This window comes from Phoca vitulina, unplaced genomic scaffold (genome assembly GCF_004348235.1).
Source record: "Phoca vitulina isolate PV1807 unplaced genomic scaffold, GSC_HSeal_1.0 scaffold10, whole genome shotgun sequence".
NCBI lineage: Eukaryota > Metazoa > Chordata > Mammalia > Carnivora > Phocidae > Phoca > Phoca vitulina.
Genome location: NW_022589713.1, coordinates 43,819,054 through 43,890,051, shown reverse-complemented (window position 1 = coordinate 43,890,051; position 70,998 = coordinate 43,819,054). Strand labels below are relative to the sequence as shown.

Sequence of the window (70,998 nt, the reverse complement as noted above, 5' to 3'; positions counted from 1 at the left end):
TATGGGTATCATGTTACCGGAATTGTTTAGTTTTGAGACTTTTGCCTTTATCAGTGAGTTGGCTATGTTATTTAGGACCCTTTAAAAATAACAGAAACCTATTTCAATGAATGTAAGTACACTTAATTTTAAGGATTCCTATGTGTAGCCTGGCACCAAGGGCAAGAATGCAGCAGGAGATCTGGAGCCTGGAAAACCCAAGCGGGAATAACAGGCAGTCTCTGCTCTTTCTCCACTTTTTTTCTTCTTAAAATTTGATTTATTTATTTGAGAGAGAGAATGATAGCAAGAACAGGGGGGAGAGGGAAAAGCCCCGACGTGGGGCTCGATCCCAGGACCTTGGGATCATGACCTGAGCTGAAGGCAGACAGTTAACTGACTGAGCCACCCAAGCGCTCCTCTTTCTTCACTTCTGATTCCTCTCCCCTCTTCGCAGTGCTGCTTGCTCTGTCCCTAGGCACACAGCAGAGTTTGCCATGGGTTTCATGTTTACAACTCCATCCAGGGAGCAGCCCAAACAATCTTCCAGACTGTGGCACATTCCTGGGAGAGAGAATCTGATCTGCCCAGTTTAGGTGAGGTGTTCACTTGTCTACTCTCCCCTGGCTGAGGGGTTAGATCACATAGTGTGAATGAGGCTGCTGGGGTCCCACTCTGGTAAGGGGGAGTTAACTGGGCTGATCAGACACCCAAAAGGTATCTTGCGGACTTCTGAGATCACAACCTTTCTCTTGTTTCTATTATTCCAGGTCTCCTGGCAACTAAGATAACTGAGGAGAAGCTTCAGGTATTTTTTTCCCAATGCCTGGAAGCTTTTAGGAATTTAGCTTTGACAGCCCTCTGTGGGAGGTGTTGATCATCCTCCATTAATGTTTCTTGGTTCACAGTAAGCTCTCAGTCTGTGCATTCAGATCTTTTGTTGATGACTTGTGACTGGCTAGTCTTCAGGTGGAAGAGCTGGTGGGGTTATGGAAAGTGAGGTTATGGTCCCCTCTGATTTCCATATGCTCTGTTTGGGGTAAACAGGCACTTCTGGCCATGGGTTGAATGAGGGTAAATCTCTGTGGCTCTTGGAACTTTTTCTTTGGGGTCTTTGTATATAGCCCACTCAGCAGCTGCAAGGCTGGTTCCCTGGTTAGAGCTCTCCATCTGGTTCATTTCTTGTTATAGTTCTTAATTTTCCTTGTTTTTCCACAGCCACTCCAACATGGAAGTTGGCTGGTGATAAAAACAATATGGCTGCATGATTTCTCCTTTAATCTAGCTAGGACTGCCATGCCTCCCGAAGTAATAGGCCTCCAGCAGGTACTCCTTCCATCTCCCTTAACCGATCCTACCCTAGTCCTCATCCCCTGAAGCTGAGATTTCTAAGTAGCACCGTCAGAGAGCTCATTGTGTACACTCTCTGTATCCTTTACTGTAACAGAGATCGGCATGCGGTGGGCAGACCTCCTCCTACAGTCGTCTAAACTGTAATGTGCTCAGCTGTCCTCAGTGTTTATAGTGTGAAATCTGGCTAATTCTCTAGTTTCCGGCCTCGTCCTCAGGTTAGCACTCAGTATGTCAAGTCTGGCCCTATTAAGACCTCAGAGCTTGGACCACAGACTCCACACTATCATTTTTACCAGTCCAGCCCCTGGACTGGGTTCCAGGAATAGTGCGGGCTTAAGAGATGCAAACAGCTGTCTCCCTGTATGACGTGCCCTGCAGGCCAAGAAGTCTGGCTTTTCCATCACAGTTGCACGTGGGACGCCCAAACATTTGCGTCGTTCCTGGCCCTGCTGCGGCCCCATCTGCAGCCAGCTGCTGAGGTCTGTGCAGGCAGGGTTGCAACCAGACCGTCGATACCGCCGCTAGACAGCCGCAACACTGACACCTGCTGCGAGAGGGCGCGGCTTTGCAAGCGGGGCGCGGGAGCGTCCTGGACCAGCGCACCACCGAGAGGGAAACCTCCAGGCTTCCTAGAAGGGAAGGCGGGCTCCCGCGGTGCTTCCGGCTCGTCGCTGGTTGGTGGAGCCCGGGCGCTCCCGTGGGAGGGGAACTCGGTTGCGGGTGCTCTGGGTGCCCTAGAGCTGCTGCTCTGAAGCGAGGCTGCTTGGCCCTTGCAAGGTCTGACCAGCCTTGACTTGGAAGTGCCTGGCCGAGGAGGGCCGTTACCTGCTCCGGTGCCCCGGCCGCGGAGCGGGTTCCTTGGTTCTCGTGCGCACCTGCCTCCGGCCCGCCTTCCTATTGCGGCTGGAGGTGTTGGCTGGCGTCGCCTGCTTCCCGGAGGTCCGAGCGGGTCTGCGCCCACTGCCACCCAGAGGCGTACTTGAGCATCTTTTTCCAGCTCTGATCCGCGGCCGAGCCGCCACCTGCATCTTGGCCCGTAGCCCTTCTCGGTCCAGGCGTCCTCTGCCCTCTTTCTCTCCGGAGGCGGCCTCTCTTAGTCATGGTGTCAAAGATGAACAAAGCCGGACAGGTTTTAATCAGTAATAATTATTGCAGGAGGGAAAAGAGTCCAGGGTGAACTGGACGCAGTTTTGACTGGTACAGAAGTGACTGGACCTTTTAAAGGGAGAATGGAGGAGGGAGCGGGGTGAGCGGAGGCTCCGTAGAGTTAGGGGAAGTCACGTGAAACCCATATGGGTTTGCTGACCAAGCTTAGGGAAGTTTGGCTCCTACCCTCCTCCAGAGACTGGGAGACAAGGACCCTGTCTTCAGGTGTTGGCTGGAACAAACAGTAAATTCTTTTGGCAGCCCTGAATTTTCAGACACTCTAAGTGGGGCTAGGGTCATCTTTGGGATGTGGCCCCTTGAGATGTGGCCTTGAGCTATTAATGTTTTGTTGGTCTTTACAGGCCAAGGTTAAGGCTTAGTAGAGAAAGGGCTCAGGAGAGCCTGGCTAGAGTTTGGCCAAGGACAGAATCTTTGTCAATGGTAGGGTCACTGAACACATTCAGTAAAGACTATTTTCTCCTCGAACCCAAGCAGTGTAGTGGTTTATTTTGAGAAGTCTTGTTCCTTGCCAGCAAGTGATTGGAAAATAAACCAAATAATTATAACTGTGGGTGAGGGTAGGGGCCAGGCTGCCCTGGTGTGGTAGGATAGTCATTATTCTGAGTCCAGGAGTCCAAGGATGGTGGGGAGAGATGGGGGAGTAATGCACTTATGGGCTGCAAGAGAGGGGCAATCTCACTCGGAGGTCTTCTGCCTTAGGCTCTTCCTTTTCCAAAATCAGGGAGCCAAGCGGGAAGCTGGGACTCAGCAGCTGTCCTCCAGAGAGTGTGGTCTTAGGTGATCCCGATAACCTTTCTTAGATGAGCTCTCAGAGAAGTCCATACAGGACTCAGGCCTGGCATGGCTCCCCCTTGCTACACAGTTACGGAAGGTGTATATGTGTGTCTATGCCCATGAGGGTGTATTTGTTTGGGGAAAGTGGTTTGAGGTGAGATGAGATTATCCAGGGAAATATCTTGGATGAAAGAGAGGATATGATATTCAGAAGATCCATTTCAATGTGTGAAGTGGAACCACCTGCCAGTAAAAATTTCTGGGAACTATAAATCCATATCACTTTCAACAAATGAAGCCTACCAACAGGCAAGAAAAGCCTTTTAGGGGAATATGTTCGCTCTGTAAATTGTGTATGCAGAATAGCATAAGATTAGGACTTCTCTGTTAATTCAACAGGTATATACCGAGCTCTGTGTGTGCCATGCCATGAAATAGGCTTTGGAAGTATCAGGGGAACACTACTAATAGTTACATAATGTATTGAGTTCTTATTTTGATAGATTCATTCATTTAATAAATATTTATGGAGTTCCTACTTTGTGCCAGTGGTCACCAAAATTGCCTTCGCAGAGCTCTTGATTCTAATGAGTGACACAGACAACACACCAGTGAGTGTATAATACACTATAAGGGAGTGATACATGTTAAAATGGAAAGGTGGGGAAGGGGATATAAAGTGACAATAGTGCATTGAATTCAGGGCAATGATATTTGAGCAGAATAATGCAAGGGAGCAAAACAGGCAGAGGGAACATTAAGGTCCTAAGGCGTGAACTGTCTTAAAATATTTGGGTTTTTAAGCAACAGAAGGCAAGTATTTCATAAGTGCAATGAGCTAGTCAGGGCAGTTAGAGATGACATGAGAGAAAGAGAAAAGACAGGGAGAGGGACAGAGGGAGAGAGGCGGGCCACTTCTTGTGTGGCTTTGGTATTGTGTACTTGGGCACGGCGTCCTCTACCTGGAGTTGTAAAGGAAGGTCTCACTGAATAGGTGATGTCTGCTCGGGGATCTACAGGAAAGGAAGAACCAGGGGAGAGACTGCCAGGCCGGTGGGAGAACAAACACAAAATCCAGGAGGTAGGAGAGAATTGGATTTGTTGAAGAGAAAGGGAAGCCGGGTGGCCAGACCACACAGAACCCAGGGAAGGTATGGCGCTGGTTGAAGTTGTAGAGAGATGCAGGGGCCTGATCTGTAGGACCTTTGCTCATGGGAAAGGCTTTGGATTTCATCATAAGAGCAACAATTGGCCATTGAAAGGTTTTTGAGTGCTTTGTGCAGATTTTATGATATTACTGCGTCTACTGCATAGAAAGTCTGTTGGGGTTTAAGAGGCTAGTTAGACTATTGTAGGAGCCCACCGAAGAAATGGTTGCTCTCTTGCTATAGGATGCATTGCTATCTGGGTCGAGCAAATTCCCTTTCTTTTTGTTTTCTCAAGATATTCTTAGCTAGTCTTTTCATCTATTCTTTCATATAAATTTCAGAATCCAGATTCTTGGGGATTTTAGAAGAAAAATGATTTTTTTGAGAAATGACAGTTTCATAAAATGAATGCTTCTCATTCAGGAACATGTTCTGTTGTCATTTGTTCAGCTCTTATGTTCTTCAGTGAAGGAGTATGTGTGTGTGTAAACTATAGATCATGTCCAACTTCTAATTGATTTTTGGGGCATAGTATTTCTTTTTCCTTTTTAAAAAGATTTTATTTATGTATTTGACAGAAAGAGAGAGCACAAGTAGGGGAAGCAGCAGAGGGAGAGGGAGCTGAGCAGGGAGCCTGATGTGGGACTCGATCCCAGGACCCTGGGATCATGACCTGAGCCGAAGGCAGACGCTTAACGACTGAGCCACCCAGGCACCCCAGTATTTATTTTTCTATCACGAGCTTCATCTGGCCATCTAATTTTTGACAGCTCATGCCTCCTCCCCTTCTGCACCTAGCTCAGGGCTCGAGTAGGAAACTTTTGTTTCAGGAGCCAGTGACCTTCGAGGACATGGTTGTGTACTTCACCCAGAAGCAACAGGCCAGTGTGATGCCTCTTCAGAAGACCCTACCCTGAATCTCCACAATTTTGGAGATATATGGGACTGTAGCTTCTCTAGGTAAGGCCTCTCTTTCCTCTAGGACTCAACCTCTGTACTTTGGAGCTTCCTAGTTCCTTTCTTCTTATAGGCTCAGGTGTCTCTCCTCAGCTCAGTTTTCGTAAGTCTGTGAGCTGAGTTCCCCAGTCATCAGCCTCAGAGGTTCCTGGTTGGGAAGAGCCCTAGGTTCTTTTTCGTATTAAAACAGACATTCCCCAATTCCCTAGAAGAGGCTCTGCTCTGGGCAAAAGGGAAATGAAAAGTTTTCTGATGTCCTTCTTAAGCCCTTGGTCCCTACCTCATCCTTGTTTTCTTGAGATCTTGGTCCTCTACTGCTACCCCTATTTTAGTGCATACTCATATAGGGCCTCATAAGGTAAGTTTCTTAAGTTTCTGGGCCCCTGGGTGGCTCAGTCAGTTGGGCGTCTGCCTTCAGCTCAGGTGATGATCCCAGGGTCCTGGGATGGAGCCCCACATTGGGCTCCCTGCTCAGCGTGGAGCCTGCTTCTCCCTCTCTCTCTCTGCCGGCAGCTCTGCCTACTTATGCACGCTCTCTCTGTCAAATAAGTAAGTAAGTAAGTAAAATAAATAAATAAATAAATAGTTTCTTTCTGAGTAGGACAGTTGGGCCCCTTCTTTAGAGGGCTCCTAAGACCCACCAACCTTGTCCTCCTGGTGTTCCAGGAGGAACTGAAAGCTGGAGCTGAAAGGAGCTCTTTCAGCTGGGAAAGAGCTGGGAACTCTGATTCCCAGTACTCTCCTGTTCTGATTGCTCCGCTGGAGCAAGGGGAGGTCCCATGGGCCCAGATCCCTGGGCACAGGTTTGCAGAAAGGTCCTGAGAGATGTCAGTACAGGTAAGTAAGAGAAACTGTGAGCTTCCTTTCCTACTTCTACTCTCCCTTTGTTTTAATAATTTATCACACAAAGGGGTTTTCTTTCTCAAATGGCTGCTGTAGGGGGTGAAAATGGTCACTCTTAAAGTATTGTAGGACATTTGGCGGAGGCTCAGTGGAGCACCATCCCTGAACCGGAAAGGATATTCCCCAGGGATCCTGCCTGCAAAGGTTCTGCACATTCTGCCACGTATTTGTGTTACCACCCTCCTCCAGCCACGCGCCTTTTGTTCATGTAATGGTGTAATTTACTTTTCTACTGTTTTCAATACAAAGAGGTATTTTAATTACAATAAGAGGAATTTAGGCTTCCATGAACTAGCCTGGGGAAACATACATAACATTATTATTCATTGTTTCAATGAGAAAATGTTTTTTTTTTTTTTAAGGTTTTATTTATTTAAGTGAGAGAGCGAACATGCATGAGTTGGGAGAAGGATAGAGGGAGAAGAGCAAGAATCCCAAGCAGACTCACACTGAGTGTGGAGCCCCATGTGGGGCTCTATCCCATAACCCTGAGATCATGACCTGAGCCGAAATCAAGAGTCAAACGCTTAAGTGACTGAGCCACTTAGGCGTCCTGAAAATGTAATGTTTCTAAACAGTGACCTAAAAATAAACTTTGTAAGGAATTCATGGTTGTAACTGGGGTGGAAACTAGATTTCCTCATTTGAAAGAAGTCCATTAAGCGAGATTTTTAAAAATCCAGAAGAGTATATTGTGGCCTTTCCTATTCTTCTCAGCCTATTCCAATTTCTCAAACTATACAGAGTTTTTATATAGCATTTCCCCTTCTAATTCAGCGCTACTGTTACATTGAAGCAATGCCTTCTCAGGAAGGGCTCTACCCAAGGAAGGACTTAAGACTATTTTGGTGAGAAAACTTCCCTGCATCTACTGTGAATTCTCTTTATGGGTTGTCTGTTTAGCCTGTTAGTGACCTTCACAGGGGGATTCAGGGAACTTTTCTTTATTTCTCTTATAATAGGTAGACAATAGGTAGGACTCAGGAGAAAAAAAATCAGAATTCAAGCTTAGTGTATCCAGATGCACTTTGAGTCAATCCCAGATCCTCTCTAAGAAAAACAAACTATAAGAAAAAAGACAATGATTTTGATTTCTGGAAATTATATTTATTAACTGTGTTTTCCAGTGGTAATTAGGAAGAAAACCTCTGAAAAACCATTGTATTATAGCAGTTTAGAGCAGGAGAGAAAAATATGGGATCTCTGTGGTCCTATCTGATGGACAGGAATTTGTTCTCATAGCCCATCATATGGGGACAGGAACACTGGGAAGGCTGAGACTGTATGCCTTAAATTGTTTGTAATAGTCCTTGGTGGGCAGATAGTTTATTTATAAAGAACTTGATTGTAATAGTAGATTTCAGAGACCTATTCTGCAGTGGGTTAGTGGTTTTTTGTTTTTTTTTCCAATAACAAGATAAAACAATAAAAGCCCATCTAAAATAATGCCTTATATACAATACAGGAAAGATAACATTTTGATGGAGAGAAAAACCTTTGTAAACTGTACAGATAAGAAAAAAAAATGTAAATGCTTTTCCAATGCTTAACAGAAAAGTTTTTCTCAGATACTCAACAACTAATGGAATTAGTTTTGGAAATAGGATTTAGGCTTGTAGTCAGGACAGGAACATTGGGCAAGTGGTAGCAAGATGAAAGAAGATAAGCCAACTGAGTGGGAGGGAGAGTTTCCTTAGAAGAAAGTTTGAGTCCATAAAAGCCAAACCCGGCAGATATAAAAGGGAGCAGGACATTCCTATATATAACTGGCCCTGAAGATATGACTAAACATCTTCATTATTGGAGGGTGTGCTCCAGCAAAAGAAGGAAGAATGAGGAGGACATCGTGTCCTGAAAAGCATGGGTCCATTGTGGGGAAATTGTGGACTCAGCATGACAGTTGTTCATGCTCAGCAGTCCATGCTCAGCAGCAGGGCTGGAAATTTGTGTCTTCATATTGTTAAGAGTAAACATATAGGTTCTAACAGGACACCTGGAGACCAGCACTAAGGAAGTCATGGCCAGCTATCAAAAGTCAGAATCCTGTCCTGGTAGTACTTCACAATAAGCCGGATCAAACCAGACAAGTCCAAGATGGTGGATGCAACAACAGGAAACGCCTGACCAAATTGGGAAGAAAAAGTAGGAAACCCTGCTTCACACCCCAGGTAATGAATATTCTGCCCTCTAGTTAACAACTGTCAATAAAAGAAAGAAACCCAACCCCCTGGGCATGCATCTCTCTCTCTCTCTCTTGAGCTCACCAGCTCTCATATCTCAAGAGTGTACTTTTCACTTTAATAAACTTTCCCACCTGTGTCACTTGTCCACTGTGCTGTGTGTCTGTCCTTGAATTCATTCTCATGACAAGTCCAAGAACTTTCAGCAACTCCTTTGGGTCTGGCTGGGTCAAGGCCCCAGGGCCTGAGGTCTCCCCAGTTCACCCAGCAACAATACCAAGGAGGGTTTGTAAAAAAAACCTAGGGTATCATAAAGTCAAGCAGTGGAAAATAGAAAGGCAACTAGGAATTTTTAAAAGGTTGTGCAATAAAAGAAATATAATCTTTGTATACCATTTGGCTCTATAGTGAGCACTATTTACATGGTAAGGGAAAAGGTCTTTCTGAGTTGCTGGAGTAACTGGAGATAGAGATATTGTTGGGTGACATCTGGGCACTGCAATCATTATTGCCACCTGATAGATTCTGGCTATATTGTAGGGATGACTAAACGGTCCAGAATTTATAAACATTCCTTTACACAACAATGCATACATTTGTGTGTGTGTGTGTGTGTGTAAATTCTTCTGATTAGCTTGAGTATAAAAGCATGGCTCACAAAAGATGAGTTGCTATGATATAGAAGGACCCACTCCAGTATTCTAATGTGGGGCTTGATCTCAGGATGCCGAGATCATGACCTGAGCTGAAATAAAGAGTCAGACATTTAACCAACTGAGCCACCCAGGCACCCCTGCTTCTGCTTTCTGTGGTTACCTCGTTTCCAATAAAATTTTGTTAAACTTTGCTAATTAAATCTTACTTAACCATATGTAAATGTTGCATGAAATTTTCTCAAGGCATTTGTTGTTTGCTAGTTTATAGCAGTGATAATTTGGCATCGTTTCCATTAGTTTCATTTTCATTTCTTTTTACTTTTTTTGGCATAAATGTTCAGATAAATGGACATTAGATATTACATGTGTGCTTTGTAAAGTCTTAAGTGTATTGTATATAACACCTTCCTAAGACAATGCTGAATGAAGATGGTCACACAGCCATATTGTAATTAATTAAAGAAATGACATTTTTGTGCTATGTCAGATGTTGAAATAATTGTTTATCTTTTTAAAAAATTTTTATTTATTTATTTTAGACACAGAGAGAGGGGGAGACAGAGAAAAAGAGACAGAACGCAAGTGGGGAGAGGGAGAGGGACAAGCAGACTCCACGCTGAGTGTGGAGCCTGATGTGGGGCTCAATCCCACGACCCTGCGATCATGACCTGAGCCAAAATCAAGAGTCGGACACCCAACTGCTGAGCCACCCAGGTGCTCCAATTGTGTTTATCTTAATAAAATTTGTGTTCTGGCATAATTTATAATTTTAGAGCTTGGAAATATGTAAAATCTTTCCCATGGAGATTAATAGTATAATAGTTTAATTGACTTATAATAAATGGCCTTAAGGTTTTTTGTTTTTAAACACATTGCCCTCATAATATGGGGAAGATGCTCTTGTTTAAAAGTCTTAAAAGAAACAGCCTTGATGCAGTCTGGCTGGGTCCAAGGACCCAGAAGAGGTCCTGCAGGCCCAGCCAAGAGGGTCCTTGGCTTCGCATAGGATAGAAATCAAACACAATCTGAGAGAAGTAAGAGCAGATGACTATAGATACAGACAGAGCATCTGGGAGACTTGGAAAGGAAAGGGAAGGAAAATGAGTGTCGTCTTTGCTTGAGACCTGGGGTTTTTATTGAGGACAATTGTCTGGTGGACCTGTCTTCTCAGTAATCCAGAAACAAAGTGTTAGGTGTCCTCCATAAACCACTTATGCCCTGGAGCCAGGGATCTTGATGAGTCATTGGTCTTGGTCTTGGAAAACTTTCATGAAGACCCTGCTCGGTCCTTAGATATTATCTGTTGTGTTGGAAGACTCCAGTGAAATCATTAAATCCTTGACCTTTACAAGGAGGACATACACTATCTGTTCTATAACACCTGGGTAAGGCAGGGATGTAGGTCCTAGCAAGAACAGAAGCAGGAAAAGGAATGAAAAAGCAGTTTTTCATGGATCCTTTAGTTTCCCTGTCTCAGCCTGATCCCAAATCCTTTTCCTGATTCCATGTAGCCTAGAGACTCTCCTTCCCCTACCCAGGGAGAAATCTGGAAGTGCATTTTCTTGAACTGGGGAACCATAGATGTTTTTCATGCAAAGCTGAGGGGGCATGAGTGAGCCACCCAGTTTCTAGAAAACTGGGCTTATCAAAGGATGCATACTGAATCTCTAGGCTCCTCTCCCTGCTCAGCGTCTAGAATGCTCAAATCATTCTTCCTAATCTTGGAGAAGAGGGAGTGTAGCTCAAGAGCCCCTGGCTCCTGGGGTCCCAAACAGACTAGGTTCTGCGACTGACAAAACCCAAAGGCAGAGAAACGAGTGGTGGTGAAACAAGAAAGGAATTTATTTCAGTGAGCGGACTAATGTCTCAAAGACTGTCTCCAAAATGCCAAAAATACTTCCAGGTTTATGTAAGGAAAATGTGGGACAAAGTTGGTGGGTACGTGCCATCAAAGTCTTGGAATCAATCACTGGTAGGGTCTTGCTGCCGCAGGGCAGTTCTTGTTGCTTGAAGGGGTAGTTTTGGTTCCCATCAGGGGATACTTGGCCCTATGGATCTTCTTCCTGATCCAAGAGACAAACTGGAAAGAAGAACCCAACTAAAAAGTTTGGGGTCAGAATGGAGGCAGCCAAAGTCCTCTTTGAGGAGGACAGTTCTTATATAGAACAGTAGTGCTTGGCTAGTAGAAGCCATGCCTCTGAAGCTATTCTCAGGAGTATTAGAACCCTCAAGGTAAAACAGAGCCTTCCCACATTGGCGACCTCCAAGAAGAGCCTCTTGGGATAGGGTGGAGACATTTGCTTGGCTTGCAAACAAGCAATAAAGGCAAATCATGGTGGCTATCCCATTGGCAGGTCTAGCTGCATAGTGGGGTGCTCTGACAAGTCTTTGAGGATAGAGTGGTTCTGAAGACTGGCAGAGGAGAAGCTAAATGAAACATTCAACTTAATATGGAGGACCCAGTATTCACAGGGAAGGCTGCTGGGCCCTTAGCTGAAATCTGGTTCCAGGCTGGGCCTGGAACACATACCCAGGTATAGGGTGGGAAAAGGGTCTAAGCCTAAATGTTAATAGCCCTTTCCCTAAACTGTGCCATATCTTGGAAGTCCCAGCAGCGCTTGTATCTTCGAAAGCAAAAAACACAATTAGAAAACAAAACAACCCTCAAGCTCTTAATGTGTGCCAGGCACTACTGTAAATACTTTGTTAATCCATTGACTCATTTAATTACTAAGCCTCAACAGTCCTTTGAGGGTGCTATCACTCTTATACCCATTTAACAGACACGGAAACAGGCAAAGAAACTTGCTTCTGCTCACACAGCTAAGAAGTGGTACAGCCAGGTTCCCAGACCTACGTAGTCCATGCTCTCCACCAATACACAGTTGGCTGTTCAGGTGATGGGCCCCACACCCCCTCACTGCCGCGCAGCCACAGAACCTAGGCAGCTTTGGCAGTGGTCCCTTCAGGACCTGGAAGAGCAGCCAGGAGGGGCAAACGCGATTCCCGGGATTGCAACCCTTCTGTGGCCTGAGCTGGCCGGACGACATCCCCCGGAGGGGCTACCGAGAGACGGCGCTGCAGGACCCGAGCCTAGAGCCCGCAACTCTGGCTCGCAGTCTCGGAGAGTAGGGACAGTGGCTGTAGCAGTTGGGCTAGGGAACCACGGAGACGAGCACGTTTTCAGGTTCCTAGAGAGGAAGGGAAACGGCCCTACGTGCTTCCGGCGGAGCGGGTCCTAAGCTTTCCCGGGAGCGCAGGTTCGCCGTCTTCCCACGCGTTCCCTGCGTCTGCGGCGCGCGGCGTTAGCGGTCGCTTGGGCTCCGGGTCCGGCTAACGGGGTCACAGCCCCACGGCGTTCTCCAGTACCCGGTTCTCCAATCCCTGTGCCTCTGGGGTGAGGGGGTACCGGGACAGAGGGGGCCCCGGGCGGACAGACGGCATTTGCCGGGTGCCCGGCCGCAGCAGCCCTACCCGTGCCTCTTTATTTTCTCTTCAGTCTCACCTCGAACCCTGACGGCGCTGTGTGAAGTGGGGACCCCAGCCATGCTCCAGATCACGTGGTGCCAGGTGAGCGAGCATCCTCTCTGCTCCGTTGCCCCCCCCCCCGCCTTACCCGCCCTCCCACCCTTAGATGTCAAGAGAGAGCAGATGTCGGTCTACATCCAGAGCCTGAGTTGTCCTGTTGTTACGAGACTCGGGTCCTTGGACTCAGCATCGGTAGAAACGAGACTGCACCCAAAATTTAAAGTCACAAGAAAGGCTTTATCGGCGTTTAAGCTCGAGCACAGGGGAGCACCACAAAGAATCCTCAGGTTGACTCTCCGAGGAGAGGTCCAGGAGAATTTTTAAAGATACTTAGGTGGGAAGAGAGTGCCGTCTAAGCAAGTAGAGGCGGGGATTTATTCGCACCTACACACTTAAAGGTCATGTTTCTTCATGCATCGCTTGCGTAATGAACTTGTTAAATCTCCAGCCCTGGGCATGATTTTTAGTATTATAATGAGGGAAAAAGTCGTGAAAATTCAGCGCTCGGGTCGATCTCGGAGGAGACTGGTTTGGACCGGTCGGGGCTTCCTCCTTAGCTGGTGCTTTGCTCTGCAAGTTAAGTGATAATAACCAGTAGGGGGTGCCTGTGTGGCCCAGTCGTTAGGCGTCTGCCTTCGGCTTGGGTCGTGATCCCGGGGTTCTGGGATCGGGCCCCGCATCGGGCTCCCTGCTCAGCGGGAGGCCTGCTTCTCCCTCTCCTACTCCCCCTGCTTGTGTTCCCGCTCTAGCTCTCTCTGTCAAATAAATAAAATAAAAAAGAAAAAAAGACAGTGGGCCAGCAGGCAGCGGGGAGTTTCACAGGTGCACATGGGGCTTGTTCCCGAGGTTCCTGTTTCACAAGCTTGTGGCTTTCGTTGTGTGGCTGTCACTATCAGGTGTGGGAGGAGGAGCTGAGAGGGATGGAGAGATGAGAATGCCCAACCTAAGATATAATCAGGATAGAAAGGCAAATGTGGGGGATTGATTGGGATAGAGTTGAAATCAAGGCTGAAAAGTAGAAATCTGCATCACTGCAGACAGCGAAGACCCTTTTCACCTCTGTCCACAAGATTGGAGCAGTCTTTCCTTGGGTAAAGTAATTCTAGTATTTTTTTTTTTTTTGGTAGATTCTATTGGATTTTTTATGTAGACATGCTATCTACAAATAAAGACATTTTACTTCTTTCTTCCTGTCTGGATACCTTTTATTTCTTTTTCTTGCCTAACTGCACTGGCTAGAACCTCCATTTAATGTTGAGTACGGGTGGTGAGGGCAGATATCCTTGTCTTATTTGTGATCCTAAGGTGAAAGCATTCAGTATTTCACCATTAAGTATGATCTCCATCATAGGTTTTGTTTTGTTTTGTAAATGCCCTTTATCAGATTGAGGATGTTCAGTGCCTAGCTTGCTGAGAATTTTTATCAAAAATGGATGTTGGATTTTGAAATGTTTGCTTTTTCTATGTTGGTTTAGAGGATTATATGATTTTTCTATTTTAGTTTCTTACTGTGGTGAATTACATTAATTTTTCAAATGTTCAACCAACCTTGCACTCCTTGGATAAAAACCACTTGGTCATGATGTATTATTCTTTTACTATATTTTCGATTCTCTTTTGTTAAAATTTTGTTTAGAATTTTTGCATCTATGTTTGTAAGAGGTATCGATCTGCAGTTTTCTTTTCTTGTCATCTCTTTGTCCCATTGAATGAGTTGGGAAGTATTCTGTCCTCTTCAATATTTTGGAAGAATTTGTGTAGAACTGATTACATTTCTTCCTTAAATGTTTGGTAGAATTCACCAGTGAAACCACTTAGGTATGGAGTTTTCTTTCTGATAAGTTTTAAAATACAGTTTCAGTTCCTTTGGTAGGTATAGGGCTATTCTATTTCTCCTTGAATGAGTGTTGGTAATTTGTCTCTTTCAAGAAATTTGTCTATTTTGTGTGCCTGGGTGGCTCAGATGGTTAAGCGTCTGCCTACAGCTCAGGTCATGATCTCGAGGTTCTGGGATCGAGCCCCACATTGGGCACCCTGCTGAGCGGGGAGCCTGCTTCTCCCTCTGCCTCTGCCTGCCACTCCCCCTGCTTGTGCTCTCTCTCTCTCTAATAAAAAATAAAAAAAAATCTTAAAAAAAAAGAAATTTGTCTATTTTATCTCAGTTGTAGACATTAATGGCATAAAGTTGTTCGGAATATTTCCTTATTATCCTTTTATTATCTGCAGTGATGTCACCTTTTTTAGAACTAATTTTGCTAATTTATTTCTTCTCTTTTTTCTGATTAATCTGACCAGAGATTTATAAGTTGCATTGATCTTCACAAAGAACCAGTTTTTGGTTTTGGTGATTTTCTCTATTGTTTCTTGTTTATTTTATGTCACTGGTTTCCATTTCGATCTTTATTTTGTTTGTTCTACTTAGTTTTTGTTATATTTGCTGTTCCTTTTCTAGATTCTAAAGGTGAATCCGAGGTCACTGATTCAAGACCTTTTTTCCTTTTAAATTTTATTACACAGGCATTTAATACTATAAATGTCTTCCTAAGTACTGCTTTAGCAGCATCACTAATTTTGGTACATTGTGTTTTCATTTTCCTTCAGTTCAAAACACTTTCTGTATTCTTTTCTGTTTTATTCTTTGATCTATGTGTTAATTAAGAGTGTGTTATTTAGTTTATAAATATTTGGGAATTTTCCATGTGTTTCTCTGTTACTTCTAATTTAATTCTGTTGTGGTTAGTGAACATTCTTTGTATGACTTGATTTCTTCTTCTTTTATGGTCCAGAATATGGTCTGCTTTACAAAGTGTTCCTTGGACACCTGAGAAGAATGTGTTTTTTGCTGTTGTTGGGTATTCTGTAAATGTCCATTAAGTCAAGTTGGGTAATAGTATTATTCATGTTTGCTATATCCTCGTTGAGAGGGGTTATTGAAATTTCCAGCTATAATTATGGATTTGTCTGTTTCTCTTGCAGTTTTATTAGTTTTTGCTTCATGTATTTTGAAGCTCTGTTACTAACTGCATAAACATGTAGAATTGTTATGTCTTCATGATGACCTAATCCCTTTATGGTTATAAATGACTTTATCTCTTAATATTCTTTGCTCTGGGGGCGCCTGGGTGGCTCAGTTGGTTAAGCCTGACTTCAGCTCAGGTCATGATCTCAGGGTCCTGGGATCAGCCCCATGTTGGCCTCTGAGCTCAGCAGGGAGTCTGCTTGAGGATTCTCTCCTCCTCTCCCTCTCCCTCTGCCCCTCCCCGCACTCTCTCTGAAATAAATAATCTTTAAAAAAATATTCTTTGCTCTGAAATCTACATTGCCTTAAATTAATATATCCAGGGGCGCCTGGGTGGCTCAGTCGTTAAGCGTCTGCCTTCGGCTCGGGTCATGATCCCAGAGTCCTGGGATCGAGCCCCGCATCAGGCTCCCTGCTCAGCGGGAGGCCTGCTTCTCCCTCTCCCACTCCCCCTGCTTGTGTTCCCTCTCTCGCTGTCTCTCTCTCTATCAAATAAATAAATAAAATCTTTAAAAAAAAAAAAAAAATTAATATATCCACTCCAGCTTTTTCTTGGACTAGTATATATTTTTTTTTACATCTTTTTGCTTTTAACTTATTCTTGTCTTTATATGTAATACGCATTTCTTGAAGGCAGCATGTAGTAGGCCCTTGCTTTTTAGAAAATCTAATCTGATAATGTTTACCTGTTGGGATGTTTATATTTATGTATTTTGGCATAATTATTGATATGGGTAGATTTGAGTCTGTCATCTTTCTAATTGTTTTCTAATTGTCCTATCTTTCTTTGTTCCCTTTTCTCCTGATTTTCCACCTTCTTTAGGACTAACGGTGTGTTTTATTCCATGTTTTCCTCTTCGTTGGCTATATGTAAACTATAACTCTTCATGTTACTGTTTTAGAGATTGCTGTAGGGTTTGTAGTGTGCATCTTTAATTTATCAGTCTACCTTCAATTACTTGTCCATTAGGCTTTTCAAGGTTCTCTCACAGCTCCCTGATGGCTCTGTTCTTTTTGCCTTCAGTCTTTTTCTCTGTTTCCTTTTGGTTGGTTTTTATTGCTAAGCCTTCAAGTTCACAAGTTGTTTTTTTCTTTTTCTGCAATGTCAGATTTGCTGTCAATCCCATGAATTATATTTTTCATCTCAGACATTGCAGTTTTCATATCTAGAAGTTCGATTTGGGCCTTAAAAAAATATATCTTTGGGGTGCCTGGGTGGTTCAGGCAGTTAAGTGTAGGACTCTTGATTTCTGCTCAGGTCGTAATCTCAGGATAGTGAGATCCAGATGCATCAAGATCGAGCCAGGTGTAGGGCTCCACACTCAACTGGGAGTCTGCTTGAGATTCTCTCGCTCCCCCTCAGCCCCTCCCCCCCAGCTCACTTGTACACGCTTTCTTTCTCTCTCAAATAAGTAAATCTTTAATATATATCTTCCTTGTCTCTATTTAACTTTTGAACATTTGGAGTGCATTTATAATAACTGCTTTAATGTCCATCTCTGCTAATGCTAACATCTATCAGTTCTGGGTTGGTTTTGATTGACTGGTCTCATTATAGGTCACGTATTCCTGCTTCTTTGAATGCCTAGTAATCTGTGGTTGAATGCCAGATATTGTAAATTTTACCTTGTTTGAGTCTAGATTTTTTATAGTCCTCAAAATATTCTTCTTCTTTTTTTTTTTTTAAAGATTTTATTTATTTGACAAAGACACAGCGAAAGAGGGAACACAAACAGAAGGAGTGGGAGTGGGAGAAGCAGGCTTCCCGCGGAGTAGGGAGCCCGATGCGGGGCTCAATCTCAGGATTCTGGGATCATGACCTGAGTGGAAGGCAGACACCTAATGACTGAGCCACTCAGGCGCCCCTCTCAAAATATTCTTCTTAAAAAATTTTTTTTTAAGATTTTATTTTTAAGTAATTTCTATACCCAACATGGGGCTCGAACTTAAAACCTCAAGATCAAGGGGTGCCTGAGTGGCTCAGTCGGTCAAGCGCCCGACTTCGGCTCAGGTCATGATCCCAGGGTCCTGGGATCAAGCCCCACGTCGGGCTCCCTGCTCAGTGGGGAGTCTGCTTTTCCCTCTCCCTCTGCCTGCCTCTCTGCCTGCTTGTGCTCTCTCTCTCTCTCTGTCAAATAAATAAATAAAATCTTAAAAAAAAAAGAAACACCTCAAGATCAAGAGTTGCATGCTCTACTGACTGAGCCAGCCAGATGCCCCTCCCCCAAATATTCTTGAATCTTTTCTGGAATAAGGTTCAGTTTACTTGGAAACAATTTGATCCTTTCTGGCCCTGATATTTATCATTTGCTAGTAGAACCTGGAGTGGTACTCAGCCTAGGAATAATTATTCTCCACTACTGAGGCAAGAGTTTCCTGAGAGCTCTGTCCAATGGCCTATGAAGTATGAAATTTTCCAGTGTGGATAGTGGAAATAGGCACTGTTTCTGGCCCTGTGTGAACGCCAGGCATTGTGCCCTTCAGTCCTTTCAAATGATCCTTTCTAATGATCCTTTCTCTGGCTTTGGGTAGTTTCCACACACCTGTGCCCTGGTCATTCTGTTGAATACTCTAGGGCACCCTCTGCAGGGAATTAGGTTTTTTCTCTGTGCAGCTCTCTTCTCTATGGTATTCTGTCCCAAACTCTGCTGTCTTGGTCTCCTCAGAATCTACCAGGGAATCTGCCGGGCTCTGCCTCATTTCCCCCTCCCTGTGTTATAGCCTGGAAACTCTTTCAAGGTAGTAAACTTGGCAAGTCATAGGGCTCACCTCTTTATTTCCCGTCCCTCTGGGATTGTTGTCCTTCATTGCTATCACCCAGTATCTGATAACTTGTTTTGTGTAATTTGTCTTGTTTTGGTTCAGGCAGAATAAACCCAATGCCTTTGACTCCATCTGAACGAGAAGCAAAGTTTTCACTCAGCATTTTTATTTTTTATTTTTTAAATTAATTAATTTATTTGAGAGAGAGAGAGAACCCCAAGCAGACTGCCTATATCGGGTGTGGAGCCCGATGCAGGGCTGATCTCATGACACCGAGATCACCATCTGAGCAGAAATCAAGAGTCTGAGGCTTAACTGACTGAGCCACCCACGTGCCCCTTCACTCAGCATTTTTAAAACATTTCCCCGTCTTGACTCCCCAGTCTTTGTGTGTGTGTTGTTTTTCTTGCTCTGAAAGCCTTTAGGATTTTTTTTTTTTTAATGCTCTCATTTTTCTGAGACTTCTCAGTGATATACCTTTGTGTAGCTATTTTTCATTTACTGCCCTAAGTACTTGTGGGTCCTCTCTTCTCCCTGGTGCTTTTAAACAGATAGAATATTTTACCAAGTTTTAAAAAGCAGAGCACACTTAAAAAATCCGGAGCTCATCCTTGGTTTTGTATGATGATCAGCCTCCTTTTTGTTTGCTTCCCCCTCTGCCAGCAGTTAACATTCAGCTTTCTCTGCTCTTCTCATTAAGTACCTACATTCATCCTTTCTGCCTTCTAAAATTCTCTTAACACCCTGGTCTGCTCTGACTCTTCTCCTCTTGGGCCATTATGTTACTGTCACTTTAGTGGGATTAGGGAGGGAGTGGAGATCAGTACAAAAGTGCGGTGGGCTGGGTTTATACAGATGTTCCCTGTGCGTGTGCACACAAAACCCATGGAAAGGAGCCAGAGGGACCAGCGGGCACATAGAGCAGGGCCCGGCAGAGTCAACACAGAGGTCAGCAAGGGAAGGAAAGGGCTGTTTGTGGGGATGACCCCAAAGGGGTGCAGTGGGTCTTGGACTCTTCCTGTTGATGAGGGTGATGCTGGCTGAGGGCTGGCCCCCGCGGGGAGTTGGGGGCACTGGAGAACTGTCCTTGGCAATACCACCACACCCAGTAGGTCTCTGCCCCAATACTTAGGCTCCTCTGCCTTCACACAGGGCTTGAGCAGGAACCTGTTGTTTCAGGAGCCAGTGACCTTTGAGGACGTGGCTGTGTACTTCACCCAGAATGAATGGGTTATCCTGGACCCTTCACAGAGGGCTCTGTACCGGGAGGTGATGCTGGAGAATTATGCAAATGTGGCTTCCCTGGGTAAGGATTCTCTTCTCCCTGCTGTTGTCTGCATCTGCCTTTTGTGCATCCTGGCTACTTTCTTCCTTAGATATTGTGGCCTCTCTGATAACCCTCATGGGCGGTTGCTCCAAAGGCTGAGCTCCTCAGAGGCTGCTGGGTGGGGAGAGTTTCGGGTTCCCAGGTTTTGAAATCTGCTGTCCCTCTGGCCCTGGGAGGGACTCTGCCCCATGCATGGAGGGAAAGGAAGAGCTCTTGGGAGCTCAGCAGAGCCCTTTGCCTCTGTCTTCCAAGGTCTCTGAAGAAGATCTGGGACTCCCTTATGCGAGTGGGGGGTTATTCCAGGACTCTGCCCCTGTTTGTGGGAATTTTCTGTCCTCCAAGATAGCACAGGCTGACTTGTCTTTATTTCCCTCCCTGGCTCAGTGAAGAAACGTACAGACAGCCAAAAGGGGACCTTGCTTCCTGATTCCCTTTACTTTTTGTTCTTGTTTCTTTTTCCTGGGCAGCTTTTCTATTCACCAGGCCTGTTCTGGTCTCCCAGCTAGAGCGAGGGGAACTACCATGGGGCCTGGAACCCTGGGAGCCTGCAGGCAGGGAAGCCCTCAGAGGCATCTGTCCAGGTGAGCATGAGAACCTACCAGCTGTCTTTTTTGCTTAGCCTGCTTTCCTATTTTCACATTTGAATGTATGTGAAGTGTTTCTTGTCTTGTGAGACTGTTTTCTTTCCTCTGGAATCATTACATGCGATTCTGTGTTCATGGTGGTAGCCCCTTTCAAATGAGGAGGGGCCAGTCTCTTCCAGGAAAGGCATGGCTGCAAGGTTTCTCTGGATGTTCATCTTTGCCTCTCCACCTCACCACCTGCTAAGGGACACCATGTGACTGAGCGAGCAGCTCTTGAACCATGACAGCTCTTTTGAGCCCTGTCTTGTGGAAAGTTTATTTTTCCACCAGTTTGTTGTTGTAGAGATGAGGATGTCAACCACCTTAGAAGGAAAATAGGCTTCTGGGGCCTATCTGGCCATCCACATATTCACAGAGTACATTATTTCTATGGGAATTTTTTTTTTTTTTTTAAGATTTTATTTATTTATTTGACAGAGAGAGACATAGTGAGAGAGGGAACACAAGCAGGGGGAGTGGGAGAGGGAGAAGCAGGCTTCCTACGGAGCAGGGAGCCCGATGCGGGACTCGATCCCGGGACTCCAGGATCATGACCTGAGCCGAAGGCAGTCGCTTAACCAACTGAGCCACCCAGGCGCCCACAGCTGAACTTTTGAAACAAAACTTATTATAAAAGAAAGGTGAATGGCTTCCTCATTTTGAAAGGTATTGATCTGAGAATTAAAAATAACAACAGTGTATTTTTTTTTTTTTTTGCCTTTTTTAAAACTCTGTTTCACCCCTATTCTGCCTGTAAAAATTTCATGTGCTCTTCAGACTCTTCACAGAGAATGTCCATAAATGCACAACTCCCCCCACTCCAAGCCTTGTGTTAAAGTTCTGCCTTTCCCAGGACTTCAGCCTATCTGGGTAAAGAGCATTTTTTAAACAGTTTGCTTGTAAACACACGAGGTTGCCCTGGCCCAGTGCTGAAGATTATATTAGCCTGCAAAAGGCCTTAAAGGGAGGGGGAAAATAGCTTTTGGTTTTCTCTATTTCACATTCCTGCTGTCATATTAAACTATATACAGTGTGCGGCAGTTTAGGAAAAGCACAAACGTCATTACCAGGTCCTCCCTGAGGCTTATGTCCGTTCTTGGAAGGGTTCTTCACACGTGCAGTGAGTGCTCTTTTATTTTAGAAGCAAGCCTCCATGTCTTCCCCTTTCCTTGCAGCTGCCGTCATGTTAGCCCACCATAGTCCCCTTAGCCACCACACTGGAGGCTGCTGCTTTACTAGCGTCAGCTTGATGACAGAGACCATTCTCTTTTCAAAGATTATGACTTGGATAATGTTGTAAAAAATAAGCAGCTTTTAAGGAATCAATTGTGGGACCCTTTGTAGTTTGAGCTGCTTGACCTGCCCCTTCTTCAATCTGGTGGTCTTCCTCTGACCTTGGGGTCTCTGTTCATCACTTTTCCATACCTTCTTACCTCACCCATTCACTTGGGAGAAAGCGGTTGGTCTTCCCGCCCTAGTAGGTAACAGTCTTGGCTGTTTTCCTGTCTTTACACTCTTTATGGGAATGCCTCCTGGCCTTGCTTGCCTCCCACCCATAGTGTCTTCATTTCACTTGTGGGGCTCTGCTGTGTGGTGGTCTTCGGTAGCCATTTTGGGTACCTATAGGAAAATAGCTACTTGATCCTTTTCCCCTTCAGCACTATCAGAGGCTGACACCTTTTTTTTTTTTTTTTCCCCGTGATCTAAGGGGGTGAGACCGGAGCTGAGAAGGAAGAATCAACTCCAAAGGAACACATTTCTAAAGAAATGGAGTCCCACAGACTGACATTAGGAGGGCTGCCAGGGAATGTTCCCCAGTGCCTGGACTTTGGGAGCAGCCCAGAGCAGCAGCATGGTTACTGGGTAGCTAAGAAGGCCAAGTCAAAGAGGAGAGATTTCACAGATGGGCCAACCAGCCATCGCGAGGCCTGCACTGTTGGTAGTGGGGAGCAGTGTGAGAAATCTGGGGAAAACGTTAGTGTCAGCAGGCAACTCGGTACAGATCAGACAGTTCCTAGTGGTCAGCTATCATACGAATGTAGAAAATGTGGCAGATACTTTAGTCGAGTGGGGGATTTTCAGGGATGTCACACTGGTGAAAGGTCTTTCAAATGCAAAGAATGTGGAAAAGCCTTCAGATACAACTCATTACTTATTCGGCATCAGGTAATTCACACTGGAAAGAAACCATTTAAATGTAAAGAATGTGGGAAAGGTTTAAGTTCAGACACGGCCTTGATTCAGCATCAGAGAATCCACACTGGAGAGAAGCCCTATGAATGTAAGGAGTGCGGCAAGGCCTTCATTAGCAGTTCTGTTTTCCTCCAGCACCAGAGGTTCCACACTGGGGAGAAACTCTATGAATGTAACGAATGTTGGAAGACTTTCAGTTGTAGCTCAAGCTTTATCGTCCATCAGCGAGTGCACACTGGGGAGAAGCACTACGAATGTAAAGAGTGCGGGAAACGGTTAAGCTCCCCCACAGCCTTGACTCAGCATCAGCGCATTCACACCGGGGAGAAACCTTTTGAATGTAAGGAGTGTGGGAAGGCCTTCAGTCAGAAAATCACCCTGGTCCAGCACGAGCGAGTTCACACTGGTGAGAAACCGTACGAGTGTGAGGTGTGTGGGAAAACCTTCAGCTGGTGTGGGCGATTCACTCTGCATCGGAAACTACACACACAGAAGATACCTATGCAAGAGTAGGGTTGTCTGCAGCTGGGTGTGCTGTGCCTCCTTGTTTCTCCCCACTCCTGTTCGCCAGCACGCTCTTTACAGTTAGAAAAGAAGAAACAAACCCTCAAACTCAGATGTACAAGGAAATGTAACTGGCTGATACTCTGTGGAGTTTGTGGTGTCCCTGAGTGCCCCGCAAGACGGATGAGGGATGTGTGGGAGGGCCTACATCAGAGGACACCGCTGTGAATTATCAAAACTCCAGGCTTTAAGAGGAGATCTTAAAAAGGTTCTAGAAAAAACAAAAGATCAGGTATAAGAATGTAATAGTTTTCAGAACAGCAGTCTTGAAAGTTAGAGGACAGTGGTGTATTCCTGCAAAATTCTAAGGGAAAATAAGTTCCACCCAGTGTTTAGTACCCTCAAGTGTGAGCTTAGTATAAACTTTTAGATTTTGAACCTTTGTCTCCCATGCATCCATTCTCAGGTGTGCAACACTAAACAAGGGGTCAACCAGAAAAGAAACCCTATCACAATCTATATTAGGAGTCTCCTAGACTCAGAAACAGAGGGCCCTTGTCCATGCGGAGCCATCTGTATTTTGGAGGATATTCCTAGTAGGCTGCAAGTTTTCAGAGACCTACCTCAGGTGCAGTGCCCACCCACACTACTTACTCTGTAGTTACTTATCATTGCTCAGTTGTAGTCTGTGCCTTTGCGAAAGTTGCGGTATATATGTACCCTTTGAGTGAAATGCAAGGCCCTATTTATTCATCCATCTCATTGCTCTTCCAAGTCACCCTCACAGCAGGAGGCATTTCCTTGCAACTTCATTTAGTTCTATCTTATCATGGAAGAAGTGTCTGTTATTTCCTGTTACCAGTGGAGATGAGGGGAGATATAAACGTGTTCTGTTTTAGCATACCCCTTTTGCAAGCTGCTTGACTTTGCCCACTGCAGGAAGCAGAGTAGTGGATAATAATACAGAGCCAGGCTGACTTTGGTATGAGCCCAGGTGTGTTACCTTGGTTAAGTACAGACACTACTAATTTCCTTATTTGTAAAATCTGGATGACAGTCTACCTCATAGGTTTGTGTTGCGGATTAATTGCATTAATACACATAGGAATGCTTAGAACAATGGAACCTAATAAAAGTGTTACTTATTATAATACCATTGCTAAGTGTTGACTTATGTATACACCAGTGAAATAGTCACCACAGTCAAGATAATAAACAGAGCCATAACCCCCCAAAATAGCTTATGTCCCTTGGTAATCCCTCTCTCATAGCTTTGCACAGCAACTGCTGATCTGCTGTCACTTTGGACGAATTGCTTTTATATAAATAACCCATCGTATGTATTCTTTCTGCATAAATTATTTTGAGATTTACCTATGTTACATATTCATTATATCAGTGGTTCTTTTTTTTTTTTTTTTGGCTGAGTAGTATTCCACTATGGAAATACCAAAATTTGTCTATTCATCTCTTGATGGCCATTTGGGCTGTTTCCAGTTTTTGGTTATTACAAATAAAGCTGCTATGAACATTTGTGTTTAAGTCTTTGTAATGACGTATGCTTTTATTTCTCTTGGGTAATTAAGAGAGTGGAATGCCTGGGTCATAAGGTAGGTATATATTTACATTTTAAAAAAAGATTTTATTTAAGAGAGAGGGAGAGACAGCATGTGCCTGCACAGGAGCGGGGTTGGGGGGGCGGGGAGGGACAAGCAGACTCCCTGTGGATCGGGGACCTTGGATGCCCCGACGCAGGGCTCGATCCCAGGACCCTGAGATCATTACCTGAGCTGAAGTCAGATGCTCAACTGACTGACTCACCCAGGTGCCCGCCCCAGTATATATTTACATTTTTAAGAATCTTAAACCTCTACAAAGAAGTTGTACCATTTTATATCCGTACCAGCATTGTATGAGAGTTATACTTCCAAGACATCTTTGGGTATGCTTAATATTGTTTTAAATTTTAGCTCTTATAAAGTATAATGCTGTCTCATTGTGATTTTACTTTGCATTTCCCTAATGACTAATGATGTTGAACATACTTTCATGTGCTTATTTGCCTTCCAGATGTCTTAGGTTAAGTGTCATATCTTTTGCCTATGTTTTTATTGGGTTGTTTTCTTTTTATTGATATTTGGGAGGTCTTTTGGGGGGTGGGGGGTTCTTTATATATTGTGGATACAAGTCCTTTTCCAGATACGTGATTTCTAAACATTTTCTCCCAGCATGTGGCTTGCCTTTTCGTTCTCTTAATTTTTTTTTTTTTTAAGATTTTATTTGAGAGAGAGTGAGCACAGGTGGGGTCGGGGGAGAGGGACAGAGGGAGAGGGATAAACAGACTCCCTGCTGAATGGGAAGCCTGGTGTGGGGCTCAGTTCCAGGACCCTGGGATCATGACCTGAGCCAAAGGCAGACGCTTAACAACTGAGCCCACCCAGGTGCCCCGATTACTGTAGTTTTTCTAAGTGTTGAAGTCACACAGTGTTAGTTTTCCTATTTTGTGTTTTGCCACAGTTGTGGCCATTCTAGTTCCTTTGCATTTCCCAGGAATTTTAGAATCAGTTTGCAAATTTTTACAAAACATATCCTCAAATTTTGATTGAGATTATATGGACCTCTAGATCAATTTTGGGGAGAATTCACATCTTTCTTAACTGTATAGTCTTTTAACTCAAAAACATGGTAAATCTCTCATTTGGATCTTTATTTCAGCAGTGTTTTGTAATTTTTACTGTATAAGTCTTCCACACCTTTTCTCAGATTAATCTAAATATATCATTTTTTGATGCCATTGTAATAGCAAATTTCTAAATGTTCATTGATGGTATATAGAAATGCAATTGATTTTTGTATTTTGACCTTGTATCCTGCAATCTTGCACAACTCACTTATTTTAATAACATTTTTCTAACATTGAGAATCATGTTCATAACCATTTTACTTTCCAATTCTGGATTTTTTTCTTGCCTTATTGCACTGGCTAGTGGCTGGGGATAGTGTGTTAGGGAGAGCCAGTCCTTGTGGCATTGGCCAGGTGAGGGACATCCAGCTCCAGACCTTCAATTTTGCTGATACATGAGCAGGCTCACTGACAGCTGTAAAAGCAGCTCAAGTGTCCCATCTCCTGGTTCACCTTGCTTTCTAGCTGCCTGTAGGTCAGTACTGCCTGTACTCTGTCCTTCTGGTGAGGCTGCTCTGGGAAAGAATGGGACTCTTGTTGCATGTTCCCAGTTTTCTCCTCTGACTGCCCATGATTCCAATTCTCATTTTCACAACTTGGGGATTTTTATTTGGGTCTACCCAAAACTCTCATATTCTCCCTGCACTGTAATACCAGATAGAGGAATTCCGTGTCCAATATTGTACCCATCCAAGTTAGACCTGATTGTGATAATTGGCTAATACTTTTTTTTTTTAAAGATTTTATTTGAGAGAGAGTGAGCGAGCACAAGCAGGGGAAGCAGCAGAGGGAGAGGGAGAAGCAGGCTCTCCGCTGAGCAGGGAGTCCAAAACGAGGCTCCAGCCCAGGACCCTGGGATCATGACCTAAGCCAAAGGCAGATGCTTAACTGACTGAGCCACCCAGGCGCCCCTGGCTAATACTTTTTAAGGGTTTGTGATGTATATGTGTGTGTGTGCACCCATATATGTGTGCCCATCTTTCTAGATTCATGGTAGATGTTCATTTTGATAGGTTTAGAGAAGGGGCAATATGAAAATAAAAGTCCTCATCATGCTATTGTTCCTGGAAATCTAATTCATTTATTTAAAACAATTGTACAGAAGCTTTACAATAAAAATACTGGAAATTTTATAAAATATATGGTTTCTGTGACAGGCAAAATCTCAGTGCTAGGCAGCCTCCATATGGTCCGCAGTGATTCTAATCCTTGCATTCATGCCCTTGTGTATCTCATCTAATACTGTATTATGACTGGCCTGTGTTGGTAGTATATTGAGGTGATGATGGTGCATGACTTCCGAAGCTGGGTCATAACACTAGTTGGCCTTGGCCTTTTTTAATTTTTATTTTTAATAAGATTTTAATTTTTTAAGTAAACTGTACACCCAGTGTGGGGCTTGAACTGATGACCCTGAGATCAAGAGTCACATGCTCCACCAACTGAGGCAGCCAGGTGCCCCTGGCTTTGGCCTTTTGGATTGCTTACCTTAGGTAGAATCCTGTAGCCATGTGAGGACACTCAGCTGTGTGCAGAAACCGGTGTGCGAAGGGACTGAAGTTTCACACCAATAACCAGTACCAACTTGCCAGTCATGTATGTGAGTTATCTTGGCTGCAGATGCTGTAGGCTCAGTCAAGGCTTTCGGATGAGTGCAGCCCCAGGTGACACCTGCATGGAACTTCATGAGAGATCCCAAGCTGCTATCTTCCAGCCAAACCACTCCTGAATTCCTGGTCTACAGAAACTTTAAGCAATAATAAATGTATATTGTTTTCAGCCACAAGGTTTTGGGATGATTATGCAGCAGGAGATACCTATTGTACTCTCCATGACAGGACTTTAAGCTGTAGTTTGTTAGTAATAGTCTAATTCCTGTGGAAGTGTAACAGCACTCCAGCCGGTCTTAAGGGTTAACACTCTTTACTTGCTGACCTAAGGCCTCAGTCTGTAACAGAACTATCTTACTTTGAGATTTGCAGACCATTGGCCTTGAGAAGAATCAGAACCTTCCCAGGTCCCAAAGGCCAGCAAGTCTGTTTGAAGCCACCTCGGATTTCTGATCAGTCCAGCAATTTTTTTTAACCAAAATATTATTTTTTTTAGGTTACACAAATGATTTTACTAACCTCCCTTTGTGTATCTATAGACATTGCCCTGCTTTCCAGAAAGAAGGGAGTACTCAGGCACATCACGATACAAGAACAGGACCCCCATGCACAACCCCAGCACTGAAAATGTTTCTAGCTGGCCTCAAATCTGCACGTGATCAAGAAATGCTACAGGCCACTGCCCACTCTTTGCCGATTAACTATCTTAAACTCCTTTAAGCCCCCCGGGCCAGGCAGAAACCTCGGAGTGGGCTTTTGGACAAGAGTCCAACTTCTCCCTCGGTTGCTGGCCTCCTGATTAAGCTCAGATTCCTTTCCAAACAAAACTTGTCTCTTGAGTGATCTTTCAGGTAACAGGCAGCCAAATGGTTTTGGTAACAAAAGGAGTAGAAACTCTTGTGATAGAGCCATATCCAGATAGCAAGGATCGTTCTATCTTATAGCAGTGGGAGGCCAATTCCCCTCCATAGCACTGAAGTGCTTGGTGAGTAGGAGGCGTGTATCTGAACATGTGTTCAATAGAAGTAAAGTCCGTTCACGTTGGCAGCCACACTAGCAGGCCATGGTCACTGGAACACGGCGACCCAGTGATTTCCAAAGTCTTGGTCGCTATATTGAGGGCACTGATTGGCTGACTTTCGGAGTGTTTGTCACTGATTGGCTAATTTTCAGGGGTGTTTGCCACTAATTGGTTCATGTTCAGAAACTGGGGCTGCCATTGATTTGCTAACTTTCAGAAGCAAATTGGGACCACCTAAGTGAGACTGTCACTCTATTGGCTGATTTGCAGAACATGTGTACTGACCCAAAGTTGTGCAAATTAACGGCAATTACTTGAAAATGAAAAACAGATAACTTTAATCTGTTAATTCTGTTTTAACTTCACACAGCCAAACCTGCAGGAGAGACTGTTAAGGGATTATCCAGATCTTTATTTATGGAAGGTATGATTTTTTTTTTTTTTTTTTTTTTAGCCAGTGTTGACAGTGAAATTATTTAGTGCCAGTTACCGGGTGGAAAAATAGCTCTAAACTACAGATTTTTTGGGTAAATTTATTGGGAAAAGCTAAACAGAGGACATGTCAATACAGAACAAAATCATCTAACATAGGACATGTCCTGTATATACAGGATGCCTGGCAAATTTAGTCACCATTATGTTGGTAGCTAAATGAGTCTGTCCTAAAAGGACCCACACGTGCAGGTCCTAGGAAGGGAGAGGGCTTTACACGGGTGGACGTTCCTAAGGGCGGCCCAGCTTGGGGGACCCAAGCAGTGTCCTTGGCTTGGGTCTCTAAGAGGTGAAACACCGGGAGCCATTCTCCCCACAGCAGCGCAGGCCGGGTGACGCTCGGAATAAAGGCGGCCGACCGCGGACGGGCTTTCCGTTAACCCGGGCCCACCTGGGTCTAGACGGGGCACCAGAGCCGCAGCGTGCCTGACCCCTAGAGGCTGCAGCGGCGGCAGCGGGGGAGGCACCGGCCAATGAGCAGGCCGGCAGCGGCCCGCCCGCAACCCCGCCTCTTCCGCGCGGCCGGCCGGGCCACGTGGGCCGGGCCGCGGGGACCACAGAGACGGGCTGCCTCCGCGCGGCCTAGAGGGGCGTTGGGCGCTCGCGCTCGCTTCCGCATCGGCTTGCCTCTACCAGCGTTCTGGTGTTCGGAGAGGGAGAGCGTGGGTTCCAGCGAGTTCTACGTGCAAGGTCCGCCCGGCGTCGGCTTCCTCGTTTTCCCTGGCGGCTCGTCAGCGCCCCCGACCCCTGAACTCGGGCCCAGTGTCGGCTCACCCCCTCTCCCTGACTCGGAGCTCGGGCGCCTGGGCCTCGCAGAAGCCGCCCGAGGTGGCTGCGCGGCCTTGTAGAGCCGTGGCCCAGCCCCCTGCCCACCGAGGCGTGATCCTCTTTTCTGTCCTAAAGAACTTGGCCCAACAGCCTCCCGCGCCCACTACTGACGTTTCTGTTTAGGGTCTCTGATTCCCCGGTCGGGTCTCCGGTCAGCATCACCCACTGGAACACTGAGTAACTGTTAATCCGCATCTTGCCATCTCTGTCCCTCCTTTCCATTGGCTCCGTTTTTGGGTCAACGTCATGGTTCCTGTAAGTGCGCTTTTAGGTTTGTTCAGACCCAACACTAGGGATAGGATTTGTCTTAGATCCCTCCGTCCACTGCGTGTGAATGGGCTCAGGAACACTCTTGGACTGAGCAGGAAGATGAGAATTGTCCCGAGGACCAGGCAGAGCAGTTCATGAGGTTGTTGGGGGCCGTAAGCCACAGGGGGGGTGAGGGGCTGAGAGAGTCTCCTGCCAGTGCTGGAAATGAGACTGGGAAGGCTATAGGCGGCTGTGGGTGTTGTAGGACAGGCTGCAAAGCATTCATCGCTCTTCTTCTCTTAGCTCCTAAGGTTCTTGCTTTTCCAAATCAAGAAGACAGTGCACGAAGCCAGGGGACATCAGCCATGCTCCAAACATCTTGGCCTCAGGTGAGCTGAGCTTCCTTTCAGTCTTTGAAAATTAAGTTAGCTATCAGGTAATTAGGAAAGGACCAAAAAGGCCTGACTTGGCCACGCTCTAATTTCCCCCTTAAGTTTATCTCCATAGCTATGGTTGTAAATAGTGGTGGAGGAGATAAGAGTTCTGTGTATGAGAGTGATGAGTGTGGATGTGTAGGTTTAAGTGGGAAAAGAGGCACCCAAGCTAAGAAATTCTCTCTCAATGTGGAAAATCCAGATCGTGTTCTGCAAATAAAAGTTGCCTACTGAGATCAGAGAAATTCTGTATTGAAGAAATTGTTCCACAAATTGTAGAGGTATCCCAGGGAGACCAGCATTGTTCTTTCCTTACGCACTTTGTAAGTACATAGTACTGGATAATGCAGACAAGTTTCCTTTTCTTATGGAAAGTACCTGCTAGCAAAGTGGAATAGTCTGTAAACAAACTAGTAAGTTAATTACATGTTGCTAAAGTGCAGTGCTTCTCAAAAGTGTGGTCCCCACATGGGCAGCATCTATATCCCTGGGAGGTCATTAGAATTGCAAATTCTTGGGCCCCGCCCTAGACCCAGAATCAGACTGGGGAGGACTGTGAGTGGGGCCAGGAATCAGTTGTAACAAGCTCTTCAGGTGACTTTTTTAAAAAAAGATATTATTTATTTGAGAGAGAGAGAGAGCATGAACAGGGGGAGGGGCAGAAGGAGAAGCAGACCCCCTCCCACTGAGCAGGGAGTCTGCTGTGGGGCTCCATCCCAGGAGTCTGGGACCATGACCTGAACCAGAAGGCAGATGCCTAACCGACTGAGCCACCAGGCGCCCCTCTTCAGGTGATTCTTATGCCCATACCTTTTCAAATCTGAGAAGCCTTGAAGAAGCTCCCTCTCAAGGTAGTGGTCAGGGAAGCCCTCATGGAGGTAGTAACATGGGGGTTGAGATCCCAAGAATGAGCTAGAAACAGTTTTGGGAAGCACTGAAGAGAGAGTTAACAAAGAGCTTTCCAGAGAGAAGGATGGCAAATGCAAAGGCTCTATAGTCTGGGAGAAACCTGGTGTACTCTAGAAACAGGGAGAGGTCAAAGAAAATAGTTGACTGTGAGGTGGGAGAAGTAGGCACATATCTTGTAGGACACTGTAAAGACTGATTTCTGTTCTGAGTTCAGTGGGAAGGTGCTGAAGGATTATTAAGCAGGGTAGGTGACATGGTTGGTTATATGTATTAAAAAGATTTTCCAGCAGACTTTGGGTGGCTCAGTTGGTAGAGCATGTGACTCTTGATCTCAGCATCGTGAGCTCAAGCCCCATGGCCCCAAGTTGGATGTAGAGATTACTTAAAAAAAAAAAAAAAAAAAAAAAAGATTTTTCCAGCCCCAGTGGTGAGTTGGTTGTAGAAGGGTGTGAGTCAGTTAGAAGCATATTGTAGTCCAGATAAGAGATAAATATTGTCCTTTTTAAAAAAATAGGCTTTATTTTCAGAGAAGTTTTGGGTTCATAATAAAATGGAATAGAAAGCACAGAGAGTTTCCATACACACCCTGCCTCCATACATGCATAGCCTATTATCTTTTTATTTTTTTAATTTTTGTTTATTAAGTAAACTCTACCCCCAACATGGGGCTCAAACTCATGAACCTGAGATCACATGCTCTAAGGACTGAGCCAGCCAGGCACCCCTAAAAATTTTTTTTGAGTGTAGTTGACACACAATGTTACATTAGTTGGAGTGTAACATAGTGATTTGGTAAGTTTATACATTATGCTACTCTTGCCACAAGCATGGTTACCATCTTTCACCCTGTAACACTGTTACAGTGTCATTCACTATATTCCTTATGCGGTACCTTTTATTTCTATGATTTATTCATTCCATAACTGGAAGCCTGTGTGTCCCTCTCCCCTTCACCCATTTTGCCTATCCTCCCCCACTCCCTGTAACCATCAGTTCTCTGTATTTACCAATCTGATTCTGCTTTTTGTTTATTCATTTTTCTTTTTTAGATTCCACATATGAATGAAATTATATGCTGTTGTCTTTCTTAGTCTGACTTATTTCATTAGCATTAATACCCTCTAGGTACATCCATGTTGTTGCAAATGACAATCTCTGGGCGCCTGGGTGGCTCAGTCGGTTAAGCGTCTGCCTCCGGCTCAGGTCATGATCTCAGGGTCCTGGGATCGAGCCCCTGCTCAGCGAGGAGTCTGCTTCTCCCTCTCCCTCTGCTGCTCCCCCCTGCCTGTGCTCTCTTGCTCTCTCTGTCAAATAAAGAAATAAAAATCTAAAAACAACAACAACAAAAAAACACAAGAAACAACAAGTGTTGGGGAGGATCAGGAGAAAGGGGAATGCTCTTGCACTGTTGGTGGGAATGCGAACTGGTGCCCCTCCCCCCGCTCGTGCTCGCTCGCTCGCTCTCTTTCACTCTCTCTCAAATAAATAAATAAAATCTTAAAAAAAAACAAACAACCAAACAAAAACCAAATGACACAATCTCATCCTTTTTATGGCTGCAGAATATTTCAGTGTGTGTGTGTGTGTGTGTGTGTGTGTATCACATCTTCCTTATCCATTTGTCTATTGATGGACACTTAGGTTGAATCCATATCGTGGCTATTTAAATAATGCTGCATTACACATAGGGACACATGTATCTTTTTGCATTAGTGTAATTCCACTACTGGGTAGTGGATCACATGGTATTCTGTTTTTAACTTTTTGAGGAACCTCCGTACTGTTTTCCACAGCGGCTGCACCGGTGTCCTTCCCACCAGTAGCATGCATGTGTTCCCTTTTCTCCGCATCCTCACCCACACTTGTTACTGTCTTTTTGATTTTAGCCATTCTGGCCGGTGTGAGGTGATACCTCATTGTGGTTTTGATTTACATTTCCCTGATGATGAGTGATGTTGGGCATCTTTTCTCATGTGTCTGTTGGCCATCTGTAGGTCTTTGGAGAAATATCTATTCAAGTTCTCTGCCCATTTTTTAATCAGATTTTTTTGTTTGTTTTTTTGGTGTAGAGTTGTATAAGTTCCTTATATATTTTATATATTTTTGGATATTAACTCTTTATTGGGTATATTATTTGTAAATATCTTCTCCCATTCAATAGGTTGTCTTTTTGTTTTGTTGATGGTTTCCTTTGCTGTGCAAAAGCTTTTTACTTTGGTATAGTCCCAGTAGTTTATTTTTGCTTTTGTTTCCTTTGCCTTAGAGGACACATCTAGAAAAATGTTGCTATGGCTGATGTCAGAGAAATTACTGCTGTGTTCTCTCTAAGGATTTTTATGGTTTCAGGTCTCACTTTTAGGTCTTTAATCCATTTTGGGTTTATTTTTGTATATGGTGTAGGAAAGTGGTTCAGTTTCAGTCTTTTGCACGAAGCTGTCCAGTTTTCTCAGCACCATTTATTGAAGAGACTGTCTTTTCCCCATTGTGTGTTCTTGCCTCCTTTGCCACAGATTAATTGACCATATAAGTGTGGGTTTATTTCTGGACTCTCTTTTTTATTCCATTGATCTGTGTGTCTATTTTGTGCCAGTACCATACTGTTTTGATTACTACAACTTAGTAGTGTATCTTGAAATATGGAATTGTGATACCTCCAGCTTTGTTTTTCTGTCTCAAGATTGCTCTGGCTATTCTTAGCCTTCCCCATAATCAGCATCCCCCACTAGAGTGGTACTTTTGTTACAACTGATGAACCTACACTGACACATCATAATCACCCCAAGTCCGTAGTTTACATTAGGGTTCATTCTTGGTGTTGAACATTCTGTGGGTTACAAATACATAATGAGATGTATCCATCATTATAGAATCATACAGAGTATTATTATAGTATCATACAGGGTATTTTCATGCTCCTAAAAATCCTCTGTGCTGTACCTCTTCATCCCTAGCTCCTTGGCAACATTTTTTTTTTGCTGTCTTCAAAGTTTTGTTACGTAGTTGGAATTGTACAGTATGTAGCTTTTTCAGATTGGTTTCTTTCACTTGGTTATATGCATTTAAGTTTCCTCTATGACTTCTCATAGCTTTATAGCATAATTCTTTTTAGCGCTGAATAACATTCCATAGTCTGGATGTACCACAGTTTATCCATTCAGCTCTATTGAAGGACATCTTGCTTGCTTCCAAGTTTTGGCAATTATGAATAAAGCTGTTATAAACATCTGTGTGCCGGTTTTTATATGGATATAAGTTTTCAACTCATTTGGGAAGATCCCAAGGAGCATGATTGCTGGATCATATGGTAAGAGTATGTTTAGTTTTGTAAGAAACTACCAAACTGCCTTCCAGAGTGGCTGCGCCATTTTGCATTCCTGTCCGCAATAAATGAGATTTCCTGTTGCTCCACATCCTCACTAGCATTTGGTGTTTTCGGTGTTCTAGGTTTTGGCCATTCTAGTGGTATCTCAGTGTTTTAATATATGTTTTCCTGTTGACATATGATGTAGAGCGTCTTTTCATATACCTGTGTGCCATCTCTGTATCTTCTTTGTGAGGTATCTCTTCTCATCTTTTGCACATGTTTTAATGGAGTTGTTTGTTACCTTTGAGATTTAAGAGTTCTTTGTGTATTTTGGTGAAGTCCTTTATCAAATAGGTCTTTTCAACTATATTTTCCCTGTGGTGGCTTGTTTTATCATTTTTTTAAAAAAGATTTTATTTGTCAGAGAGAGAGTGAGAGAGAGCATGTGAGTGCACACAAGCAGGGGAAGCGGCAAGCAGAGGGAGAAGCAGACTCTCCACTGAGCAGGGAGCCTGATGCGGGACTTGATCCCAGGACCCTAGGATCATGACCTGAGCCGAAGGCAGATGCTTAACTGACTAAGCCACCCAGGTGTCCCTTCTCATTTTCTTATATCCTATTTTTTTTTTCTTTTAGTTTTTAAAAGGAAGATGTATTTGACAAGTTTCACTTAGTTCAATACACCTAAAAGGAAATCACAATACAATGAAAGATTTAAATCAAGGCCTCAGAATTAAATATAAACACCCAAGACCAAAATCCTAAAGTATCTAAAATTTTCTCCATTAATTTAATTTAATTTTATTGTTTTTTTAAAAGATTTTTATTTATTTGAGAGTGGGAGCGAGAGAGATCACAGAGGGAGAGGGAGAAGCAGACTCACCACTGAGCAGGGAGCCTGATGCAGGGCTCAATCCCAGGACCCTGGGATCATGACCTGAGCCGAAGGCAGACACTTAACCGACTTGAGCCACCCAGGCACCCCTGAAATATTGGCCTTTTAATGTAGGGCTTAATTCCTGCTCATCTTTTCTTTCAAAACTTCTTTTCTTCAAAACATTTTGGGTAGTCCTCCACACTTACTTTTCAGGTGACACTGTTGTTGTTGTTGCTGTTATTATTTATTTGTTTATTTATTTTTAAGATTCTATTTATTTGTCAGAGAGAGAGAGAGCACAAGCAGGGGGAGCGGCAAGCAGAGGGGGAGAAGCAGGCTGCCTGATGAGCAGGGAGCCCAATGTGGAACTTGATCCCAGGACTCTGGGATCATGACCTGAGCTGAAGGCAGATGCTTAACTGACTGAGCCACCCAGGGGTCCCTATTATTATTATTTTTAAAAGCAGGCTCCACGTCCAATGTGGGGCTTCAACTCATAATCCTGAGATCAAGAGTCCCGTGTTCTATGGACTGAGCCAGCCAGGTGCCCCTCAGATGACTTTAAATGACCTTTTTTCTGCACAGATGTCATTGACTCTTTTGGTGGGAGCGTGGGTTTTATTGAATTCCGAGGCACAATTGGATATAATTGTTTACAAATTTGATTCTTCCCACTCAGAAACACTGTTTCTCCTTTATTTCTGTGTGTTCATCTTGGTCTTGCACATTTTTGTTAGGGCTAGTCTTAGCTATTTGTATATGAATGACATCTATTTTCTCCCATTTTATTTTCTTCTTTTTTTTTTTTAAAAGATTTTATTTTTATGTAATCTCTACACTCACCAAGGGGGCCAGAACGTACCACCCTGAGATCAAGAGTCACGTGCTCTACCAACTGAGCCAACCAGGCACCCCCCCTTTTTATCTTCTAATTGTTACGGTATTTAGGAAAGCTAGTGATTCCGTTTACTTACCCTATCTGTAGCCAACTTAATGAGTTATTTTGTCGGTTCTAACTATTTTCCATTTATTCCCTTGGCTCTTGGGTATTTTTAGGCAGATAGTTACTTCATCTGCAAGCAAAGATGTTTAGGTGCATTTCCTGCATTTATGCTCCTTTTTTAGTTTTTTACAGAAGGGGGAATCTCTGCTCATGGTAAAGTACCAGCCATCAATTTGAGGGGATATGCTCTGGCATTTTACTCAGGGTGGTATTTGCTGGTGTTTTTTTTTTTTTTTTTAAAGATTTTATTTATTTGACAGAGAGAGACACAGTGAGAGAGGGAACACAAGCAGGGGGAGTGGGGGAGGGAGAAGCAGGCTTCCCGCGGAGCAGGGAGCCTGATGTGGGGCTCGATCCCAGGACCCTGAGATCATGACCTGAGCCGAAGGCAGACGCTTAACGACTAAGCCACCCAGGCACCCCTTGCTGGTGTTTTCTGACCCTCTTCATAAGTTAAAAAAAAATTATTTATGGTCAAATCATTTCTAAATTCATTTAGCAAATTTATATTAAGCAGCTAGTATCTGCCGGGCACTGGACTGTGTGTTAGTGAACCGGTTATGAACAAAACAGTCCTTGCCTCTATGTTCTTTTGGAGGGAGATCGATAATGAACAATCTGATTTGTTGGATGATGAGAAAGGCTGTGGAGAAAAATAAGGTGAGGTACATGGGGACCATCCATGGGAGAAAAAAAAGGTATATCCACAACCCAACTACCTTAAAGCAGTAAGTTTTCCTTTTTCCAGACTCTGGAACCCTGGGGATATTTGGTGGCAGGTGGGAGGGACAGTGGGGGAGGAAGAGATTGGTGGCGAAGCCTGGGAGGAGGAGGAGGAGGTTGTGAGAGTAGCCCTGGAGAAGTGAGGAAGTGAGGTCTGACTTGCTCTACGTGGAGGTGAACTTTGGTTCACCTGTGGTCCTGTGGTTGGTGTCCTTAGAGGCCTTACCACCTTGTGGTTCTGTCTAGTGTTGGGATTTTTTTTGGCTCAGATTATTTTGGGGGCCCTTTGGACCTTGTCATTGCCCAGTTTAAAGACCACTTCTTGCTTTGAGGAGTGTCCACATTTGTTCTTTTTCTTTCAGTGTCTCCTTTTGAACTGGGTTCCCTAATTGTTGTTTTAAAAGGACACCCTCTGGGCTCCTGGGTAGCTCAGTCAGTTAAGTGTCCAGTTTCGACTCAGGTCATGATCTTGGTTTCGGCTCAGGTCATAATCTCAGGGTCATGAGATCGAGCCCCTCATCAGGCGCCACAGTGAGCCTGCTTAGGATTCTCTCTCTCCCTCCGTCCTCCCTCCAGCTCCAACCCCCACTCACGCTCTCGCTCTCTCTCCCTAAAAAAAATAAAAGGGCACCCTCATAAGGACCTGAGTGTAGAGTGGCCATGAACAGTGTGCCAGCATTTATCCTTGGGATACATTTCTTCCAGGCTTTCTCCAAGAGCAGTTACAGTAGTCTTCCTTTCTCCCCGGCCCCGGTGCTGCCCCCAGTGCAAGGCTGCTACCCAGAGAGACAGGGGCACACAGAGTTAGGGGCTTAGCTGAGCCTCTCTTGGTAGGTGTTTTCACTTTTGGTGATTGGAAGAAAAAGACCGACTGCATAGGGTACTGAATATCTCCTAGGATGTGGACTCGGGGGGAGGGGGGGCAACAAGGTGAGAAGGCACAGGAGTCATGAAAACTCCAATGTGAGAATCTAGTTTCTGTGGTCTGTGCTACCCCACTGTAGAAGCAGAGAAGGTAGCCAGTGGACACCATTAGGGATTGCTCTTGGGCCTCATGGAAGGTTCAGAGCTCTGGCTCCCGGGGTGGTATGTGAGGTTTTGAAAGGGCTGACCCCTCAGTCCACACTCGGGGAGGGAGTCCCTGTGGCTTGGAGGGAGCATGGTGAGGACAGATTGACAGGTGCTGTTGGGAGTTAGGAGTTTGAGAAACTGTTCTTCAGAGGTAGGACAGCACCAGGTAATGATGAGGATCAGGGGCGAGCCATGTTTTAGGGGAAGCTCGTGAGTCCGGTATAGGAGGCAACCTGGTGTGTGGGAAGAGCCCAGGTCTGCTGTTTGATGGATCTGGGCTGAAATCCCAGCTCAACCAGTTCCTGTCTGTGTGGTCTTGGACAAAGTAATTAATCTTTCTGAACCTTAGTTTCATCATGTGAAAATGGGAGTAATAATTCCTACTTCATATATATGTTTTAAGATTAAAGGACATACAGGGGCGCCTGGGTGGCTCAGTCAGTTAAGCGTCTGACTCCTGATTTTAGCTCAGGTCATGATCTCAGGGTCCTGTGGTTAGCAGGGAGTCAGCTTGAGATTCTCTCCCTCTCCCTCTGCCCCTCCTGCTTGTGTGTGCTTGTGTGCTCTCTTTGTCAAATGAATGAATGAATGAATGAATGAATGGATCTTTAAAAAAGAAGATTAAATGAAATACATGTCCTAAAGGTACCCGCCTAAGAACTTGGTGCCTAGGTCTTAATTAATAAGTATGAATTCCCTTCATCCTTGGGAACGTGGATGGCTCCAGGGGGAGGCAGAGAGGGGCCCATCTTGGCAGGTGGGATGGAACTCAAGACTAGGGGATGGATCTGTGTCCAGAGACAGGAAATCCCAGGTTTTCTTTGAAGATGGGTGGTTCAGAGAAAAGGCCAGAACAGGCAGGCTGCAGGTTTCCTTCAAGAGAGCTTTCTGATAAGGTAAGAAGGTATAAAAAGAAATTTGCAGAATGCTGGAAATATCTTTAAGGAGTAGCTCGTCTGCACTAGTGGAAATGTTGGGGAAGACCAAGGAGACACAGGGTGCAGGGAACAAACGGGGGTGCATGTGTACTCTGGATGGGTGGAGACAGGGTGAGTGGCGGCAGCTTGCAGTGGCTGGTGTATAGAAAACAGGGTGACAGGATTGCAGCCTACAAGAGGGCAGGAGGTGCCAGAGAGACAGAGTCAGGAACATGGGGTTGATGCAGTGACCAGGCAGAGAGCCCCAGCTGCCAGGCTGTGAGATGGGGATGACAGTTTGGGGCCTCAGAGCCATGCAGATGGAAGAGTGTTGGGGTTCTCCATTTGGAAGTGGGAACATTGGCTGAGGGCTTGCCCCTTTGGGTGCTGGGTGCTCTTCTCACTAGAGCAGACCTTCCAGGAGGCTCAGAGTTGAAGACCCTGGCAGGTCCGCCTCTTCCCTGCAGCTCAGGCCTCTCTTCTGCCCTCACACAGGGCTTGAGCAGGAACTTGTTGTTTCAGGAGCCAGTGACCTTTGAGGACGTGGCTGTGTACTTCACCCAGAATCAATGGGCCAGCCTGGACCCCATGCAGAGGGCCCTGTACCGGGAGGTGATGCTGGAGAATTATGCGAGTGTGGCTTCCCTGGGTAAGGACTCTCTCTGTGGTCCTTTGTCATAGTTTGACATCTTCCTCAGATGTTTTGGGGCTTCTAGAAGTCCTTGGATTTGATGACTTCAGAGATTAGTTCTGCAGTCCCCAGCCTCTGGAGATGCTGGGTGAGGAAATAAATCCCTGGTTCCCTCTGGTTTTGAAATCAGAGTTCCCTACGTCCCGGAAGGGCATGGTTCTGGGCCCTGGCGGGGAGGATGCTTCCCTGTGCCCTAGGTGAGCCCTTTGTTCCTCCATGCTGCCAGTGTTCTAGAGATGTTGTCCTCCCCCTATGGGAATCAGTACCTATGTTCTTCCTGAGGGCATCTCTTCCTTTAGGTCAGGGCGAGATTGCAGTTTCTTCCTGAGGAGAATGGCTGTCTCCTTGGCCTTGCCTTGGAGCATAGTTTGGAGCTCTTCCTCAGCACCCCTTGATAGCTCAGCTGGTCTCCTGGGCATTTCATCCCATCCCTCCCTCCCTCCCCCTATTAGCCTGTTGTGAGGTGGGCCGAGCGAGATCTCAGGAAAGCTCTGGAAGTCTTCCCTCAACTTGTTTTTCCTTTTTCTTGCTGGAGTAGTGTTTCCATTCCCCAAACCTGATCTGGTCTCCCAGCTGGAGAGAGGGGAAGCGCCATGGGGCCCAGATCCCTGGGAAGCAGAGGTTTTGAGAGGCATCTGTCCAGGTGAGTAAGAGAACCTAGTGGTTTCTGCTTTTGCCTTCCCAGTTTCTTAGAAATGTTTCTCCTGCAGCAGGGAAGCCGTGGCTCCCTGTCGTTTGTAAGGCAGTACTCAGTGCACTCTCTGACCTCTGCCCAGTTCCGGCCCTGAGCCTGGGAAGACCAGTCCCCAGGAGTGTGTGGCTACTCACCTCCCACAGAAAAGCTGTGACCCAGTGCTCTTAAACCACTTCTTTTCTCACTTACCAGTGGAAATACTTAATTTTAAGCCAGTTTTATGCAAAGAAGTGGGTTTCAGCCATACTTTGAGGAAAGTATGATTCTATGGGTCAGACTGATATATTTGTGCCACAACTATGAATTTTGTTTCTAGGCCTTCAGCAATGAAATAAATGCCTTTATTTTGCCTTTTTAGTGTTTAAGTCACCTAAAAGTTCTATATGCCAGAATCTTTAGGTCTGCATATATTTGTCTTATATACAGCTGTAGAGGGAGAGGCAGGGACTGTTTCTCCACCACTGCACCCAACACACACACACACAGACCCCAGCACACACACACACACACACACACACGTGCATACATGAACACACGTGCACACACAGCCAACACACACAGCCTAAAATTTCCCTGAGACTGCTCACCATTCCTGGGAGCTCTTGATTACTTGGGTTTTCTTTCTTTTGGAAGAAATTTTCCATATATGCTGTGATTTTGTAAATTGCAGTTCTTTTAGCAGAGCTATGCCTGTGGCCTACAAATCTCCAGTTCAATTTGAGTTCCAGCTGACTTTCTGGAAGAATCTTTTATCCCAGAAGATTATGTGGAATAGTTATTTATTTATTTGCTTTAAGATTTATTTATTTTAGAGAGAGAGAATGAGAAGGAGAGGGAGAGAGAATCCTCAGGCGGACTCCATGCTGAGCACAGAGCCCGATGCGGGGCTCGATCCCACAACCCGGAGATCAGACCTGAGTGGAAATCAAGTCAGACACTTAACCGACTGTGCCACCCAGGTGCTCCAATGTGGAATATTTAAAAATAGAATCATCGAGCCATTATTTAGAATTTAGGATGGTTTCCTGGCTTGCAGGTGGGGACGTTGAAATGCAGTTCTTGAGTTTGGATTGCAGCCCGCTAGACCCCTGCTAGTGCGAGAGCTCTGCCCATCTCTTCTCCCCAGGAGCGCAGATTTCCTTCCCTTTTTGGGGTCTTTCTCTCTCTCTTTCTCTCTCAAAAATTTTCCATTTCTTGGCTGATCCTCTTATCTCATTCTGTTTTCTCTTTTCCCCCCTCCTGCCTTCTTTCCTTTCCATTCTGGAAGGCCTCATCGTGCTCCTTTCATCTGCCTTAGTCCACTTCCCAGCCTTCCTCATAGGAGGCACTTCCTCCTATTTCCAGTGTCATCTTCCCTCCAGTTAGTAGATTATCATTTTTCTTTTTCTCTCTTATGGATGACATATGAGATGTCATATGTATGGTGGAGTATGATCCATCTGTATGGATGCCTGTAGCCACTGCATGAGTATATTTTTCAAAATCACATTCTACAAGAGAAAGCGGGAGCCCTGGATCCTGTTCCCCTCCCAGCTCAGTAACTTGGAACACTTGTGGTTTCCTCGGGCAGGTGGTGAGTCCTGGATCAAGGAGGAGGAGCCAACTGTAAAGCAGGAAGCCTCTGAGGAGGCAGAATTGCCCACAACGCCAGGAGGAGGACTTCTCAGAAACGTTTCCCAGCACTTTGACTTTAAAAGCAAGGCAACATGGCAGACTTTCAGTCTGAATCCGAATCTGATACTTCGGGGTGGGATGAAGTTCTACGAATGTAAAGAATGTGGGAAAATCTTCAGATACAACTCAAAGCTGCTTCGGCACCAGATGAGTCATACTGGGGAAAAGCCCTTCAAGTGTAAGGAATGCGGCAAAGCTTTTAAGTCCAGCTATGACTGTATCGTGCACGAGAAGAATCACATCGGAGAAGGGCCCTATGAATGTAAGGAGTGCGGCAAAGGTTTGAGTTCCAACACGGCCTTGACTCAGCATCAGAGGATCCACACTGGGGAGAAACCGTACGAATGTAAGGAGTGTGGGAAGGCCTTCCGAAGAAGTGCAGCCTATCTGCAGCATCAGAGATTGCACACCGGAGAGAAGCTGTATAAATGCAAGGAATGCTGGAAGGCTTTTGGGTGTCGGTCACTTTTTATCGTCCATCAGAGGGTTCATACGGGGGAGAAGCCCTACCAGTGTGAGGAGTGCGGCAAGGCCTTCACTCAGAAGATAGCCTCCATCCAGCATCAGAGAGTGCACACCGGCGAGAAGCCCTATGAGTGCAAGGTGTGCGGCAAAGCCTTCAAGTGGTATGGCAGTTTTGTTCAGCACCAGAAGTTGCACCCTGTGGAGAAGAAGCCCGCCAAGGTTCTTGGGCCATCCCTGATGAGTCCCCCGTGCCCCCCTCCAGCCTTCTCTGCCATTCCTGTCCAGGGCCCGTGCTCTGCTCCCCCCGTGGCTGCACCTACACTGACCTTTCCACATGTTGTGCTCATTCCTACCTCCGGGCCTTTGTTCGTGCTACTGCCCGCACCTGGAATGCCTTCTTCACCTGTCCAAATAGTGCGTGTCTTCCAGGGCCTTCCTCCCACTGTGAAGCCGTCCCCAGTTATGCTGGTCCCTTCCCCTCATGCCTCATGAGCTTTCTTTCAGCACTCTATGAGCTTTTAGGCCCTGCAGATCTTCAGCTTCACTTGGGTTTCATTTGTATGTGTTTTTTTTTTTTACTTTACACGCATGACTACTGTTTCAGCATAAACTCCATTATAACTTATACTGAAAGACTGTTTATGTATTTTCTTCCAGGGAGAAAGTGAAACTACCTGACCTTTGCACTGGTCTCTTTCAGGCTTGAACAGTAATGGCTGTATCTGCACTGTGGGGTGCGGGTATTAGAAGGGCTGGCAGGACACTTGGTTGCCTGAGAGTATTTGGGAGAGAGGCTCCCCTGCGCCGGGCCATTGTGGTTAGAGCCAAGCGGCTTGGGGGAGGCAGAAGAAGCACGCAGGAACCGGGGCGAGGGTTGGGGGGGAGGGGAGTGCTGGAATCCACTTCCAGCAACAGACTCAGAAATTAATGCAGCTTGTTCAGTGGGCTAAGGTGGTCCATCAATGCAATCGAAGTCATGTTGCCCTTGGCATGGATCATTGAGGATCTCCTGTGTCTATGCAAAAGATCATGTGAGATAACCAGTGAAAAACTAATGTATGCAGTGATCACAATCATTTATGTGATTGATAGCAATCATGTTTTTAAACACAAAGTGTGTGTTTTTTTTTCCTTTAGTTTTGCTCTTGACATTTAGATGTTTCTTTTTAACTTTGGTTTCCTAAGTAAATACACACCAAAGTATTCATCTTTGTTCCATGTGTTGTGTACATTTTTCTCCTTGGGCATTCTGGTTTTCTGTTTGCAAGCATTGGCTTCTGCATTTTCTGTTCTCCAGATAGCATGAATTGTAAATATGAATTTGGTGAATTATGAAAGAAATAGCATCTGTGTAAAGCCAATGTGGGGGAGATCTGAATAAGTCTCCAAAATTATTTTTTTAGGAGTAGAGAGAGCTGTGTGGTGGGTCAGTGGCTAAACTTCTGTGATAGGTCAGTGAGGTGGAATTTTGGATTGCTCTTAGTTTTGACCTTGGTGGGGATCTTTTACAGCTATGCAAAGGACTATGTGAAGCAATTTCTGGAAAAAGAATCTGAGTCCTGCATTATCGGCATTAATATAAAGTAACCCCTTAAACATTGATAAAAGGGGCCGTACATTTTATTCTTCTAAGTTGCTTTTGCTACCCAGATGTTTCTGCACAGCAATTCACAGAAAAACCTTTAAATCAGTGGTTCTTATACTTTCCCGTGTGTCTGAATAACGTGGTCTGAAAAGAGTAATTTTCTGGCTTAACTCCCAGAACTTCTGATTTTGGATATCTGTGGTGATGGCTAGACATACACTGAGAGAGAAACTCTGAGCACAAAGTGGCTGTGGGCTGTTGGAGGTGTGTGTTGATACAGGGTTTGGGAGGGACTGTCTTCCTGCACAGTGGATCTTCACAACAGAGACCTCTAAAAGCAGTGTGGGTGGCATTGGTTTAGAAGAGATAAAAGCAATTAAAACATGGCTGGTAGGGAACGGAAGAAAGGGGCAAAGAGGTCTGAGGTGGCTATGAGGCGTTTTAGAGGTCTCCACCGCCAGATGCTTGTGGGGCCTGACATTGGCTACCTTTTGCTATTTTCTTGTTGGCTGAAATAATGAAGAAATATTTTCATATTAGAAAGTTAATTCTCCAAGGAGCTCTTGGGCTAAAGCGAGCACAAATTGCCTGCTATGGATGATCAGGAACTGAACAGTAAGAACAGGATGCGGCAGGGGGATGTGGCAAAAGGCGGTACTCAGAGCAGTACTGATGGGCTTGGATGCATCCTTCACAAGACGAGTTTGAAGCTTTGCAGTTCAGAGAGCTGGGGATGGTGTCTGGTGGTGGGAAACAAATTAACCACAAACTAAAGAAAACAGACAAAAAAGTCCAAAACACAATTGGCAAAAATAAGATATGCAACAGAGTTTTTGGTGAAAATGGTGGTTAAACATGTTAGCATTCGTGCCCTCCTGAAACCCCACTAAAACAGCAAAAGATTAAAAATTAAAAGGCACCCGCTGACAAGGACAATGAAAATATGATGTGAAGAGCTTGGAAGCTGGAAGGCAGGTGAAGAGTTACAACTTTGAACAGCCACCAGGGGAAGCTAAGCAGCCATCCTATGTGGCAGATTCCCCACAGAGGCTTAGGAGTTGAAGATTTAGGTTTCTGTGGAAGTAGAGGATGCTGGTGGAGCTAAATATAGGAGAATTTACAAAGTCTTTACGAAGCACTTAGATTCTCAGGTCACCTCCCCTATTCTTCTGTTCAGTGGAGCAGTAAAACAGGAGTTTTGGAGGTCAGGGGTACCATGCTGAATGTCAGGTCCTTCTCCGTCACCCTCTAGCCTTCTGCCCCTGCTTCTATTCCCAGAATGCTGCTGACTAGAATTGTGTACCTTCTCAGCTAGAAATCAGAACTTTCTTTGGGAGATCGGATGAATCAAGAGAACAGACGGTCTTTTTTGGCTCTCCGGCGATGTTCCAACTGTGCAATGTAGAGCTTCTTAGCCAGCCTTTTATTTTTTAAATTTAAAAAAAATTTTTAAAGATTTTATTTTGTGAGAGCATGCAAACGGTGGGGGGAGGGGCAGAGGAAGAGGGAGAGAGAGAATCCAAAGCAGACTCCCTGCCCAACAGGAGACTGGATACTAGGATCTGAGCCAAAATCAAGAGTTGGATGCTCAACCGACTGAGCCACCCAGGCGCCCCTCCCTTAGCCAGGCTGTTAATGCTCCATTCTTAGATATAAATCAATAGCCAAGGATATGAAAGAGGCTGGAGCAAGGAAAAAGAAAGCCTACTTGAGACTGGCGGGAAGAGTTTATTCTGAGGTTAGAGAAGAGGTTCACATCTATGAAATGATAGGCTGCTCCAAACAAAGGAAAATTCAGAGAACAGGAAAAACCTCTTGAAAACTAAAAGTTGGTATCAGAAATGAGACTTGGAGTGAGCACTGAAAAATAAAGGCAAGGGAATCCCCTAGAAAGCATGGCAAAAAGAGGTGAAAGTAGCCAAAAGAGGTGCAGTGTAGGTGACCTAACAGGAGTTAGAGAGAGGGGAACAGAGAAGCAAATCCTAAAAGAAATGCTGCCAGGCGATTTCCCAGAATGGAAGCCTAGGGTTCTGTGCCGTCATCAGCACGTGTTAAGTACTTGGAGTAAAGTTACCCCACCGCAGGCCTCCATGCCCCTCCTGGCAGGAATAAAGAGGGACTCCAGACCCATACCCCAACCTACCATGCTCCAACCTCAGCCTGCCCAGCCTTCTAGTCCGGAGCCTCGGGACAGTCTCCGCCTGCATCGGACGTTTACCTCAGTCACCAGGAGGAGCCCTGACCTCCCAGGATAACCCCCGTCTCCTGCAAATTTAATCTTCCACATCTCTGCATTCCCCCTTTGTCTTCATCTGCTCCCTCTTCAGCTCCTGCATACCTTTCTTCCTTCTGGTCTCTGAAATGGCCAGTCCACTGGTAGCAAAGTCGACTGTGTGCTGAACCTCTCAACATTGCCTTTACCTTTGTGCTCTAATCAGAACCTGCCAGTCCCTTGAGGATATTGCTGCCCCAGCACCCTCTGACAGGGTGGTCCCCTTTCTCACACAGGGCTGATACCAGATAGCCTGGGTCCTCTTAGTTTCTCTTTGCCAGTTCCAGACCATTCTGCCTCTCCTCCCCTTTCCTAAAAACCACCTTTGAATCTCAGGTCATCAGGCTGTACTGCCAGGCTTCTGGGTCACACCCATTTATTTCTAGAAGCTTTTAGTTCCTGGCCTGCTTGCACTCTCTTCAACATTATTCTTGTCAGAGTTCTTGGTGATTTCAATAGCTGATCCCTCCAGTACCTCGCCCTCTCATTTCCTTCCTGGCCCCCCATTTTACCCCAGGCTCTCCTCTGATCAGATCTTAGAACTTGTTGCTACCAAGCACCTCACCTCCTCTGTGGCCTCAGCACTTTAAATATCCTGCCCTCTTAGCTCTTTTCATTCTCTTTAGAATCCTGATGCCAACTGTCCTTCACTTCCTTCGTGCCTCTCCTTTCTCCTTCGCCCAGCATGAATTCCATGCTCAACTATTCTAACAGTCCCTTCACAGTCTCCCTTAACTCCTTTGTCGTGTTCACTTGCCCCACCTCAGACTAAACGCAGTTCTTTGCCTTCTCCGTGCCTGCACCTTCCCTACCGAAGGCGATCAGGAAAACACACTACCGTGCTCAGTTGTTTCACCTGAAGTTCGTGACCAATAACTGCAAGTGGGCCCCTGATGCTTCCTGACAGTCATACATTTCTGGGGTCCACGGCACTCCCCCCTCCCTTAGACCACTGTTCTGTGGCTTCTCTCTTCTCAATTCTGTGGTGTCTCCTTCTCAGTCCTCGGGCTCACGATCATTTCTGTCTTCTGCCGGGAGAACACGTAGGCTCCAGAGAGCCTGGGTGACACATGTAGAAGTCAAGTGGAGCCAAGTTGGGCTCAGGATTGCTCTGGCCACCTCGTCTTGCCCATCTGCCTTCCAGCTTGCTGTATCTGGTTTTCCACTGCCATATTCTCAATCACGTACACCAAGACATTTCTACCTCCAAGGTTCGCCCACTCAGCAACCCACTTCTGGTTCCTAATCCTGTGTTGGCCAGTGTTCAGTTGCTACTGCAGATCCACCTTCACTAGTTTAAGTGCAAAGAGATTTGGTACGTATTCCTAGTTAACTTGCAGAATTTCCAAGAGGGAACCAATGTAGAATGTCACGTAGGCAGAAGCCAAGAAAAATAACCAACAATGACAGTACCAGATTGTTCTAGTGGAAACCCAGCAGCAGCTGGTGTCTGCTACTAGATTGTCCTCTACCCCCATTGAATAGAGGGACCGGACCACCAGGAGGTTTCTACATATTCTGGAGAAAAAGCAAGTACCCACACAACTATTTTGGTAGAATACCATAGGGCACTGTGATCTTCCATCTTCTGCAAGGGTGTACCTGCCACTGAAGTTGGTTATATGTGTACATCTGCATAGCAAGGGCTTCTGGGAAATACTTTTTGGATTTTACCTGGGGGAAGTGAGATTTATAAGGTGGAGAAGTCTTAAAATGGGAAAAGGATTTTTAAAATATTTTGGGCAGCCATAAAATATCGGATATCCATTAGAGGCACAGAAGATGATCGAAATGACTGAGGGATGCACTCTACTCATGAGTGGGGAAGATCAGTACCGTCAAGATTTCAACTTTTGCCAAATGAATTTATAGATTAAAAGCAATTCCAACCAAAATTGAGAAGGGGATTGTGTATGGGACCTGAAAAACTGATGCTAAATTTTATATGGGAGAGCAAAGAACAAAGGATAGCCAAGACAATTTTGAAGAGCAAGGTGGGAGATTTTGTTCTTCCAGATATTAAATATAATGATCATTGAAAAGAACAAAACAAAGCAAAACCCCCCAAAAATCTAAGTTATAAAATAGATACACTGTAATATGATTTGCATAAACTAAAAACAAATCTAAGCCAAAAATATACTATTTAGTAATATATACATTTTATACAAAATACACATACAAAATATAAAGTTATAGAGAAATGAAATCTACAAGCATCAGTGGCATAAGCTGGGAAAATATAAAAGATCCGCCTTCATTTCTCTCTTACTATTTTTCTCATTTTGTCCCAAATGTCTGGAACCCAATCCCAAATGCTGCTCACCAGTTGTCCAACACCCTTCACTGTTGCCACCTTTTTCTTGTCTGAAAATGAGTCAGATATTTTGTTTCTAAAATATCTTGAGTTAGGGACGCCTGGGTGGCTCAGTTGGTTAAGCATCTGCCTGCGGCTCAGGTCATGATCCCAGGGTCCTGGGATTGAGTCCCTCATTGGGCTCCTTGCTTGGCAGGGAGCCTGCTTCTCCCTCTGCCTCGGCCCTCCCCTTGCTTGTGTGTGTGCTCTCTCTCTAAAATAAATAAATAAAATCTTTAAAAAAATATCTTGAGTTAATAATTCTCAAAGTATGAAATGTGGTCTTTTAATCTCTCTGTACGTAGAGCAGTACTAGTATCTTACTTCATGGCTGTCCACAAGTTATGTAACTAAAAATCATATAATGTTAGGGGTCCCTGGGTGGCTCAGTCTGTTGAGTGTCTGACTCTTGCTTTTGGCTCAGGTCATGATCTCAAGGGTCATGAGATCACGCATCTGTCAGGGACAGAGAAGGAACCCATGCCCCTTGGAACCCACGGATATTGCTGGAGAACATGATTCTAGCGAAACACCTGAAACTCAGCCCCACTAGGAGCATCACCCTGAGGCCAGAGCTGAAGACTGAGCCGCACCCTAATGCTAGCCCTCCATTAGGGCTCCATGCTCAGTAGGGAGTCTGCTTGAGATTCTTTTCCTCTGCCCCTCCCCCCACTCACGCTCTAGTGCTCTCTCTCAAATAAATAAATCTTTAAAAATCAGGGGCACCTGGGTGGCTCAGTCATTAAGTGGCTGCCTTCGGCTTGGGTCGTGATCCCAGGGTCCTGGGATGGAGCCCCAAGTTGGGCTCCCTGCTGGGTGGGAAGCCTGCTTCTCCCTCTCCCACTCCCCCTGCTTGTGTTCCCTCTCTCGCTGTGTCTCTCTCTGTCAAATAAATAAATAAAAAAAATCTAAAAAAAAAATCATATAATTTTAAAAGCCAGATGATTGAATGTGTTGCTTAAAGAAAACATTTTTTTAAAGATTTTATTTATTTATTTTAGAGATAGACAATAAGTGCGAGCATGCACGCAGCGGGGAGGGGCAGAGGGAGAGGGAGAGAAAGAATCTCAAGCAGACTCCCCAGTGAGCATGGAGCCTGACTTGGGGCTCAATCTCACGACCTTGAAATCATGACCTGAGCCGAAATCAAAATTCAGATGCCTAATTGAGCCACCCAGGCACCCCTAAAGAAAACATTTTGTTAGTTTTATTACCTGAAGCCCAATTATAAGACTGGCTCATGTCTTTCTCTTAAATGAATCAGTAATCAATGTTATAACTTTATTTCTGCTGATCTACTTGCTAATTACAGTGAATTTATGGTGTTACATGAAATTTTAATTGGCCCAAAAGTTTCAGTCTACTCCTTTTTGTTACCTCTACAAGGACACCTTGGATTTCAATAATGATAAAAATAGATACTTTCCTGGTTTACCACTTAATATTTAAACACAGTATGTTGCATATGAGGCTTCCTATCTCAGGTCTGTATAAAAAGAAGCTCCAGAGATGGTAAAGGACCTTTCTCAAAGTCACAGTGGTTGGGGACAGAAGTGAAATATTTTGATGCCCACTTTCAGCTCTTGACGTTAACTTTTGAAGGAAACATCACAAGTATAGTGATTTTCAGTCTATCAAGTGATCGTTACAGGGCAGAGGTCTTTTTCTTGCCCTTGTTTTGCAGGCTGTCTTAGCAGTTCAGTTCTAATTTGTTTGTTGTCAGTGACTACTAGCAGATGGCTTAATTAATTACAGGAGCAATGTCCATTAGACTGTCAAAGTGTAAATGATGAATCTTAGCCGTAGACACAGCAGAAATCTGAAGCCATGTTGTGCCTGTTTCTGAGAAGAGAGATTCTCTTTCTTTACAGGTGCTGTGTTCTGGGAATAGGTCAGTTTTCCTGTACTTCTCAGGTCTCTCATTTTCCATAAACAGGATGGCTAGTTGTTTCATAAACACTGAGGGTCTCCATCATTTGTATAAATTGTCCACTTTTAACTTCTTGATCATATAAAGCAGTTTTTTTTATTTTACACTTTTTTTTTTTTTTTTAAGTAAGCTCTGCACCCAACATGGAGCTTGAACTCACGACCCTGAGATCAAGAGTCGCATGCTGTACTAATTGACTGAGCCAGCCAGGTGCCCTGCATATAAAGCATCTCTTAAAACTAAAAACATTGTTTTTCTAATTATAGGAGAAATACATACTTAGACCAAAATCTTTACCTAGAAAACAACTTGTCCTGAATTTCAACACTTTTAAAACTTTGGTATACACACAAACATGCACCCAATCACACAATCATGCACACACACATGCATACACAAATTATAAAATGCATATTCTATCACAGACTCCTTTTTTCAGTTAGCAGAATATCATGTGCATGTCCTAGTCAACAATTAATATTATGTGTATTAGCTGCATAATATTACATTGCCTGGATTTACATTCTTTTTTTTTTTTTTTAAAGATTTTATTTATTTATTCATGAGAGACAGAGAGAGAGAGAGAGGCAGAGGGAGAAGCAGGCTCCCAAGGAGCAGGAAGCACGATGTGGAACTCGATCCCAGGACCCTGAGATCATGACCTGAGCCGAAGGCAGACGCTTAACCATCTGAGCCACCCAGGCGCCCTGGATTTACATTCTTTACATAACCCGTTATTACTGAACACATAGGATATTTCCATTTTGAATCTCTTAAATACTTTGATGAACATCTAGTACATACGTAATTGTTACAGTCATTATTTTTTAAGTTTATTTCTGCATACTTTTTGAAGAAAAATGGAATATTTTCAATAAAGTAGGGGTCCCTTTTGTTCTTCTCTTTTTTTTATTTTTTTATTTTTTTTTATTTTTTAAAGATTTTATTTATTTGACAGAGAGAGACACAGTGAGAGAGGGAACACAAGCAGGGGGAGTGGGAGAGGGAGAAGCAGGCTTCCTGTGGAGCAGGGAGCCTGATGCAGGGCTCGATCCCAGGACCCTGGGATCATGACCTGAGCTGAAGGCAGACACCCAATGACTGAGACACCCAGGCGCCCCTGTTCTTCTCTTTCCTATTTGCCTCTTCCATTATTTCTCCAGAGTTAATCGATGAATAATAAATGGCAATCCTTCGCACATTTAAAAAAGTTGATGTAGGTGCTAGTGTCCCAGGAATGCTAGAGACAGTTATGCCGCGTACAACCACGTACGTGCTTCTCTGTTAGTCTCTGTGGGTTATTAGTCTCTTATTCGGCAACTTGCCTTTTTTCTCTTAACATTATGCTTGAGTGATATTACTAGAGGACTGTGGTTCAGCAAAATGAGGGAGTGAACCAAAAGAAATATTTAGGAGTGCCTGGGTGGCTCAGTCAGTTAAATGTCTGACTTGTGGTTTCAGCTTAGGTCATGATCTCAGGGTCGTGGGATTGAGCTCCGTGTCAGGTTTCCTGCTCAGCAACAGAGTGTGCTTCAGATTCTTTCTCTCCGTCTCCCTCCCCCTCTGCCTCTCCCCTCACTTGTGTGTGCTTTCTATCTCTTACAGATAGATAAATAAATAAATAAATAAATAAATAAATAAATAAATAAATAAAATCTAAAAAAAATATTTAGAGTCCAGGGGATGGAGGATCCAACATTCATAGAATAGTGAAGGGCTGGGAAGACAGTCATACATTTGTCTTAGGCACCAACCAGTTCAACTTGGAGTAGGATTATAAAAATTGTGGGAGTTAGGCCTCTAGGAAAAAAGGAAAAAAAATTATCCTCATTCCAGGCCGATCGTTATACAGTGTTAGAATGCCAAAGATAAAGAAAAGATCCTAAGGGCTTTTGGGGATGGGAGGTGATGGGGGACATCAAGGAACTGGAATCATGATGACATCAGATTCTCATTAGCAATATGGGATGATCCAAGATAGTGGAGTAATTCCTTTAAAATTGAGGAAAATTCTTTTCAACCTAGGATTTCATTCCTAGCCAAATTATCCATCAAAAGTAAATTAATATGGGGCATCTAGCTGGCTCAGTTGGTGGAGCATGCAACTCTTGATCTTGGAGTCGTGAGTTTAAGCCATTTGTTGGGTGTAGAGCTTACTTAAAAAAATAAGTTAATGCAAGTAGAATGTCAGGTGCTAACTGATAAATGTACTGGTAGTGCTGAAGTTGGAAAACCATTTTACAACCATTATAATAAAGATAGGTTCAGTTAAGAATCTTCAATGGTAAGATGTAATGAGGATTAGAATATTTGTATAGTCTTAAGATGTTTAACCATGGAAAGATTGTAAGTTGCAAGAGAAAGCACAGTAAGAGTCTAGAAATTGTACACCTTGACTGGATAATCAATATTACCACCACCAGGGGCACCTGGGTGGTTCAGTCAGTTAAGTGTCTGCTTTTGGCTCAGGTCATGATCTCGGGGTCTTGGGATCGAGCCCCGCATTGGGCTCTCTGCTCAGCAGGGAATCTGCTTCTCCCTCTCCCTCTGCCCCTCTCCCACCTCATGCTCTCTCTTTTGCTTCCTCTCAAATAAATAAATAAAATCTTAAAAAAAAAACACCACCAATGAGGGGCCAATGGAAATTACGTCATCTGTAGGTGATAACCTGAGAAAGGCACATCACTTATGAGTATTCTAGCATGGGTTGAATATCCTGAATCTCACAAGGAAGCATGAGATAAAGCCAAAACAGAGTACATTCTATTCAAAAAGTAGTTTTACTCTTACAAAAGAGACACAAGTAAGTGGCCTTTAGGCATTGTCATATCTGGATGTGGTATTCAGAGCTCCCGCAGCCCCCATCTTCTGAGCCAGTGGGAAGCCAGACAATGTGACAGGACTGAGCCCAGAGAGTCCCAGAGAAGTGGAGTCCTGATCACACTACACTTTATATTTTCTTTTGGAAGTATCTTTAAAGATAAAATTAACATAACATAATATAAAGTTAAAAAAGAGAAAACTACTCATTGCCATCTGAATTCTTCGTCCAGACATTCCTGTGAACAGACTGTACATTATTTGGGTCTCTCTGTATGTTTGTATGATTTTTAAATATATGCGTGTGTGTATATACACATACACACATACAATTTTTTATAACTCCCAATGGAATCATACTATAGATCAGCACTTCTCCAACTCAAATGTGCTTAAGAATTATCTGGAGGACTTTTTAAATCACCTGATGCTCATCACAAGTACACTCCTTCATCCCCATCACCTATTGCACCCATCCCCCCACCCACCTCCCCTCTGGTAACCATCAGTGTGTTCTCTATAGTTCTCTATAGTCTGTTTCTTGGTTTGCCTCTCTCTCTCTCTTTCTTTTTTCCCCCTTTGCTCATTTGTTTTGTTTCTTAAACTCCACCTATGAATGAAATCATATGGTATTTATTTGTCTTTCTCTGACTGACTTATTTTACTTAGCATTATACTCTAGCTCCATCCATGTCATTGAAAATGGCTGGATTTCATTGTTTTTTATGGATGAATAATATTCCATTGTGTGTGTGTGTGTGTGTGTGTATACACATATCTTTATCCGTTCACTAATCAGTGGGCAACATTTGGGCTCTTTCCATAGTATGGCTATTGTTGCTAATGCTGCTATAAACATCAGGGTGCATGTATCCCTTTGAATTAGTATTTTTGTATTCTTTGGGTAAATACCTAGTAGTGGTATTACTGGATTTTAGGGTAGCTCTATCTTTAACTTTTTGAGGAACTTCCATACTGTTTTCCACAGTGACTGCACCAGTTTGCATTCCCACCAACAGTGCATGAGGTTCCTTTTTCTCCACATCCTTGCTAACGCCAGCTGTGTGTGTGTGTATTTTAAGATTTTATTTATTTATTTGAGAGAGAGAGAGAGAGAAAGAGAGAGAGCATGAGCAGGGGGGAGATGGGAGGGTCAGGGGGAGAAGCAGACTCCCCGCTGAGCAGGGAGCCTGACTCGGGGCTCAATCGCAGGACCCTGAGATCATGACCTGAGCTGAAGGCAGATGCTCAACTGACTGAGCCCCCAGGCACCCGTCGCCTGCTGTTTCTTGTGTTGTTGATTTTAGCCATATTGACAGAAGTGAGGTGATATCTCGTTGTAGCTTTGATTTGCATTTCCCCGATAATGAGTGATGTCGAACATCTTTTCATGTGTCTGTTGGCCATCTGGATGTCTTCTTTGGCGAGATGTCTGTTCAGGTCTTCTGCCTATTTTTTAATTGGATTGTTTGATTTTTGGGTCTGGAGGACTTCTTAAACACAGATTACTAGGTGCTGTCCTCAGAGATTGCCACATTGCAAGGATTATAGCTCAGTCCTCCCAAGTACTAGTGGACAAGTGATCTGGAGTTCTGCCACCTCAGACCCTCTGAATATGCATGACTCATGTCCCTATCCCTCCCACTTCTCTTCCTCTTCATAGGGGAACAGCCGTCTTCATTCTAGAACCCCCCTCTTCATCCAGAAAAACACAAAGCCTGCATTGCATTCTCTCCCCAGTCTAGTTAATTCTCTCAATAAACTTACACTTTTAATAGCAAATCCCTGGGGCTCCTGGGTGGCTCAGCTGGTTAAGCGTCTGCCTTCAGCTCAGGTCATGATCTCAAGGTCCTGGGATTGAGTCCCGCATCGGGCTCCCTGCTCAGCGGGGAGTCTGCTTCTCCCTCTGCCTCTACCCCTCCTCTCCTTGTACTTTTTCTTTCTCAAATAAATAAATAAAATCTTTAAAAAAAAAATAACAAGTCCCTGCTTCTAAACAAAGGTATTGTTTTATGCGGCAGTAGACTCCAATTTGTTGTGTCTTTTTTTTTTTTTTTTAAAGAAATAAGCACTTATTAACTGCCCCCACAGGGAGAGGAAAATTCAGATTTTAGTATCCAAGATCTCTAGCTACTCTCCTGGGAGAGGAAAAAAATGTTGACTCCTTGATGATTGACAGCAGCAAAACCGAGAAAACAAATCATAAGCCACTTTCTTAATCAGCCTGCCACATCCGTGATGTGCCAGATGCTGCAGTAAGCTCTGGTCTGTCATTGGGGCAGCCTTTGAACAATGTTTTCTGCCTTGTCCTTGACTGATTTACCACGTTCTTTACAATGTATTTCCCCCCTTAATTACTGCGCGCTCGGTCTGTTTGATTTTCTACCTACTCCCAAATGGAGGTCCATTATAGACATAGTGAGAAACAGGTGGGCACAGACCTCCAGGGAATATCAACCAGACTGGAACTAAAATGATAACTGTTCCTTAGAGACAGACCTGTTTTAAGGTGCAGTGGTGCTTCCCTAACACTAGTGATTGGTAGATTTATTAAACTCATTCATTTATTCTCTTAAAAATATTTACTGGGTGCTTACTACATACCAAGCCCTGCACAGGACTGGAGACATGATGTGGACAAGTCCTCACCCTCCTGAATGTTAAATCCTTTGTGAGAGACAGATTGTGGGACAAATAATTGAATGAATTATTATAATTTTGGCAAGCATTTGAATCAAAGTTATGGGGTATTGTGAGAGAAGCCAGGGAAGGGGAGGGCCTAAGATAGGAAGGCACATGAAATTCAAACTCATTTGAGGGGCGCCTGGCTGGCCCAGTTGGAAGAGCATGTGACTCGATCTTGGGGGTGGTGAGTTCAAGCCCCAAGTTGGGTTCAGAGATTACTTAAATAAATAAATCCTAAAAAAAGTTCAAATTCCCTTGAAATACTGAAGGAAATCTAGTGTGGCTGGGGTAATAAGAGAGGGATGGAGGAAACACAAAGTAGAGAGTCATTTTACTAGTGCAACTTGCTTATTAAGTAAAGATTTTTTGAAGGTCTATCCTAAAGCAGATGAGTGTGGTGCCTGGACTATTTTTACCCACACATTTTATTTTGAAAATTGTTAAAGCTCTAGAAAAGTTGAGAGAATGGTACAATGAATACCTGTATACCTTCCATATATTCAACTATTGTTAACATTTTTTTCACATTTATATTGTCTATCTTCATATGTACGTATGTATGTATGTGTTTCCCTAAATCATTTGAAAGTAAGTTGTAGACATCATGTTTCACCCCTGACTTCTTCAGCTGTGTCTCTTGAGAATTTAAGGATATTCTACCTACCTAATATCATTCTCACAGCCAACAAAATGTACCAACAATTTGGTAGTATCATCTACTTTATAGTCCATTGAAAAGTTTCCCCCAAATATGTGTGTGTTTTTTAATGATTTAATTTTTTAAAAAATTTTAAGTAATCTCTACAGCCAACGTGGGGCTTGAACTCACAACCCCGAGATCAAGAGTCACACACTCTAGCGACTGAGACAGCCAGGTGTCCCACCCCCAAATGTGTTTTTAAAGCTATTCTTTTCCCCCCAATCCAGGACCAAATTAGGTTTTTGCATGGATTTGGTGGCTATATCTCTTCTGGAATAGTCTTCTCCTAAAAAAAAAAAAAGTGATATTGACTTTATTTTTTTACTTTTATTTTAAATTCCAGTATATTTAACATACAGTGTTACATTATTTCTGGGTGTACAATATAGTGATTCAACAAATACTGATTTTTATTTTTTTTAAAAGATTTTATTTATTTATTTGACAGAGAGATAGGGAGAGATCACAAGTAGGCAGAACGACAGGCAGAGGGAGAAGGAGAAGCAGGCTCCCCGCTGAGCAGGGAGCCTGATGCGGGACTTGATACCAGGACCCTGGGATCATGACCTGAGCCGAAGGCAGAACTCTTAACTGACTGAGCCACCCAGGCACTCCCAAATACTGATTTTTAAACCTGCTTTATTGAGGTCTATTTCACATATACATAATTCACACATTTCAACTATACAGTTCAATGATTTTTCGAAACTTTACTGAGGGGTGAAAACATGACCTTTAATTAGTTTAACAATATTTTCCTCCTCCCAATAAGATCCCTCATGCCCAACCAACCACTAATCTACTTTCTGTCTCTATAAATTTGCTTTTTATGAACATTTCTTGTATATCTGGCTTCTTTCACTAAGCATAATGTTTATCCATGATGCAGCATGTGTCAGTAGTTCATTCATTTTTATTGCTGAATTAATATTCCATTGTAATGATATACCGAATTTTGTCTATTCACTAGTTGATGGACATTTGGGTTCTTTCCAGTTTTTGGCTATTATGAATAAAACTGCTATGAACATTCATGTATAAGTCTTTGTATGGATGTATGTTTTCACTTCTCTTGGATAATCCTTAGGAGTAGAATTGCTAGCTCTGATGCTAGTTTTAGATTTACATTTTTGAGAAGCTGCCAAGCTCTTTTCCAAAGCGGCTGCACCAACTAACATTTCTACCATTAATGTCTGGGGGCTCTTGTTTTGCCACACCCTTGACAAAGTCTGTCATTTGTCTTTTTCACTCTAGCCCTTCTAGCAGGTGTGAAATGGTATCTCATGTGAGTTTAATTTGTATTTCTCTAGTGACTGAGGTTAAACATCTTTTCATGTGCTCATTAGTCATTTGTGTATCTACTTTGGTGAAATGTCTGTTCATATCTTTTACCCATTTTTTGACTGGGTCATTTGTCTTATTGAGTTGTAAGAATTCTTTGTGTATTCTGGATACAAGTCTTTTTTTGGATACATGTTTTGCAAATCTTTTCTCCCTGTTTGTTGCTTGTTCTTTGATTTTCCTAATGGTGTCCTTTGAAGTGCAAAAGTTTTGAATTTTGGTGAGATTTATCATTTTTTCCTATACGATTATGATTTCGGTGTCATATCTATGAAATCTTTTCCTAACCTAATTTTTTCCTAACCTTGAAAATTTACTCCTATGTGTTCTTCTACAAGTTTTACTGCTTTAGCTCTTATATTTAAGTCATTGGTCCATTTTTAGTTAATTAGAGTGAAATCAGTGTAGGTTTTGGGTAGATGCTCTTTATCAGGTTGAGGAAATTCCCTTCCCTTCCTTGTTTGTTGAGAGTTTTTATCAAGAGTAGGTGGTTGATTTTGTCAAATGTTTTTTCTGTGTCTATTGGGATGCTGTATTTTTTGTCCTTTGTTTTGTTAAGATGGTGTTAATTATAACATGTAATATAAAAACATATAATATGGTATTATTAATATTGATTTTTGGATGCTAAATGGACACTGCATTCGTGGGATAAATGGTATATAATCTCATACATGTTGTTAGGTTCAGCTTGCTAATACTTTGTTGAGAATTTTTACATCTATATTCATGAGGGATACTGGTTTATAGTTTTCTTTTCTTGTGATGTTTTTGTCTGATTTTGGTATAGAATGATCCTAGCCTCAATAGAATGAATTAGGCAGTGTTCTTTTATCCTTTATTTTCTGAATCTGTAGAATATCAGTATGAATTTCACCAGTGAAAGCCATCTGGGATTTTTTTTATTTGTGTGGAAAGATTTTGAGTGGCTAATTCATTGTCTTTATGTGTTATAGATCTATTCAGATGTTCTATTTTTTACTTGAATCAGTTTTTGTATTTCTTAGGAATTTGGACAAATTTCTCCCAAGTTATCAAATTTATAAACATTAAGTCATTTGTAGTATTCCCTTTAATTTCTGAGGGGTCAGTGGTAATGTCCCCTCTTTCATTACTAATTTTTATGATCTGTATCATCTCAGTTTCTTAGTGCAGGTAAGGATTTGTTGATTTCATTGATCTTTTAAAAAAATCAATGTTGGTTTCATTAATTTTCTCTATTTTTGGTTTTCTATTTAATTATTTTCTGCTCTAATATTTATTACTTTCTTCCTTATGCTTACCTTCCATTTTTGTTTGCTCTTTTTCTAGATTTTTAATTAATTAATTAATTAAAAGGATTTATTTATTTATTTGAGAGAGAGAGTGCATGTGCTCGAGTAGAGGAGAGGGGCAGCAGGAGAAGATGAGGGAGAAGCAGACTCCTTGCTGAGTGCAGAGCCCTACACAGAGCTCCATCCCAGGACACTGAGATCACAACCCAAGCCAAAATCAAGAGTTGGACACCCAACTGACTGAGCCACACAGGTGTCCCTTTTTCCAGATTTTTTTTTTAAAGATTTTATTTATTTATTTGACAGAGAGAGACACAGCGAGAGAGGGAACACAAGTGGGGGAGTGGGAGAGGGAAAAGCAGGCTTCCCGCGGAGTAGGGAGCCTGATGTGGGACTCGATCCCAGGACCCTGGGATCATGACCTGAGCCGAAGGCAGATGCTTAACGACTGAGCCACCCAGGTGCCCCTTTTTCCAGATTTTTAAAATGAAAGATTAGATCATTGATTTGATATCTTCTCTAATACAGACATTTTCTTTTTTCTTTTCTAATGTAGGCATTTAAAACTCTTTCTAAGTGCCACTTTAGCTGCATCCCATACATTTTAATATATCGTGTTTTTATTTTCATTCAGATCAAAATACTTCCTAATTTCACTTGTAATTTCTTCTTTAACCCATGGGTTAGAAAATGTGTTCATTAATTTCAAAATATTTTTGCATTTCCAAAATTCCCTTTTGTTGTTGATTTCTAATTGAACTCCATTATGGCTGGAGAACAAACTCTGCATGATTTAAATGATCTTAAATTCATTAAGACTTGTTTTATGGCCTAGCATATTGTCTGTCATGGAGAATGTTCCATATGTGCTTTAAAAGAATGTGTATTATGCTCTTGTTGAGTGGGCTGTTGGATAGATGACTTTAGGTCAAGTTGGTTCATAGTGTTGTTCAGTTCTTTGTCCTTGCTGACTTTTTGCCTGGTTTTCTATCAATTACTGAGAGTGGAGTATTGAAGTTTCCAATGATTATGGTTGAATTTAAATTTTTTTAAACTTAATTTAATTTTTTCCAGTTTTGAGAAATAATTGACATATATCACTGTATAAGTTTAAGGTGTAGAGTATGATGATTTTATTTACATATATTGTGAAATAATGTTGTTTTGTGCTAATAAAAGGGTAGTAGGTACCCCCTCCACTTTTTCCTTCCTTCTCTGTATTTCCTGTATCCTGGAAGTTTGTCTAGAGGTTTGATTAGGTTCTGGTAACATCTCTGGCAAGAACACTTCATGGTGGGGCGCTCGGCTGGCTCAGTTGGCAGAGCCTGTGACTCTTGAGCCCCGTGCATGGTGTAGAGTTTACTTAAAAAACAAAACAAACAAAACAAAACAATTTCATGGTGATGCTTTATCTTTCATACTGCATTTCAGGAGGCACTTAACACTAAGATAATGTTAAGTTTGATCACTTGGTTAAGGTGGTAACTGCTAGATCTTTTTTTATTATAAAGGTGAATTTTTCTCTTTGAAGTTACTGTGCAATTTATGGCATGATACTTTAGCATCATGCTAATTTCTTATTCCCCAACAACCTTTTGTCTCATGGTTTTAGTGTCCATTAATGATTTTTGCCTGAACTGATCATTGGGGATTGTAAGAGAGTGCTTTTCCAATTCTATCATTTCTTCTGCATTTATTAGCTGACATTTTTTTGTAAATATCTTTTTATCTCCTTCTACTTTGATTATCACTGTGGACTCATACCTTTAAAAAAATATTATTCAGTGTGTTACAATCAATTTCAGTCATTATTCTTATTATTCTTAAATTGTCCCACATTTGGCCACTGGGAGCCCTTTCAGTCTGGCTCCTATGTCCTCTGGCCATGTCCCTATTAGTCTTTGAGCACTTTTATGCTTTCTGGTCCAACACAGTGTCCATGCTTATTGAGTACTTTCGAGCCCCAGCTCAGAAATCAACTGTTTTTCCGAGTAGCCCAGGTATGGAGGATGGTATTTAGAAACCAAGAGCTGGGAACTAGATGTCTTGTGTTATCTTGAACATGGATTGTGCAATCCATGGATTGTGCAAAGTTGGAATTTGGTATGTTTAGTCCAGTTCATGGATGTGGGGCTGTTGGACTTTTTAGCTGGATTTCCAACTCTCTCTTCATGTGGAAACCCAAACTGAATAAGTAGATTTCTGTGATCTTGGTCCTGAAAGATGGTGATCAAGAGGCATCGACTGTTGGTTCTCATTTGAACTTGTAGCCATCATGATGTTTTGTTATAGTTGTTACTGTTGTTTTTAGTATAAGAAAAGAGTAAACAATCTATGATTATCTGACATATCTAATTCATACAGCTCTCTTATTCCAAATAACGGAGAGTGCCTGATGTGTTGAAGGCTTTCAGTAAGTGCTTTTTGAGGAAATAAATTACGAAAGCATCATTGTACAAATAGTTATTGCCTTCATCATAATTCAAGCTGTAGCTTAATGTCACCAGAAGGCTAAGCAGTAAATATATAGAGATTCAGAGCTATAAATTATAAAACAGGCCTCACAACATATTAAAATACAGATAATTGATATCTACAGAGCCTAGTTTGTTTAAAATTGAATGAACTATTCCCATAATTATAGGATTACTTTCAGAACATGGAGCAAAAATTATCTTAAAACATAAAATGGTAGATAAATGTCATTAGCAAAGGGAAAGTGAACAGTGTGAGAAGCAGCAAATTTATTCTTCCTTTTTTAAAAAAAGATTTATTTATTTATTTGAGAGAGAGAGGGAGGAAGCTTGTGATCACGAGTGGGGGGAAGGGCAGAGGGAGCAAGAGAATTGTCTTAAGCAGGCTCCACGCCCAGTGTGGAGCCCGACGCAGGGCTGGATCTCACGACCCTGAGACCATGACCTGAGCCAAAACTGAGTCTGATGCTTAACCAACTGAGCCACCCAGGTGCCCCAAGTTTATTCTTTCTTTATTGGTGGGAACGGGGGCAATATTAGGCATTGTTTACAACTTTATTTTACCTGCACCCAGATTTTCAGCAAGTTATATTTCTAAGAAAAAGTGGTATTGTCATGTGAGTGAGCACAACATTAGCTATAGAAATAAAGGAAAAGAAAGCAAAGATGATTTGAGTCATTTTAGTTCATCCAGCTGGACATACAGACAGACCAAAAAATAGTTCAGTTTGTTGCTGTCAGGATCAACTGAGAGGTCTTCTGAATTTTCTGGTATGCCAGCATTCATAGAGGGGATTGACTCCCGCTCAGGTCTCCACCCTCATTTTTACACTGCTTGAAATGAGATCCACACAGATTCAGCAATTAACAGTTTCTATATTTGATTATTCTCTCTCTCTAGATAGACATACATACATACATATATACACCCATGGTGTTTTTTTTTTTTTTTCTTGAACCATTTGAGAGTGAGTTGCAGACATCACATCCCTTCACCCCTAAATACTTCCATGGGTATATCCAAGAGGAAGAACATTTTCTTATGTAATCCCAACATAGTTGTCAAATTCAGGAAATCGAACATTGAGCCAATACTATTTTCTAATTTATTGTCTACATCCCAATTTCACCAATTATTTCATTAGAGTTGCTTACACATATTTTTATTTCTAACCCAGGATCACACATTGCATTTCATTTTCATGCCCCTCTAGGGTTTTAATTTTTTTTAATTTTTATTTTTTTTTAAAGATTTTATTTATTTATTTGACAGAGAGAGCACAAGTTGGGGGGAGGGGGCACAGGGAGAAGCAGAATCCCCGCAGAGCAGGGAGCCGGATGTGGGACTTGATCCCAGGACCCTGGGATCCTGACCTGAGCTGAAGGCAGATGCTTAACTGACTGAGCCACCAGGCACCCCCTCTCTAGGGTTTTTAAAATTTTTAATTTAATTTAAAAAAGCCAGCCTTTGTCTTTCATGACTTTAACATTTGACATAGCTTGGGTTTCTTTGAAGTTTTCTCATATTAGATTCTGATTATCCATTTTGGCCAGAATATCCCAGAAGTGATATTGTGTCCTTCTCAGTGCACCTTATCATGAGGCATACACTGTGGCTGATTTCATTATTGACACAAACATCAGTCATTTGTTAAGGTGATGTCCATTGGATCTTTCCACTGTTAAAGTACCATTTTTTCCTTTTGTAATTAATAAGTACTTTTGCGGGAGATATTTTGGGTTTATGGAAATATCCTGCTCCTTATCAAACTTTCACCTATTCTTGCCTGAATCATCACCCTGATTTTTTTTTTTTAAGATTTTATTTATTTGACAGAGAGAGACACAGTGAGAGAGGGAACACAAGCAGGGGCAGTGGGAGAGGGAGAAGCAGGCTTCCCGTGGAGCAGGGAGCCCGATGCGGGGCTCAATCCCAGGACCCTGGGATCATGACCTGGGGCCGAAGGCAGACGCTTAACGACTGAGCCACCCAGGCGCCCCATCACCCTGATTTTTAAATATAGGTGATATATGCCTGTCTATAGTCTGTGGAGCACAAGACAGAACTTTAATCAAGTTTTATAATTCTATTAAATTATCCTTGGCAGGTGAAATGGCTGCAGAACGCCATTTCTGAAGCAAACTTCAGACTATTTATTCAGTAGACTGACAAGCCAATCAGGTGAAAGCTGCCAGATATTTTTAAACAGACTATAAACAACACCAGGGGAAGAAAGAATCAATTCCAGCTGAGACTGGAACCTCTAAGTCCTCAAGTGATGATTTTCCTGCTGCTCTGAACCAGGTACACCTTGACGAGGATGACCCTCTAGATGATCCGCCATTATTCTTAGGACTGGGAAGACCCTTTATTCCTCCACTGATTTACTGAATGGTTATTTAAAAATGTACTTAGTTTCCAAGGCTGAGGTTCTTTCTTAGGGAGAAGCTTCAGTTCTTCATGAAGAATCTTTAGACTTGTAAGGGAGGTGTGCTGGCCATGCCCACACTGGTGTCCCTCCAATGCCTGACACTGAAGGGCAGAGAGGTCCCTGGCTTCACCCGGAGAGCTGGGTTAAGGCTTTCTCTGCCTCACTGCATACAGTGCATTTATTCCCCTCAGATGAGAACACTTGTTTCGTATTCATTGGCTCCTTGACATACATCGTATGAAAAAATGGTGATTCAGAAAGAAGATCCCAAATTGGGTGATTTGTCAGTGACAAAGTCCTGCTGGGCTTTTCTAAATATCTGTGGCTCTAGGTTGGAATTATTCTCATAGCTAAATAATGGGACAGTTATTTTCATTCATTTCTTCACTGGCAAGGAGAATTAATGCCTACGGGCTTGCATGAAGATTTATGTACAAGGAGAGTCTCCATAGCATTAGTCATAAAGAAAACTGATGACCAGAATAAATGTTCCTCAAGCTAAAAAAATAACTACCATGATGGCAAGAGACGAAACCTAGTTTTTATTGAGATATAATTATTATGCAATGAAATGTACATATCTGAAGCATTTGCTGAGTTTTGACAATTGTATACACCCATGTACCATCACTAAACCAAGGCATAGAACATTTCAGTCATTCCAGAAAGTTCCCTCCTGTTCCCTTACAGTGAATACACAGAGGCAGCCACTATTCTGATTTTTATCACAACTTTTCCCTTCCAGGTATCCATTATTCTAACCTGTATCTCGAAAGATTGGTTTTCTCTTTGATCTTTATACAAATGGCATCATACAGCATGTATTCTTTTGGGGTCTGGTTTCTTCACTAGAGTCATCCATCTAGTTGTAATTGGTTTCTTAAATTGCTGTGTACTATTCCCCAATATTATTTTGAAGCAAATTCCAGACATCCTATCATTCCATTTATAAATATTTCAGTTGATAACTCTAAAAGGCAAGTAGTTTCAAAAGACCCTACCTCATCACATCTAAAAGAAATTAGCACAAATGGTCTGACAGACTTCTGATTCTCCGTCTGGCAGGGATGTTGGGCATTTTGGTCCAGGCTGGATCTGAAACGCAGGGAGTTGGGAGCTTGCCCATGGCAGAGGGGTGTGGAGTGGGATGAAAGCATTTATGAACCCTTCGTGGGGTGCTGGGGAAGGGAAAGTCACAGAGAAAGAGGGAGGAGGAGGATGACATAATCCTGTGGTCAGGATGGGTCAGGAACACTGAGGGCTGGGAGTTTGCTAAATGTATATGGAATAAATGTGTGACAACGTCAGTGACCTTGGATGGCAACATACCCTGTTCTCTACTCCTTTTGCCTTTTTTTTCTTTTTGGATTTCCAGCTGCCAAACCATATACCTTAAGAAGCATTTATTCCCCGTAAGTGTGTTTATTATGGTTAAAGATTCAACTAGCTTGCCTTAGTACATACAATGTCTCTCAACCCCAAATACCTTTCTTTCCCCATTTGTTTAAAACAGTCTTATTCACATACCCACCCCCTCTTTTTGTTGGGATTTAATTTGACTGGAAGAGATTGGTCTCTTCTCCCAGGTTATTGTGACTGTGCCTGCATACTGTCTTTCCTTGTTCTTTAAAACCAGTTCTTTCCCATTTTAATTTCCTATTCCAAAAATGGTGTGTATCAGCCCAATCCAACATGCATATCAGTAACAGCACATTTCATGTTCTGGGTATATTTCCCTGTGCTTGCCTCTGTTTCTGCTGCCCTCCTGCTGTTTTCCTGCCTGTGTGTTCTTTTATTCTGTTGATAGCTTTCATTTTGGCCTACCTTCGCATCTGGCTCTGCACGCTGGGCTGTGGTTCTGCACTGCGGTTGGGCTGTTCAGCGATTGGACTCTTTCCAGCCCCCACCAAATGCTGTCGCTTTCTGTAGCAGGAGGATGAGCTTAGGATGTCTTTTACCGTGCCTTGAATGATATATTTTGCTTTGAGTGCAAAAGCCCATACCAACTTGAAATGCTGTGTGTGCTCTGTATTTAATGATAATGATGATGCTAGAAAAAGCCACATACTTTTAGGGCCATCTTTGAGCAGAGCCCTCTCCCTTGGCCATTATTTTGCAATAATATTCCAAGAGGTCTATTGATTATATTGCAAAATATCTTTGTGAATATTCTGTTCTGTTCCTCTAACATTTTTTTTGCATTTGCTATCACATTTTGAATAATTTTTCCCCTCCATAGAAGTGAAAATTTAAAAATTAGAATTGTTGTAGCTGATGACCAGGATACGTGTTCTTCAAGCTAGAAAAACCCCAAAAAACCCCACAAAAAACAAAAACCCCAAACCAAAAAACTGTTATGACAGTAAGAGACTAAAGCTTTTATTGAAATATAATTAGCACACATTAAAATGCATATATTTTAAGCATTTGATGAGTTTTGACAGTTGTGTACACCCATGTACCACCAACAAAACAAGGTATTGAACATTTCCATCTGCTGGATTGTTCCTGCCTGCCCCTTCCAGTCAATTCCTGGCACCCAGAGGCAGCCACTAGCCTAATTTCTATCAGCATAGATTAGTTTTGCCTGTTCTTGACCATCGTGTAGATGCTGTACGTGTGCTTTTGTGTCTGGCTTTCTTTTTCTTTTTTAGACTTAGCATATCTCTGAGATCCATTCATGTTGTATCTATAGCCCATTCCCTTTAATAGCTGAATAGTAGCTCTTGTATATTTACAGAATTTGTTTCTCCTGTTGGTGGGTTGTTGCATGGTGGGGACTATTTCGAATAAAGCCGCTATGAACCCTTGTGAATGAGTCTTTGCGTGAGTGTGGCAGACGACTCTAAGATGCCTCCCGACATTCCCCTCCTGGGGTTCACACTCTTGTACAGTCTCCGCCCTTTGGGTGTGGGCGGGACCTGTGACTTGCCTCTAACCCATAGAATATGGCGAAGGGGATAGGATGTCCCTTCTGTGATTATGTTATGAATGATCGTATCTTCCATTTTGCTCGCAGACTCTATTGACTTTCTTGCTGGCTTTGATGAAGTAAGCGCTCTATGAGGAGGCCCACATGGTAAGGAACTGAGGGCAGACTCTGGCCAATAACCAGCAGGAAACTGAGGCTCCCAGTTGGGGGCCTGCAAGGAACTGAATCCTGCCAACAACCCCATGAGCTCAGAAGGGGGTCTTTCCCCAGTCAGGGCTCAGATGAGACCCCAGCGCCTGGCGGGCCCCATTATGGCAGTCTTGTGAGACATGCTGAAGCAGAGGACCCAGCTAAGCTGTGGCCAGACTCCTGACCCACAGAAGCTGTGAGATAATAAACATGTGCTGTTCGAGCTGCTAAGTTGGTGGTAATATTACACAATAATAGACAACTCACAGGGTGGGCATATGCTCTTATTTCTCTTGGATAAATATCTGTAAATGGAATGCCTAGATCACATGGTGGGTGTACATTGAACTTTTTTTTTTAAAGATTTTATTTATTTATTTGACAGAGGGAGCACGAGCAGAGGGGAGAGGGGAGAGGCAGAGGGGAGAGTTAGAGGGGAGAGGCAGAGCAGCCCATTGCAGGGCTCGATCCCAGGACTCTGAGATCGTGACCTGAGCTGAAGGCAGATGCTTAACAACTGAGCCACTCAGGCGCCCCCTAAGTGGTTGTATATTTGACACTCTCATGAGCTGGTGAGAGTTCTGCCTGCTCCACAGCCTTGGTCAGCAACATTTTGTCACCAATCTTTCTGATTTTCCATTCTAATGGTCATGCAATTACTTCTCATTGTGGTTTTTAATTTGTATTTACTTGATGACTAGTGAAAAATAAACCTGTTTTAACCAGTTGAGCACCCTGTTCAAATTTTGTCTCTCTTCCAAGAAATACATCTTGTTTGTTGAGATATACAGATGAAAAGACAGGGTTCCTATCTTCAGGAAACTTGCAATATAATGAAAACATCAACATGGAATTACATGTGGAAAGTGTAATGGGGACTAGAGGATGTAAGGTATGCGGTATGGGGAGAAAAATGAGTAATTCGGTGTACTCACTGCTGGGGGAGGTAACATGCCAATATGCTCTAAGGTGGGTGCTTGTAAATTTTATCTTAAGATCAGGAGTCAGGCTTACAGATGGTATCAGTTGAGATGGGCTAGGTGCTGCTGTAATAACAAGCAGACCACCATATTTCGATGGCTTAAAATAATAAAGGTTTCTTTCTTGCCTATATGCACATCCGTGGTGTGCTGTTCTGGGACTCTGTTCTGCATCCTTGTTGTTTTCATTACAGAACTCTGGGTGACAAAGTGTCCACCACCTGAGATGTTGCTGATCACTGCGTCAGAGGGAGAAGAAAGCTTGGCAAACTTGAACAAGTTCACTTAGGTGTAATGTATTCGCTTCTCTCTTTTTTTTGACCAAAGGAATGACCCAGAGGGTGGGGATATATAATCCTATCATCCAGAGGTTACACTACCTGAAAGAGCCGAATCTGGATTTCAGCCGGATCTTATGATTCCAAACCTAACACTTCTCCCCACCCCCATCATGGTGTCCCAAATGATCCTTGAAATAATGTTGTTTCATTTACTTACCCGCTCCATAGTTTTTTATTCTCTTTCTAGGCCTTAAATATCCCCTTATTCGAATTTCATCAGTATGGGCCAGATACCTCATGTAAAAAGAATTTATTTAGCATGCCTGTTTATTTTATTTATATACAGATGACTGTTTTCAATTTCTTCCTTCCCAGTTCAGAAGGCTCTGTTGGTAATGAATTTTCATTAAAGTAGTACAAGATTGGAAAATAAAATAAGCTTCAACACATTTTCCAAAATAATCAACACAAACCCAATGTGAGAACCAAACAATTATTACCTTCAGAATTAGCTCCAGATTATTAAAATGCAATTAGGCTTGGAAAAGTAACCCAGCAGGGGGCCATGTTTCTTTTTTTTCTCATTTTCACAATAAATTTTCTCAGTGTATAGGGGACGCCCCCACCGTACTCTCTTCCTAATATCAGAACAACACCCAGGACTCAAGGGTAAAATAATTTGTTTCTTCCTCTACTGATTCCAAAGATACTAATCCGATAACGATCAGATACTAAATCAGATATGGTCAGATATGGCCTGTAGATGTGTTGTATGTGGGTCACAGTGTTTGTAATTTAAAAAAATTAGCTACCAACACTTAGACATCTTGCATACGAATTTGGATTTGCAGCTTCTCTCGGAAAACTGGAAGAGTTGGTAACTCTGGGCCCCATTCCCCTGTGGCCAGCCCTTGGGGCCCTTCGGGAGGGCCACGTGTCAGATCACCACTGTCCTCGTAGGGGGCCTCTTCATTCATTTGAGTTGTCTAGCCAAAGGCAAAGAGGACCTGGGGCATTTCTCATCTCTATCTCTTGGGTTCTCTGCGTCTTCCCAGCCCCAGCTGTCAGAAGCCTCTTCATGCCTGAGCGGCTTGTGGGGATGGTGGAATTAGAACTCAGGTATTTGGATGTCTACTTTTGTATTCTTTCCACTATGCCAAGTGGTCGCCGGTTCAGCCCCGGCCAAGCTTTTGGGACATCAGAAAGCTGCCTGCAGGGCTAGGAGCCAGATGCCACAGCAGCAGGTACCAGTGAGTTCAGCTCAGGGCGGTGCCCAAGTTCTCTTGGCTCCTGTCGTGGACTTCAGGCAATGCCTGGCTTCCTCCTGACTTGGTGTCCTGGCTTGGCTTTCTGCTTCTGTGCTTGTTACAAGGACGGTCCACCCCTTGTTTGGTCCCTCGAGGTGCGCAGACGAGACTGGTGTAACTTTCCCTTCCTTGAGAGGGCTCTTCTGCTTGCTGCTCACCTGCAGCTCCCTGATGGCAGCCCCAGCCGACAGCCTGGCCACTCACGCTGGCTCTGTTCACTGCTCAGGCTCTCAAGTAGGTGTGGTGCTGCTTGAAGTTGTTATTGGCTTAAATTTTGTTACTTATTTGCATAGAGTAAGTCTGTAACAGGGTCTTTGGCTCAGGAAGCTGGAAGATGAATTGACCAATGGAACAGAAGAGAGAGTCTAGAAACTGACATATACATGCATATACAGTCACCTGAGTTATGACAAAGGTAACCCTGCAGTGTAGTGGGGACAGGATGGTCCTTTTAAATCAAAGCATTGGGTCAACTACCTATGAATATGGGAAAAAAGTCTATCTTTACCTCTACCTCATGCATACACAACAATCCAGGTGGATTTCAGAAGACCTCTGAAAGAATACAGAGGAGAACATCCTTATGACCTAGAGTAGCACTGGTTTATTTAGTTCATTTGTTTTTAGTCATGCAACACAAAGCAGGATTGAGAGTCTACTGTACACTGGACTCTGTGCTGGGCAGCAGGGATACAAGAGCCGAAAAGACCCAGTCCATGCC

General features: G+C 43.5%; 2 protein-coding genes across 5 annotated transcripts; both read left to right on the top strand.

Moving 5' to 3' along the window:
• Positions 1-12,323: 12,323 nt before the first annotated feature.
• On the top strand, positions 12,324-24,732 carry ZNF620 (zinc finger protein 620). Its single transcript, XM_032408940.1, has 5 exons — positions 12,324-12,377; positions 12,617-12,687; positions 19,607-19,733; positions 20,222-20,335; positions 22,086-24,732. The coding sequence occupies exons 2-5, from the start codon at positions 12,664-12,666 to the stop codon at positions 23,081-23,083; spliced, it is 1,263 nt and encodes a 420-aa protein (XP_032264831.1). The 5' UTR covers positions 12,324-12,377; positions 12,617-12,663; the 3' UTR covers positions 23,084-24,732.
• ZNF621 (zinc finger protein 621) lies at positions 12,341-45,786 on the top strand. Of its 4 annotated transcripts, XM_032408935.1 has the most exons (6): positions 29,454-29,570; positions 29,832-29,963; positions 30,261-30,346; positions 39,718-39,844; positions 40,425-40,529; positions 42,151-45,786. In XM_032408935.1, exons 3-6 carry the CDS (start codon positions 30,323-30,325, stop codon positions 43,209-43,211), a joined length of 1,317 nt encoding a protein of 438 aa, XP_032264826.1. In that variant the 5' UTR covers positions 29,454-29,570; positions 29,832-29,963; positions 30,261-30,322; the 3' UTR covers positions 43,212-45,786. The 4 variants fall into 4 exon arrangements, with proteins under 4 accessions (XP_032264827.1, XP_032264829.1, XP_032264826.1 ...); XM_032408936.1 differs by lacking the exons at positions 29,454-29,570; positions 29,832-29,963 and adding an exon at positions 12,341-12,687; XM_032408938.1 differs by lacking the exon at positions 29,832-29,963 and having other exon boundaries at positions 29,453-29,570.
• The last annotated feature ends 25,212 nt before the right edge of the window (positions 45,787-70,998 follow it).

What these genes read in the sequence shown, in the direction of transcription:
- ZNF621 (XM_032408936.1), top strand. Translation starts at nt 30,323, where the DNA reads ATGCTCCAAACATCTTGGCCTCAG. An exon ending in TCCAAACATCTTGGCCTCAG is followed by an intron (nt 30,347 to 39,717) that starts GTGAGCTGAGCT and finishes TTGTTGTTTCAG; the next exon opens with GAGCCAGTGACCTTTGAGGA. An exon ending in TGCGAGTGTGGCTTCCCTGG is followed by an intron (nt 39,845 to 40,424) that starts GTAAGGACTCTC and finishes TTGCTGGAGTAG; the next exon opens with TGTTTCCATTCCCCAAACCT.
- ZNF620 (XM_032408940.1), top strand. Translation starts at nt 12,664, where the DNA reads ATGCTCCAGATCACGTGGTGCCAG. An exon ending in TGCAAATGTGGCTTCCCTGG is followed by an intron (nt 19,734 to 20,221) that starts GTAAGGATTCTC and finishes TTTCCTGGGCAG; the next exon opens with CTTTTCTATTCACCAGGCCT. An exon ending in CCTCAGAGGCATCTGTCCAG is followed by an intron (nt 20,336 to 22,085) that starts GTGAGCATGAGA and finishes CCGTGATCTAAG; the next exon opens with GGGGTGAGACCGGAGCTGAG.